This window comes from Peromyscus leucopus, chromosome 6 (assembly GCF_004664715.2).
Source record: "Peromyscus leucopus breed LL Stock chromosome 6, UCI_PerLeu_2.1, whole genome shotgun sequence".
Classification (NCBI taxonomy): domain Eukaryota; kingdom Metazoa; phylum Chordata; class Mammalia; order Rodentia; family Cricetidae; genus Peromyscus; species Peromyscus leucopus.
This window is the reverse complement of record NC_051068.1, coordinates 82,391,279-82,461,524: the sequence shown is the minus strand read 5'-3', so window position 1 is coordinate 82,461,524 and position 70,246 is coordinate 82,391,279. Positions and strand designations below refer to the sequence as shown.

The following is a 70,246-nucleotide window of genomic DNA, read 5'->3' as shown; positions in this document are numbered from 1 at the left end:
CCACCTCTCCCTCCCAAATACCGGGGTCAAAGGTGTGCACCACCACACCTAGCTCATTTTCCTTGTTTCATCACGCTTTGGAATGTTTGCCTGGCCTCTTTGTAGATTATTGTTTGTACGTGTTTCCACCTGAGGAATCAAAGTCTGTGAATCTTCCTGAATAAAGCTGTTTATTAATTTCCTACTTATTGCTTAGTCATTTCCTGGAGAAAGTGGAAAGATGGACCTGAGGCAGTCCACAGCTCTGGTTCCTTAGGGTTGTGTAACTGTGATTCTGTTCTAGGTTACCCACCATATAATGTGATAGTTAATTTTATGTAGATGTCACATACATTTCAAGATACCATTCCTCATTATGTCTGCTGTGGTGTTTCCAGAAAAACTTAGCATTTGATTTAGTAGAGAAGATAATGTGCTTACCACTGGGAGATGGCACCGGTTAATCACTCAGGGCCTGGACAATTCTAATACAGAAGGGTGAATTTCCTTCCTCATTTTGACTAGGATATTTTATCTTCTCCTGTCTTACAACAGCTAGGCTACAGGTTCTCTACCCTAAAACTTGGCAGAGACTAATAGGTTTTCTGTAGTCCAACAATAGGTTTCTCTGATGATGCAGTAAGCCAGATCAACTGAAAAAGTAAAAGAACAGGTTTATTTGAGCAAAGCAATGCTCCAGAGATTGAGGCAGGAGAAGTCAGATGCCTGAACTGAAACAGTGAGCTTACATAGCCTGTAGGTGCTGACGTGTACACCAGAAGCTGGCTTTGTGCCCAAGTATGGTCCAAAGCTGACCACTTTAGGCGGGGACTTGGGCTGCTGGCGACTTAGAGGAGGAGCTGCCTGGCTGTGAAGAATTCAGAACTGGGCTTTTTGGCTCCTTTTCTTTCTTGGAAATTCTCTGAGAGCGTGGGGCTGGGGAGAAAGAGAGAGAGAGAGAGAGAGAGAGAGAGAGAGAGAGAGAGAGAGAGAGAGAGGAATGGGGTTTTCTGGATCATGCAGGGGCGAGCTGGAGGTTCCAACCGAACGGAGACTTACAGCATTGCCCTCCATCCTGTCCCTCAACTTGACTGAGCTATGCCACAGACTCCCATTCTTCTTCGAATCGCAGAGAACGTAAAACGTCCCCACTCCATAATGTTTTTCATCCAATTCCAATCATAAGTTACTCATATGTAATGCATTGATATCTATTTGTTCTATTTCTGTGGAGAACCTTGATTATATATAGCAAACAAACACAAAAATTAATTACAATAATGACAGAATAAGTCTATAAAGAAATAAAACACTTCCCATTCTGTAGGCTATTGTTTTGTCTTGTTTACCATGTTCTTTGCCTTACAGAAGCGTCTCAGTTTTAGGTCCCATTTATTAACTGTTGCTCTCAGTGTCTGTGCTACTGGTGTTATATTTAGGAAGGGGTCTCCTGTGCTGATGCGTTCAAGACTACTTCCTACTTTCTCTTCTATTAAGTTCAGTGCAACTGGATATATGTTGAGGTCTTTGACCCACTTGGACTTAAGTTTTATACACGGTGACAGATGTGGATCTCTTTGCAATCTTCTACACGTTGACATCCAGTTATGCCGGCACAATTTGTTGAAGATGCTTTCTTTTTTTCATTGTACAGTTTTGGCTTCTTTGTCAAAAATCAGGCGTTCATAGGTGTGCAGATTAATATCAGAGCCTTCAGTTTGATTCCATTGGTCCACATATTGGTTTTTATGCCCATACCAAGCTGTTTTTATTACTGTAGCTCTATAGTAGAGCTTGAGGATGGTGATGCCTCCAGAAACTAGCAATAGTGGAGAGGGTGCCTGAGCTGGCTAACCCGGTCATCAGATCAGTGAATACCCTGTCACCATAGAGCCTTCATCTAATAACTAATGGAAGCAGATGCAGAGATCCACAATAAGCACCAGGTTGAGCTCCAGAAGTCCAGTCGAAGAGAGGGAAGAGGGATTCTGTGAGCAAGGGTCATCAAGATTATGATGAGGAAACCAAGCTAGTGGGAACTCATGAACTGTAGACCAACAGCTGTGGAGCCTCCATGGGACTGGACTAGGTCCTCTGCATAAACGAGACAGTTGTGTAGCTTGGTCTGCTAAAGGGGCCCCCTGGCAGTAGGATCAGGATCCATCCCTATAGATGTAATTCTAGACAGTCTTATTAAATAAGAAACACAGAACCAAATGCAGAGTTAAAAGCCCAAGAGGTCAGAGAGCAGTAGCCAAGAACTAAGACCACCTTCTTACCTCCCACTGCCACTGCTGTCCTTCCCCTGAGAAAGAGACCTACTTCCTGCGTGTCTGTATTTTTATTGCCTTTCTGTTCTGCCTTCTCATTGGATCTAAACCCAACCACATGACTTCTTTGTCACTGCCTGTCTATACAGACCTCCAGGTCTCAGGTTGGTACTTGGATTAAAGATGTGTGTCACCATGCTGGCTGTGTTCTTGAACACACAGAGATCTGCCTGTCATGTGATCAGATTAAGGGCGTGTGCTACCACTGCCAGACTTCTGCTAAATGGCTTGCTATTAGCTCTGACCTCCAGGCAACTTTATTTATTAACATACAAATAAAATCACATTTCAGCACAAATAAAATATCACCATATATCCCTGGTGCATGAGCTGGCTTTTTGGAGCCTATTACCTATGGGAGAACACTTTGCACAGCCTTGATGCAGAGGGAGAGGCTTGGACCTGCCTCAACTGAATGTACCAGGCTCTGCTGACTCTCTATGGGAGGCCTTACCTTTTTGGAGGAGGGAATGGAGGCAGGGGCATTGGGGGGGGGGAGACTGGGGATGAGGTGACAGGAAGGAAGAGAGGGAGATCTGTGATTGGTATGTAAAATGAATAAATTTTTTTTTAACTTTAGCAAAATATGTTTGTTTTTTTTAATAGTTCAAATTTTTCTTTTATTTTTTTATTTTTATTTTTTAAAATTAATTAATTAATTTATTTTTCTATTATCAGCTTGATACAGTATAAATTCTTATCTTAATAGTGAAATGTTTCATTGAGGCTTGCTCAGTAATTGAGTAAAACCAAAACTTACTATAAGCCACAGTCATCCTAGGGTCCCCTGTGCTATATATATAGCCTCTATGGTTCTGTGGGTTGCAGTCTGATTTTTCTTTGCTTTATATCTAGAATCCACTTATGAGTGAGTACATACCATGTTTGTCCTTCTGGGTTTGGGTTACCTCACTCAGGATAATTTTTTTTCTAGTTCCATCCATTTGCCTGCAAATTTCATGCTGTCATTGTTTTTCTCTGCTGAGTAGTACTCCATTGTGTATATGTACCACATTTTCTTAATCCATTCTTCAGTTGACAGGCATTTAGGTTGTTTCCAAAATAAAAAAAATTTAAAAAAAGAAATAAAACACAAAACATAGCATTTTCATTTCTTGGGGGCCTTTTTCTGTTTGGAACAGATTTCAAATGCAGGGGCACTTGTTTCCTTATATGAGAGAAAACATGCAATATTTGTCAATCTGAATCTGGCTTGTTTTCGCTTAACGCAATGCTCCCCAATTCCATTTACTTTTCTGCAATGACAGTTTCACCCTTTATGGGTAATACTCCACGGTGTTTTATTTAGCCATTCACCTGTTGCAGTGAACCTATGCTGATCCCATAACTTGGCTACTATACCTAGCTGCAGGAAACACGGGTGTGCCATGATGGAGCAGGATCATATGGCAGTCCTGGTTTTTGGTTTTCAGAGGATCTTCCATACAGCTTTCGTAGGTAGCGTTGTGCCAATCTGCACGCTTACTAACAGCACATAACCACTGCTCCCTCTGCATCCCTGGCAGCACTGATTTCCCTTTAGAACAGCATTCTGACAGAGTTGGAATCTCAGTGTAGCTTTCCTTTGCTTTTTCTTGAGGACTGAAAATGTCAAACATCTGAAAAACACATTTATGGCTTATTTGCAGCATTTCTTTCATAGCATTTGCTCATTATGTAGTTATTTTGTTGTTATGGGTTTTATCTTTTTTTTTTTCTCTTCTTTTAACAAGATTCCACTACATAGGTTAAGCTGGGGTCAAACTTGGGATCCTCATGCTTTTACCTCCTGGTATTGGGATTACAGGCATGTGTCGTCATGGTTGGCTGGGGTTTTACATTCTTTTCATATTCTGGGTGTTCATCCTGGGTCAGATGAACAGCTGGCAGAGATTTCTTCCCATCTGCAAGTCTCTCCTCCCTTTACAGAGAGTTTTCTTAGCTGTGGAGCAACTTACTTTTTGATGCGATATGACTTGCCAATTCTTGCATTTATTTTCAGAGCTGTTGAACTCTTACATTAAGGCTTTAGGTTCATTTGGAATTTATTTTTGTACAGGATAAAAGACAGGAATCTCATTCCTATCTTTTGCATGTGACTATCCAGTTTCCCTAGGACTATTGGTTGGAGAATTTTTTTTCCTGTTTTTTATGGCTAAAGAGTATTCCATAATACATATGTACTACATTTTCTTTATTTATCAGTTGATGGCTGTTAGACGGTGTTCATTTCTTGACTATGGTAAAGTGCATACGCCTATCACACTAATTGTATTTTCTGTGGCTGTAATGCCCGGTATTGGCATTGCTGGATCGCATGGTAATGAAGGGGGTGGACAAAAGCATCTTAATACATCTAATCTTTGTACCTACATGCAGCCATTTTGTTTGTTTGTTTTTCAGTTTTTCGAGACAAGATTTCTCTGTTTAACAGCCCTGGCTGTCCTGGAACTCACTTTGTAGACCAACTGGCCTCAAACTCACAAAGATCCACCTGCTTCTGCCTCCTGAGTGCTGGTATTAAAGGCGTGCGCCACTACCGACTGCTGGGCTAGTGGATGACTACTTAGATGACATCCATTTCTTGGCTATTGCAAAGTGCATACTCTTTAGCATACCAATATCATTTCCTGTGGATATAGACCCAGTATTGGCATTACCAGATCACATGCTATCTCATGCAGGGGTGGAAGTTGACAATAGAGCCATTTTGACTTCAGACTCCATTTTACCCATAGGATGAAACAAAGTTCAAGTTCCTATGTAAGTCCCATGGGGACCGTCCAGAAGCTAACCAATTTCCTCCCTAAGCAACAGTCCCCTAAACATAACGCTTGTTCCTAACAACAAAACCTAACCACAAAAAGGACAAACGAATCTAATTGGTTGAATGTTGTGGGAAGATGTGTCACTGCGATTGGTTTAATAAAGAGCTGAATGGCCAATAGCTAGGCAGGAAGAGGTTGGGTGGGACTTCCAGGGACAGAGAAGACTCTGGAAAAAAGGAAGATGGAGTCGCCAGCTAAATGGAGAGGAAACAGGAGGTGCAAGATGAAAGAGAGGTAACACCACATGGCATAGCATAGATTAATATAAGTGGCTTAATTTAAGTTATGAGAGCTAGTGGGACAGGCCTAAGCTGAGGCCGAGCTTTCATAACTAACAAGAAGTCTCTGCGCCGTTATTTGGGGGCTGGCAGTAGAAAAGAAAGTCTGACTGCAGTGGAACATTCTGTGTCAGTTGATAATGATGGGACACAGGGAAAGCCCCTAATCCCTGAATCCTGCCTTGTGAGAAATGTAACTGTAACTTGGCACAGGTGTGTTTATGGCTTTGTGCTTACAAACCCTGCTTCTGCCCGTTTGGGGCTTCCAGGAACAGCAGGGCTCCCGAGTCTTGGTCCTGTCCTGCATCCCTGATCGATCAGCGACTCTGCTTATGTGGTGATTTTTTAAAGTCGTTGGAAGCCGTAAGTGTTGTCTCTCTCCTTCCTCGTGGCCCACAGTGGACTGAGTGTAACAGTAGCTCTATTTCTGATTTTCAGAGAAACACCAGATTGTGATAACGTACACACTCTTATCATTAGGGTCTTAAGAGTTCTCTTCTGTCCAAGTTCTCACCTGCCCCTGATACCTTTGTTCTGTTTGATTACAGCAGTTTTTACTGGAGAAGGTGTGTCTCGTGGCTTTACATCTTCCCAGTGATCCTGAATATTTTTCAAGCTTCTACTGGTCATGTGTGTATGTGGCTCGGAGCTGCCCAGCTTAGCAGAGTCCTGCATGCCATCTGGGATTTATGAATGGCTATAGATGACAGGGGGCACTAATCTCTCTGCTTGAGCAACCTGTTTCTGCCATCCGGAGCCACCCAGAGCCAAGGCAGGGAGTTAACGGTGAAATATGAGCAATGCCAGGAAGATAATGACCGGCGTTGCACTTTGGCTATCAAGAGTGTCTGCAACTGTACTGCCTTCTCCCTATGGACACAGCTGACTAGGGAGGGCAGTGTGGGCAGCTGGCCAGTCCAGCCCTGCCTCTTGAGTGCCTTCATTTGTTCTAGGACAATCCACAATGAGGCTGGATTGAATTTTACTTCTCCCTGCTTGCGGGTCCCTGGATCTTGCTCCTGTATTTCCTTCCTGGAATGTTTGCAGTTGCAGAAGGGTAGGACAGTGGCCCAACTGGAGACTGCAGCCGGGTCCTGCGTCCTGTCTGCCCAGGCCTCGGTTGGAGGCTTGGGACAAGCAAAGGCCCCCGTCCACCTACTGGAGACTCACATCTGGCCCCTGGCCCTGGGTTACTGGTGTTGGTTTTATGCGGCGCTCTTACCCTGCGAGGGAAAGTCAGGTAACACAACAAAACCCACTATTAGAGTTTCTTAAGAGGAGGGAGGGGACAGGACAGAATGTGCGGTCAGGCCTGCCGAAAAGACATGTGCTGAGGAGGGGGAGGGTACATGAGACCTGCCCTTTAAGGATGACTCTGTGCATGTGCACATGAGCCCACGTGGCTGCTCCACGCATGTGCATAGATTACGTGATTACACTGCATGAAAATTACATGACCACACAGTTCATGGATTATGTAGGATGAACGACTCGGAAATCTCTAGGCAGAAATGACTAAGTGTCTTGCCAGGGCTTATGTGATCATGGGGGCGTGGCTAGAATTCCTATCAACTAGGACTTATGGGGACGAGTGAGGGGGCTACAGGGGCGTGGGGAATACCTACGAATAAATTCTAAAGTATAGACTTAGTTCAGAAGTTGCTGGAAAGCTTTGCCTGCCAGGAGTTCAAACACAAGAGCTAGTGCTGGTGTAACATGTGATGTGTGGGGAGAGGTGGTTGTTAGGAGTAAGGTGGAGGAGACTCATCAGGCAGGGAGGAAGTCATCCTGCCAGGGTTTCACCATCTCTGACTTGACATGGGTCAGCTCTCACAGTTGCCTCATGCCGTCCTCCTGTTTCTGGAACGGACAGACAACAAGCTGTGAGGAGAGATACACTATGGGGAATGGCGATTGCACCCTGTTTGTCAGACTTTTGCCCAATTTCTTCCCATCAATGCCCGGCAAACCATGCGTGGCCCCTTGTTGTTGGGCTGTGCAGGCCTCCTCCAGCTGGAACTAGAAGATACTCTTCCAGAAAACCTGCTTGAGGTTGGTCTTCCAGTGCAGGGCAATGGGAATCGAGGGCTGGGTTCCCTTGTGTTGTAACTGGGCCGCATTCCACATTAGAGGGTGCGTAGGCCTGCACAAGCCTTGGTGAGGTAGGGCCATAGTCTGCTGCAGAATATTTGTTTAACTATGCAAAGACGTGTTGCTGTTTTGCCTTGTCTGCCTAAGGCACCTGATTGGTCTAATAAAAAGCTGAATGGCCAATAGCGAGGGAGGAGGAGAGGAGGGACTTCCAGGCAGGGAGAGTTAAGTAGGAGGAGGAATTTAGGCATGAGAGAGAAAAGAGGAAAGAAAAAGACATGCAAGGGAGACGTCAGGGACCAGCCAGCCAGACACACAGGAAGCAGGAAAGTAGGACATACAGAATGAAAGGCAAAAAGCCCGAGGCAAACTGTAGGTAAATAGAAACTGGTTAAATTAAGTTAAAAGAGCTAGCGGGACAAGCCTAAGCTAAGGCCAAGCATTCATAATGAATAATAAGTCTCCGGGTCTTTATTTTTGGGAGCTGGTTGGCAGTTCAAAGAAAATTCCAACTACAACAGTCCTTGTAAGCACGAGCTCCTCCTCATACCTGCAGCCTTGGAATGTGAATTAGTGTGAGGCTTCTGGCTTATGTGCAGGGATTCTCGTCCTTGATTTCTTGGGAAGGTCCTGGAAAAGGGAGCGTGGACCCAGGGGATCTTTGATCTTTATTCTACAACTTTTTGTCTACCACAGCTCCTGACTATGAGCAAAGCCAGTTGCTGGGTTGAAAATTCAAGCTGGGCTTGCTTGGATTTTCCTCACATAGGTACAGGGAAGGGGGCGTGGTTAGGGGAAGGGTGGTGTCCTCTTGCCTTCCCATTCGCTGTGGTCCCGTTTGCTACCAGAACCTCTCAGTGATACTCACCATACAAACAGTGATTAAAAGAGCCGAGAGAGTAACCGCAACACTCAGTGTGCCAAATGAAAATTCCCAGCCATCACTCCTAAGCCTTAAGATCCAGTCCAGGCTGTCCACAGTGGAACTCCAGCCCCCGACAGTAGAGACAGAGTTCTGAATGCTCCAGGTCCTACTGCTGGTTCTGTGAGTTCTTTGGGTTCACCCACGGTTTGCAGGGGATGAGGTAAAGGCGAGGGAGGTGAGGCCGAGGAGTAGGCGTTTCCAAGTCTACCAGTTTTCAGTGGCCGCACCCTCAGCTTCTTGCAGCGGACCTATGAGGATTTCCTTTGTAATGTCTTTGGCCAGCACTGTGTATCTGAGTGCCTGGATGCATCCCCTAACCTGAAGGACTTCACCCCCATTTTGAAACGATCTCTCCCTGATCCTGCTTCCTTTTGGATAGTCTTCCCCTTTTCTCCTTTCCACGATGCCTTCCTTGGAATGGAAATGGAGAATAACTGGCATTTATTGAAGGCTGGGCCTGTGTTCTGTTGTACCCAGCGCCCCCCAAAGACCACCAAGAAACCAAAGCAAAGAGTCTTTGTATTGTTTCAAGTTAACTCAGGACTCTCTGTCAGTCTGATGCGGCAACAGAGCAGGAGAGATCCTGAGTAGCAATGTGGCAGTGTTTTTTTTTTTTTTCCTTCCGAGATAGGGTTACTCTGTGTAGCTTTGGTGCCTGTTCTGGATCTCGCTCTATAGACCAGGCTGGCCTCGAACTCACAGAGATCCACCTGGCTCTGCCTCCCGAGTGCTGGGATTAAAGGTGTGCACCACCACCACCCGGCTATGTTAGTAACTTATTGTTAATTAAGTAATTTAATTGTCTAGGGTTAGTTGGGGGTTACAGTTATCCATTGCTGGGCAGGCCTGGACAAGTACCAGGCTCTGTCCTTGAGCTGCCATGGAGGCTGGCTGGCCTAGCACGTACTGACTGTGGGGGCTGACTCAGTGGCCCAGGCTTTCACATTGACCCCTGCATGTAACTCTAAGTTGGTGAGGGGTCCCAGACAGTAAATAACTGGCTGAACCTTGAGCAGTCAGAGTACGTGCAGAAAGGGAGCTACTGCAAGGACTATGTCTTTTGTTCATGGCCCTCACAGAAACTGCTTGCTCAAGTCTCAGGAAACTGAAATTGAGGCCTGATCTCTGAGAGAAGACTGAGTAGCCTGTTATGACGTCTGCTTGGTCCTTTCAGTTCAAGTCTTACATCTAATGAATGAAGTTTGTCATACAATAACCTGTATAGGGGATAGAATCACCAGTGGCTCTGGACAGATAAGGAGGGTGCTGGTTCCTGCAGGAAATGACAGTCACTACATTCTCTTTCTTCCTTGTCCCTGACTTATGCTAAAGGGAAAAGCCATGGGTCAGGAGTTTATAAGCAGCAGGCATCTGGAGAGTGAGGTACTTTCTGAGCTAGTTCTCATCACACTGATCCGGGCTGCAAACCCTGGAGATGACGTGAGCATACTGTACCATACTGTACAAACTGACTGTACAGTGCAGATGGAGAGTGTGGGAGGCTGCAGTTCAAGGCCAGCCAGGCCTGCCCTCTTGGGCACAGGCAGCCCAGGAACTATGACTTCTTCACAGCTTATCTGGGCACTCAGCTGGAAAGACGGCACACGGCACGGTGTCTTTCTGCAGGGTTGTCACTAATAGGGGTGGGAAAAGAAAGATGGACACACTGAGTATGCATTCCTCTACCAGGCTTCAGAGTTTAGATTTTCTGCTTCAGGAGAATGACCAAAGCTACTCCACTCTCTCCTTGCTGGTTCACCTATCCTTATTCTCATTTAGTTTTTACTAAGGTACTAGGTGAGGTCTTTGCTCTCTTCCAAAGTTTGCTGGCATGTTACTGGTCTCTTTGCTCTGCTTGGCCCCTATCCATGTGGAAATATAGGCAACCAGGGTCCTGCTGGTGAAAAACCAAGAATGACAAGAAATTTCTTGCTCCAAGAGTGAGCTAAGAGAGCCAGAATGGAAGATGCAGAGACGCTGCCTGGAGTGACGGGTATGGCCTGTTGTCTTTCTAGCCGAGCAGTAGGAGGGGAGCACTTGGGCTCTGTGTGATGCTCACACAGGAGGAGCAGCTGATTCCTTCTTCCCTCCCCCCTCTCGCTGCCCCCTCCCCTCCCCTCCCCTCCTTCCTTCCTATCTTTTTGATGGATCTGAGTTTATACACAGGGCATCCTGCAGGCCACACAGTGGCTTCCCTGAAGCCACCTCTAACCCCACTGGGTGGGGACACAATGTGAAGATGGTTTATTTTCCTAGGGTATCAACCACCATCAACTCAGATTGCCTGTTCTCTGATGAAAGCACAACCTGAAGATTCACCTCCTGTTTCTGCTCCATGGTGACGGCAGCACAGGCTCCTTGTTCTGCTTTTCCTTCCCAGCCCTTTACCCGTTCTTACCATCACAGGGATGAGGGCGTTCTTTGTCCACGTCTGGGACATGGTGACATTCACTTCGTCATTTCCTGCAGAATGAGAAAACACTATGTGTCTTCTCTATTTCCCGAGTGTTCTGGACAGTCAGCACTGCAGAGACTTTCAGAAAGTTTTCACGAGGCAGAGAACACTGAGTTATTTGTGGGTCCTCATTTCTCCTGCAGTCTTTCAAAATATGAAGCCAATGGTCGGTTGTGATGCACACCTTTAATCCCAGCACTCGGGAGGCAGAGGCAGGAGATCTCTGTGAGTTCCAGGCCAGCCTGGTCTACAGAGTGAGTTCCTTGACAAGCAGGACTGTTATATAGAGAAACCTTCTCTTAGAAAAAAAAAAAAAAAAAAAAAAAGAAAGAAAAAATAAACAAAAAAGGAAAAAAAACCCACTGAAGCCATTATATGTAGAATTCTGTGAATTTGCATTGACAACATTAAAATGTCACCCATTAGGCTGGAAGGAATTGTGGATTCCATTTCAGATGTCACTCTCCAGGTTATAGGACAAATTCCCTCCAATATATTTAGTTTTTTCATGCACAGTGTCCTTTTAAGCCACCTGGACTGGCTGTGCTGTGAACTTGTGACTGAGCACAGTGACAGCCAGAGATCAGTGATCAACACTGGGGTTCAGTTCTCCAGCACAGTACTGGCTTCAGACATCTTCCCATGTCCCTGGTCCCCACTGCTCCCTGTTGCCTTTAGAGACCTCTGTCATTCAAAGGATGATGCTCTTAGACTCCGGGACCCTGCACTGAGGACTTGCTGTCCCAGCCCTTACCTCTTCTGCAGAGCTGTTCTTTCTTCTGCAGGGCTGCAGGGCTGCAGGGCTCTGGCTCCTTCCCAGGTCCCTGAGTTCTTGTTCTGTCCAGCAAGGATTCCTTCTCTATCATCCACTCCCCTTCTCCAGCCACTGTAGTGTGTGGAAATACACTGATGTGCCTCGTACTTGCTAAATACCTCCCTACAATTCCTATTGAACTTGTGGTCTTTAGTAGTCAATTTAGAGCTCACGTGAAGGGCCTTCTTATCTGTGGGGCCTCTATGCTAGAGACTCAATTTTAATAATGGAGAAATAATGTTTAATAAAGGAGGAAACAAACTGGATGAGCACAATGGTACCATTTCTGTTCCATGTAAACTTGTTTTAATGTTCTTTTAATGTCTTTTAAAGTTATTATTCTAGTTAATCTTAGCACTTAACACTCATTTTTTTTTCAAATAAGACCAGAAAGTTAAATTTTCTAAGCTCAATGTGTGTAATAACTCTTAGAATAGTAAATGATTAAAGTTCTAAGACCCAGGAACTCATGGAACCAGGTAGTTATGTGTGTATACGAATAGTATTGTCTTTCTGATAAGTTTCTGTAAACAAGGTGATGTCATCCTCTGGTCAATTAGGCACAAGCCTCTTGCTTTTGGAAGAGTCTCTTGCCTTCAAGGAAGAAAGTAGACACGTGGGACCCTGTTGTTGGTAGGACATTGTCCTTATGAAGGTTCCCCCAGGACCCATACATACCCCAGGGTAACTTGAAAGAACATTTGACCCACCCTGCCACATCTAGACACAAGTGTGTCAGGAGCCTGGGTCAGGACCAGAATCCAGGCATCTGGAGAGCTGAGGGTCTAGCTTTGGGCTCCTTGTGTCCTGTGCAGAGTGTTACAGGCTCCTGTGTGGACACATCCTGCTGTCCCTTGAAAGCAAGCCTCTGGGAACACATGCTCTCCCACTCTGTTGCACACCCCATCGGTGAGCTCTCTGCTCCCCTGCTGGTTCCGTCAGCTGACTGCTGTCCACGCCTGTGGCTTCCCTCAGATTCATGCCTCTCTGTGTTTGGGTCTTGAATTTAGATTCATACACACGGCCAAAACACTGATTGATTTTTTATGATTGAAGACTGGGTTCCCAAATCTAAATAAAATACAGAGACCATTTACTCTTCTGCTTGTCCCTGCCCTGGCTTGTTTCCATGTCTCCCACTGTTCCTGTAACTGGAGTCTGTGCGCCCAATAGTCTGGTAGCTGTCAGATCAGCAGAGTCCTTTCTTCAAGGATAGGTGCTAGATTAGGGCTTCAGGTTGGGGGCGAGTCTTTTTGTCCTTAAGCTGAGAGTTGAGCCTCCCCAATGACAGATTCCCACAGTCTGAGTTTGAAAACCGAGCTCTGCAAAGAAAAGGAAGAAGGGAGCCTGTCTGCTTCTTTAGCTCTCTGGCCAGTCTCCAGTTTCCAGTGCCAGTTTCCGGAGCATCCAGCAGGTGGCGATGGCGGCAGTTGCTAAGAGGGTTTGGAGCAGGAGAAAAGATTTTGCCTTCAGGGTGCACAGAACAGAGTCTTGGGGCAGAGGCAACCAAGGGTCTAATCCCTCCTCTCTCAGAGAGGGTGTGGCCCTGTGCCTTCTGGGTCAGGATCTGCAGCTCTGGTTACACAAGGGAGGAAGGGGCGTGCCTGACTGGGATTGGTGCAGAGTGGGGAGGGACAGGCCACTTGGCCCCTCCTAGGCCTCTCTGGGAGTCTGCATAAAATCACAACTTGTCCAAAGACTCAGCTCAACCCTGCTGCAGCCAGTCTGAGAAGACCAGCACCAGCCACAGCACCAGCACCATGCCTATGATACTGGGATACTGGAATGTCCGCGGTGTAAGAGAGGGGACCGGGATGTGAAACAGAAAGTTCATAACAGCAAGGCCCTTTCTAGCAGAGGGATACTCCTCAGGCCTCCCTAGAATCTTCTACCTGTAGCTCTCAGAGCTCAGGAGGACGCTGTGTGTGTATAGAGGGGTGGTGGGGAAAGGGGAGAGGGAGGTGCGAACTCGTGCCTGGATATGCACACTGCATGGGGGCTGTATTTGCTCAGTGTGGGGGTCTCAAATGGAGAAGATGAAGTCATACAGAACGGTCACCCCAATTTCCCAGCTCTGTCTCTGATCTTCTTTCTCAGCTGACACAACCCATCCGCATGCTCCTGGAGTACACAGACTCAAGCTATGAGGAGAAGAAATACACCATGGGGGACGGTAAGGGCACCTTCCCTGTCAGTCACCTGCTTCTCACTTGCCCAGTGATGCCCATCAACCCGTGCTTAGCCTCTTATTCCTCAGGCCTGCAGCCAGCCTACAGTTGGAGTTAGAGCCTGTTGCTTCCAGGAACCTCTTGAGGGTGCAGTTTGGTTTTTCAGTGTAGAACGCCGAGAATGGAGTTCCTGGTCCATGTGTTGTTAGTAACTAACTAGATTGGGTGCACTGTTGGGGTCCAGGCTCCTCTTATTGCCAGTCGTTGCTTACATCTCTCCCCTCCATCTTGGAAAGTGACTCTGAGTTACACACACACACACACACACACACACACACACACACACTGCCTCAGGGGTTCTTTCTTGCTCCTGGTCTAATACTAGGAGTAGGGTAGGACACTGAACTGATTTCTTTTCACATCGTCTTGTCTACAGCTCCTGATTATGAACAAAGCCAGTGGCTGAGTGAGAAATTCAAGCTGGGCCTGGACTTTCCCAACGTAGGTGCAGGGAAGGGGAGGTTTGGGGAAGGCATGATGTTCTGACCTCATCTTCTTGTCTGGCTGAGGGGTTGGGATCAGTGCTTCTGCTCACCTGCTCCCACTCCTGGTGGCTGCACAGTGTTTCTGTTTTGGGCTGGGACCCAGCTTTTCCATTCAGTGTGCAGTGTGAGCTCCATAGAGGGCTCACCATACCAGGCACACTGAATGCCAAACCACCTTCCTGTTCTCACCCAGAAAAGAGATGCAGGGACCCCATATCTCATCTGACCATTCTTGCTTGTCTTTTCAGCTGCCCTACTTAATTGATGGGTCACACAAGATCACCCAGAGCAACGCCATCATGCGCTACATTGCCCGCAAGCACAATCTGTGTGAGTGGGCTGGCAGCGGGGTAGGACATGGGAGACAACCTCTTTGTCTTGGCTAGGATGGGATGCTGAGGGTGAGTGTGCTGTGTGTCCTGCAGATGGAGAGACAGAGGAGGAGAGGATTCGTGCCGACATTGTGGAGAACCAGGTTATGGACAACCGCATGCAGCTCATCAGGCTCTGTTACAACCCTGACTTTGTGAGTCGCCAGGGATGGAGCAGACAGGGTTTGCAGCAGGACTTAAAGTCGTGTGTTCAGAGCTGCAGCATCCTCCTTCAGTGAATGAAGAGTGTTACTGATACTCTGAGTTCTCCTTCTTTACACTGAAGGTCCCTCATAACCCCAGTGAGACAGCACATGAACACTGTGAACCTACCATTACTAATGTAACCATGGAAGAGATGGTTGAGATTATCTGGTGGACAGCTGATCTAAGTCCTTCAGCATAGTTGTAAATCTCAACCATATCTGTCCTTTGACATCTTCCATGTGTTATCTTTCCCAGTGGTCATACCAAAAGCCTCCAGGATGAAATTAGAGGGTGTGGGAATGGCCTGGTGGTTGAAAGTGTTTGCTGTGTGACATGAGGGCTTTAGAACAGATCCTGAGCACCACATAACAACCCGAGAGTAGCAGCATGCTCTTATAATCATAGTGCTCTGGGGGAGAAATGGGCCAATGAGTCCAGCCAGTCTGTGGGCTCTAGATTCAATGAGAGACCCTGTCTCCAAAAATTAAGGCGAACCGTGATTGAGAAAGACACTTGACATCAACATCGGGCTCCCTTCTACCAACAGGCAACAGTGTACTCCCCAAATGATGAACATAGGTCATATTGCACACTGGTCTCACACATCTATCCAGTGCGTTCCCATGGTTCTGTCTTAGGTATCAACAGAAATCAGGACATCTTTTTTTTTTTTTTTTTTTTTTTTTTTTGGGTTTTTCGAGACAGGGTTTCTCTGTGTAGCTTTGCGCCTTTCTTGGAACTCACTTGGTAGCCCAGGCTGGCCTCGAACTCACAGAGATCCTCCTGGCTCTGCCTCCCGAGTGCTGGGATTAAAGGCATGTGCCACCACCGCCCGGCTATGTTTTGTTTTTTGTTTTTTTTTTTTTTTTTGGAGGACATCTTTTTTATAGGCATGCTCTTCACATATGTTCTTGGGCTCTTCCCAACCCAGTATAACTGTCTTCTGGGATCTTTATGTCCTTTGTATCTTTGGTTCCACTGGGTCTCTAAGGCTAGAACATGCAAGATACTCAGGAGTTCCTTGGGGGGTATCTCCCAGTACTGGTTTGGACTTCAGTCATGGCAGATTCCAGGGATGATGTCAAATTCTAATCTGAGTCTCCATCACCTCGCACATTAATTCTGCCACCAATAAAATAGTGATGTGTTGAATGGAGGCCTAGACACAGACCTGGCTTATTGTTGGGAAGGTGGCTGTTTCCTTGCACAGCTCTGGGAGGCCAACCTGTCTGCTGGGAAGCCTGAGTCTTAGGGTGGTGACTGCTGTTTTCTGCCTCAGGAGAAGCTAAAGCCAGAGTTCTTGAAGACCATCCCCGAGAAGATAAAGCTCTATTCTGAGTTCCTGGGCAAGCGGCCCTGGTGTGCAGGGAACAAGGTAAAGAGAGGGGGTGAGGAGGAAAAATTGCCATTCTTCCCAGGCCTCAGATTCCAGCACACTCATCCTTGGCTTCCTGCAGATCACCTATGTGGATTTCCTCGTTTATGACATCCTTGACCAGCACCGTATATTTCAGCCCCACTGCCTGGATGCCTTCCCAAACCTGAACGACTTCATGGTTCGCTTTGAGGTGATGCCCTGTTTCTCCTCATTTGATGTCCTTTTTCCCTTCTCCCTTTCCAGGATGACTTTTGTCTTATTTAGCGTTTCTATTGCAGTGAAGAGACACCATGACCATGGCAAGTCTTATAAGGAAAACATTTAACCGAGGTGGAGGCTTATAGTTTTAGAGGTTTAGTCCAGTATCATCATGGTAGGGACCATGGCAGCTGGAATTATGGGTGCATTCAGGCTGACATAGAACTGGAAAAGCAGTTAAGAATTCTACATGTTGATCTGAAGGCAACAGGAAGTGGTATAAAACACTGGGCAGTAACTTGAGCAAAGGAGACCTCAAAGCCTACCCCCATAGTTACACACAACAACACCACACCTACTCCAACAAGGCCACACCTCCTAATAGTGCCACTCCGGTAGCTGAAGTTTTCCTGGTGTCCTGCCCTGTCAGCAGCCACTCAGACCCAAGTAAACACACAGAGGCTTATATTAATTAAAACTACTCAGCCATTAGCTCAGGCCTACCACTGACTAGCTCTTACACTTAAACTCAGCCCATTTCTGTTAATGTATATGTCGTCACATTTTCTGTGGCTTTACCTGTGTGCCATTACATGCTGCTCCCTGGATGGTGGGCTGGCGTCCCCAGACTCAGCCTTCCTCTTCCCAGAATTCTCTTTGTCTGCTTGTTCTGCCTATACTTCCTGCCTGGCTACTGGCCAATCAATGTTTTATTTATCAACCAATCAGAGCAACACATATTCATAGCATACAGAACATCCCACAGCATCTCCCCTTTTCTGTCTAATCAAATAGGAAGGTTTTAACTTTAACCTGGTAAAATTACATATAATAGAACAGGTATCAAGCAAGAATTACAGTTATAATATCTAGTCTATGTGTATTTGGCAAAATCAGAGAAAATATTCTATGTAGCCTATATTTGTGAGTCTAAACTTTCATATCTAATTTATCTTTTATCATAACCAAGGAAAATTATAATTATAACTATCTAGTCTTCAACTACATCAAAGACCTCAGAAGGATATAATATTACCTAAGAAAAACAGGAAGAACATTTTAAGCAACCTCCAAAACTCTGGAAATGACAGAGACAGCTGCCTGCCTGGGCAGTCATCCAGAGTTCCTCTGCAGTGTTGTGGCATCCATCTTCAGCCCATAGGCCTAGTCTCTCAGTCACTTTTCTCTGGGTCCTGTAGAATGTCTGGCAGTCTCCTCTGAGAAGCAGGAACCTGAAGGACCATCCCGCCTTGCAAAGTTCAGTGGTCACCTTCCTATGGGTCTTGCATGTCCAATTAGTACAACATTTTGTCAAACAGTCCAGGCAAGAACAGTTTCTTACCCAAATGACTATTTTTGCCAAGAAGAAGATAAATCCCATATGGAGTGTCTTTAATACCCATCTTTCTTTTTGAACTAAATCGGTGCTGCCAGGAGCAGATGTGTCTCACTGTCCAGAAAGACTACATTTTTAAAACATTTTAAATACCATAATCTATAGGTCTTTGAAGTGTTTGAAGATTACCTACCTATTTGAAATATATCTATGTATACCTAGAAAACTTAACTAACATGACTATAAGTTTGATTATAATAGATGACTAGTTATTAATCTGTATTTCTCAACTATACACTACAATTTCAAATGAGTTGCACGAACAAAATAAACAAGAGTAGAAATATATATATTTATATATATATATATACAGTATAACATATATATATATACAGTATAACAAAATTAACTTTAAATTTGTCTTAATAAACTAAAACCCATAGCATTGTAAAACATTTTTAAACAAGTTGTTGCTGTTTAAAAGTAGGTTCAATAATCTACCCTTTCATCCTATCATATCTGTATCCTACATTTCTATATCATATCTTCCTATCTTGTTATAGAAAGAGATTGACTATGACCAATAACAATTTGTAACTAACAATCTAAACAAAGACAAACATCCATAATCCATTTTTTGAGGAATGTGGATGTAGTTTTCTAGTCTACTTCCTGCTGATAGAGGGCTCTGTATTCTTATGGGGACATAAAGAAAATTTTAGGATTATGGTCAAGTCCTTACTGGAGTAGTCTATGAGGTTGTACTCTCTGAGTCAGTTGCCTTGAAGTTGATTTTGGATGTTGGATGATCTGGGCCATGGTGTCATTGGAGACCTTTCAGGGTGCCTTGGCTGGTCAAATCATATTTGCCTGAAAGCAATCCACAGGTTCTCATCTTCTGTGAAAACAAAAGCAGAACCTCTTTTCCAAAGCAGTGTATCCTTAGACATAATTTTTTTAAATCAAGATACCTTTAAAATATACATATTGATTTAACTCAGCAGCTTTTATAATCAAATGTCTTTCTGCAGTAAAAAATCCCAAGACAATATAATCCAGACTCTCTGTGTGATTTTCATCTTTTCATGGCTTATTTTATTTATTTATTTATTTATTTATTTATTTATTTATTTATTTATAGCTACGGACCGAACCCAGGGCCTTGTGCTTGCTAGGCAAGCGCTCTACCACTAAGCTGAATCCCCAACCCCTCATGGCTTATTTTTTAATTACTTTTACTGTCTCTTTAAAGACTTTATTTTTTAAAACTTTCCATTTCTTTATATAACTGTCTATGTTCTTTTTTCTTTCTCTTTCAAGTCTACATATATATATATATATATATATATATATATATATATGTATATACATATATATATATTTTTTGTTTTGTTTTGTTTTTCGAGACAGGGTTTCTCTGTGCAGTTTTGCGCCTTTCCTGAAGTCTACATATATTTTTACACATACTATAAACCATTTAGAGGTTTACTTAATCTGAATCTGACTTATTGTGAATCTATTGCTTTAAACTGCAGAGTGGTTAGGACTGAAATGGTAGCTTTGGCTGCTGGCTCTGCCCACCTCTGAGAGACTCTAGGCCTGTAGGCTGTGCTGTGGCTGGCCCGAGAGACAACTAGGAAGCTAGTTTTAGTTAGATTTTAGAATCTTTTTCTTTTTTTTAAATTTTTTTTAAGCTTTCTTGGGTTTTAGGTGGAAAGTTTTGCCCCACACATGGGCATCATTTGTAGTTGAAGTTTTCCTGGTGTCCCACCCTGTTAGCAGCTGCTCAGACCCAAGTAAACACACAGAGGCTTATATTCATTAAACTGCTCGGCTATTAGCTCAGGCCTAGCACAGACTAGCTCTTACACTTAAACTCAGCCCATTTCTGTTAATCTGTATGTCACCACGTTTTCCGTGGCTTTACCTGTGTGCCGTTACATGCTGCTCATGGACAGTGGGCTGGCATCTCCTGACTCAGTCTTCCTCTTCCCAGAATTCTCTTTGTCTGCTTGTCCCACCTATACTTCCTGCCTGGCTACTGGCCAATCATTGTTTTATTTATCAACCAATCAGAGCAACACATATTCACAGCATACAAAACATCCTACAACACACTCCCTTTTGGGCCATTTTCTCTTAAACCACCACATTCTACTCCCTGGCTACAAAGGCTAGTCACTATATCACAATGCAAAAATGCATTCAGTCCAACTTCAAAAGACTCCATAGCCTATCACAGTCTCAAACTTATTTAAAAGTTTGAAGTTCAAAGTCTCTTCTGAGATTCACATAATCCCTAAATCTACTATAAAATCAAAATCAGAAAGCAAATCATATACTTCCAAAGTATAATGGCACAGGATATACATTATCATTCCAAAACACAGTGGGAAAATGCCAGACCAAAGCAAGACTAAAAACCAGCTGGGCAAATCCAAACTCTGCATCTCCCTGTCTGATGTCAAAGCACTCTTCAGATCTCCAACAAGGCCACACCTCCTAATAGTTCCACTCACTCCCTTTGAGGGACACTTGCTTTCAAACCACCATAACTTTCTACTCCTTGGAATGGAAATGGAGAATAATTAATTTGTTGGGCAGTGACCTGTGTTCAGTCCTTAGATCTTCTGCATGAAATTTCTCATCACAACCTACATGTTCTGTAGCAATGTCTGTTCTGTTGGACTGTTAAGGAGGCTGACTATAGAGACTGTCAGTTTCTCAGGGAACCAGTACCATTGGAGGAGGTTGTATTTGTTTCCCTGTGTGCTTGTAGCTTCAAGAACAGAGGACAGTAGAGCTTCCTGATGCCAAAGGAAAGAAGCCGTAGGTTGCCAGGGAGCCTGGATACTCCAGCCCTGAGGCCTATGGAAATTCAGGACATGTCGGGAGTGTACAGCAAGTGCTGTTGAGAGGGGGAAATATGGCAGGACTGATGTGCAGTGCCAGGGTGCAGTGTGCATATCCGGCCTGTCCAGTTCTCTGCACAGTCAGATTCCTGACTGGGGAAGCACTGGGACCCAGGGCTACAGCTGGTGCCAGGCTGAGTGGACAGGTCGCTGCTGCTGGAGGATGTTCTCCTGAGTTGTTCAGTGTTTAAGTATCCTGTTTCTCCCCTTTCATCTTCCTTCTCAACAACAGCTTGGTGTTTGACTGTGAAACCGTTGAAATGGGATTTTTCGGTCATTTTCATTCACCTTCTCTGGTGTCTCTATGTGTGTGTGGCACAGTTCCAGCTCAGTAGGACTTGGAAAGGTGCATCTCCATCCAGGGATGCAGCGTGGCAGGCATGCCTGACTATGAGGTCCATGTGACAGCCACAAAACCTACTTCACTAGAGAATTGGGGGTCAAGGCTGTAGTCCAATGGGATTCTTAGCACGGAATCTTCTTTTCTGTCCTCGAAACTGCCCAACCAGCGATGTGTTTTGTCAGTTTCCATCAGCTTGGATTCTGGTCCAGGCTGCTCAGCTCTGGAGATTGTGTAAGAACTGGCTGTAAGCACAGTGGGAGTGTGGGAGGCTGCAGTTCAAGGCCAGCTAAGCCTGTTCACTTGGGTCCAGGCAGCCCTGGAACTCTGCATTCTTCACAGCTTATCTAGGCATTCTACTGGAAAGACGGCGCACAGCACAGAGTCTTTCTGTAGTCTTTGTCCAGCAGGGCTGGGGACAATAAGGATGGACGCACTGAGTGTGCGTTCAGCCGCCAGGTTTAACGGTTAGGTTTTTCTGCTTCAAGAGAATGGCAAAGGCCACTCCATTGTCTCCTTGCTGGTTCACTTATCCCCATCCTCATTAACTTAGGATTTGCTGAGGTTCTGGGACACACCGCTGAGAGCAGTGTTCAGTTTCTCCTTCTTTACTGGGAATCGAAGCCTTCCCTTACCAGTGTTGGGCACCTGAGCAGCGCATGCTGTGTTGGGGTGTTCTTAGAGTGAAATGTGTGTACCCAGTGGTGCCACAGACCCTGAATTCCTGCCTTCTCTTCCCCCTGCAGGGCCTGAAGAAGATCTCTGACTACATGAAAAGCAGCCGCTTTATATACAAACCATTTTATGTAAAGCTGGCCTTTTGGAACCCAAAATAGGACTACAAAGCTCAGACCCACAAGAATATTCATGACCACCCTGCTGGCTCAGGCCCTTGGGCATGGCTCTGTGTCCCCACCAAATGTTTTCTTCTTTCTATTCCCTATTCCTCCACTTCTTCTCACAAGCCCCTTCCTTCAGTCAAGCCTCGGATCCTTGGACTCCCCATTTCTTCCTCAGTCTCCTGCTCCTATTCCTTTTTCCTGCCCTGCATCCAGCCATCCCTCACTGCTGATTGGAGGAATGGGCCTGCCATGGTCCATGGCATATGACAGCAGATGATAACTGATATTCATGAGGTCAATGAGATGAAGAACTCTCTGATGGAGGAAACTCTTCAACAAAGGCTTCCAGGGCCACTGCCTATGAATGACTCTTTTGCTTCTGTCTGTACTCTTTCTCATATGCCACTACATTTCTCCCCTAAAAACAGCTATCAGTATTTCCCCCACTGCCTGTGTGTTTATCTTGTGAATATATTCCATCTACTGGATATATATATATATCTGTGGATGGTCAAGAAGATGATTTCTTCTTAAGCTGTATAATTTTGGTGAATAGAAATAATGCTAGGATACTTTCATAGCTCAGGTTGACATAGGAAAGTAACAGTATTCTCGGGTACAAAGATACCTTATTACACAATTAGCTGATTTAAGACCTCAAAGCAAATTCAAAGTAAACGAGTTGCCCCTGGAAATGAATGCACAAGGACAAATTCTCAAGTGTCTGTTGAACCAAGGTCAGGCACAAAGCGACTTTAGTAGACATAACATTCTCTTTAGCCTTTGATTATTTTGTACAAACTCCAAATCTAAGTTTTATGATACAAGACTCAAGGTTCAGCCAACTGTTTATGTTTAGATCCTGGGATGCTTTTAAGGTTACTGTCTCTCCAGGAGGTGCTGAAGCATTCAGTGTTAGGTGGCTCCCACCTGGTCACCAAGGAGCTGGCTGACAGTTAAGCATTGTCATGGTAACTCACTTCCAGCCGGTCAGTGTGATGTCCCAAGTCTGAGAGAAACTGTGTGATTTCTCATGTGTTATCAGAATGGCTTTTCTTCTTATTGTTTACTCAAGAAATGTGTTGTGACCCTCAAAATGCAACTCATATTTTGTCTAGAGTTTTTTGTTGGAGAGAGATGTAGCTATGTAGAGACAAAGAGATTGTCAGAAGAAAAAGATTTTTCAAGATGAAATAAAAGAGAAAGTTACCATCAGAATGCATGTGTTTCTTTCCTAATACACCTCAGATAGAAAAGTTTAGTTCTCTCTGACATGCTGGATTTTTTTTTTTTTTTCATACTCTGGGTGCAGTCTTGGAGCTGGATCTCTAAAGACCACACTTTGTACCAGACCCCAGAATCCTCAGTAAGCTCTGAGAGGTCAGATCTGCCTCTGTGCTCGCCCTGGTCCCCAGAGTGAGCAGCCCTGTCTGATCCCCAGTAAAGTCTGAATGACATTTGTCCTGTGTCTTGTTTGGTTTCTGTGAATCTCGGGACCAACTGTGTTGACTTTGGGGGGGGGGTGTCTCTGTTTTGTTTCCTGCAGGAGGGGCTGGAGAAGGAAATGTAGGGACTCTGGGTTGTTTAAAGTCCTTGATGTCCCTGTCCATGTCCCCGTGCTCCTCAAGCTGGTATTCCCATGGGAGCGCTCTCCTTCCTTTCTCAATTACTCTTCAGAGTGCGGTGCCTCAGTTGTCCATGGGAAGCTCGTGTCATGCTTCGGAGAGATTCTGGGCTGAAGGGAAGGCTGAGCAGGCAGGCCCTAGATGACCATCTTCTGCCGTCCTCCTCAGCTGTCCTCAGTTTCCCTCGTTTGTGTTCTCAACATTTCTCTCCAGCAACATTCCCCACTGTCCACAGTTGATATAGGAGTCTTCTCCTCAACTAGAGCCAAAGTGAGTCAGAGGATGGCTCCCTTTCTCCCTCTCCCTCATCCTTCTTTCATTGTTTTTTCAAGATGTATCTATTTTTATTTCATGTGCATGCGTGTTTTGTCAGCATGTGTGTATGAGCACCACATGGGTACTCGGTGCCTGCTGATGCCAGAAGAGGGCATCAGACCCCTGGAGCTGGAATTACAGATGGCATGTGGGTGCTGGGAACAGAAGCGCTCTAGAGCAGTGTACTCTTAACCTGTGACCCATGTCTCCAGCCTCTGGTTGTTGGTGGTTTTGATCCAGGATCTCATGTTACCCACTCTGGCTGGGTCCTCACTCACTATATGCCTGAGATACCTCTTGATCTCATAATTCTCCTTTTCTGCGTCCTACATACTGGGATTATAGGTGTATAACTGCAATGCCATCTTTGGATTGTTCATCTTTGAACAATCAGGCTTGGCACATGGTTGATGAACGGGAAATTTGGAATCGGAATGAGGTATCTCCAGAGATGTTTGGCCAGACCATACAACCAGCCACAGGGCTTAGAGCTCTGGAAGGAACCATCTTATCCAGAGTCATTACCGCACCATGTCCCTGCGATGGTGCTGGAGTCTGAGCCAGAGACCCTCTCAGCTGAGCAGGCTCCTCAAGAGGCTGCAGCTGCGTAGGGGAGAACATGGCGGGGCATGGGCTGGCCTAGTGTGCTGGGCCCCGGTGACTGGCATAGGCATATGGTCAAAAGCTGTGGGCATTTTGCATCAAGTCACCCATGAAGGACTTGGGCACGTTGCAGAAGCACCTGCTGAACAGGGGCCCATGCCAGCGGCTGGATCATAGACTCTGGCCTTTGTCAGGCAGTGCCCGTGACCTCCCTGTACCAGGTAGCACCTCTGGATGAGAGCCCCGATGGGGGTTGTCTTCCTACCGACTGCCTGTTTGTGAGACTGGTAAGCTCACGTTATTTCAGTCAATATCTGTTAAATTTTAACTAAAAGACAAAGAAGATAATCTGGAAAGGATGTAATAAGGTCAGGGGTGGCCCTGATAATGTTGAGTAGGGAGGATAAGATGTGGACCAGCACCTAGAACAGAGGTTGGAAACGTCCCCCATGTGGGGCTGGTACTTAGACCTTGCAGGCCATATTCTCTCCAGTGTACCTCTTAGAACAGAGAAGCAACAGAAAAACACTGGCCAGGCTGGTGCAGGTCTTTAATTGTGGTGCTCAGAAGCAGAGACAGGAGGGCCTCGGTGAGTTTGAGGCCAGCCTGGTCGCTTAGTGAGTCCCAGGGCAGCCATTGCTATGTAGAGAGACCCTGTCTGAAACAAAACTAAACAACCAAACAACAAAACCCCAACAACAACAGAAACAATAAAGCAAATCTTATGAAGGCTTTTTCTGAATTCAGAGTCCCTTTCTCCAATGACTCTAGCTTGTATCAAATTGAGAAAATACTAGCCCAAACACTTCACCGTGTGTGTGTGTGTGTGTGTGTGTGTGTGTGTGTGTGTGTGTGTGTGTGTGTGTAAGGGCTGTGGTGGTCAATGTTGGGGTCTTCCTCAATGCCTGTTCATCTTCTTTTGAGACATTTCTGAGTCATCCAGTGCTCTGAACTGGGGTTAACAAGGTTGAATCAGGGCCAGGACTCTTCTTGGGTTCTTACGAACCCAGACCTGTTTCTTCTTTGAACTCATATAGGTACTTACAATCCGGGTCATTCCCCATGTTGGTGCCACTGTCCTTCCAAACCCCAACTGTATCAAGTGAATGCTTGTGGCTAGCCACACAGAAATGATATAGGAGTCCAGCTGTATATAATAAGTTATACTTCGACCGATCAAGGGTCTTTCAAACGGGAAGCCATTTATCACGGAATATTTGGTGTTATACAGCTTTAATATTCAGCTGCACCTTGCTATAAATTTCTTGTGCTCATAATTCCCATAGAATGAGCATGTGTTAGGCATCTGCCCTTTGCAAATACCCCCTTTTAGCCACATCCAAAGATCGGGCCAGCTCCAAAACAAAGCAGTGAAAGAGGAGCAGGAACACAACAGCTATCAAACCACCTGCAAGGTGCCTGAAGCCCCTGAACTAGGTTAAGTGTCTTTTTACAGACTACCAGGCTCCCAGGCCCAGTGCCTGGCCCTCGAGGTACATGGCTTTGCTTCTTTTGCAAATCAAGTTCAGATCTTCCCCCTTTTCCCACTGCTCCAGAGCAACTTCTTAGGTCAAAGGGGTTTTCTCTCACCAGGTCCTGTAAGCTGTGATGCAGATTGACTAGCTGTCAGTGTTCCTCCCCCACCCTGTCAGAAAACTGGTAGCAGAGAAAAATAGTGGCAGTTTTATTTTTAGTGACTTATAGATTTCTTTACCCTATCACCTGTAAGTTTATAGTTTGAGCACATTTATGATAGACTCATAATGTTTTCACTTCACCACACTAAGGATATATTCCTAGCACATAAATTCCCTCTCTGATTTATTCCAGTTCCTATGTAGCTCCACTCTTATTCTCTCCCCTTTTTTGGGTTGCAAATGAAGTTGCCAGGAAACTTCTGGTGGGAACCTTGCGATTCTTATGTTGTATCATAAACGTGAAGGTGTTGCTGTCTTGGGGAAGATATAGACTGGTCCAGAGAGGACCAGGCAGAATTATGATGGCAGACACAGAACCGCGTGGCCAGAGAAGAGAGAGGAAGACAGAGATTCTGTAGAGGGTAAGGCAGATCTCTGGTAGAGTTTCTGCGAGGCAGGACTAAGACAGGAAGGTGAGATGGAGGACAAAGGGACAGAGGATGAAGATGAGGTCAAAAGCATAGGAGCTAACTAAAACTATGAGGACAGGAAAAGTGGGCACAGGGAAGAGGTGAATGTGAGGATGGAGATGAAGCTGAATAAATAGAATTTTGTCATAGAGGGATAAAGTAAACAGACAAAAAAAAGCATGGTGTATGTAGATTCCTTTCCCTCACATAACCCCACACTGGATGTAGTGTCTTTCTTAGGACTCTGGGAGGAATTTTCACAGGGCTGGCCTTGGGAAAATTGCATTAAATGTTCTTATCAGGGCCCACCAACCTCAAGGCAGTGTCTGTTCTTCCAGAGTGGACCTTGAGTTCCCAGAGAGTAGGGTTTGCTCTGTACTCTCTCTACCTCTGGCCTTGCCTGCGCCAAGGGCTGTGGTCCAGCTGACTCATGCTATCTGTGCATTTCTGGCTCAGTCAGTGAAAACGAGAATCCCAGGATGGACTGTCATGGAACCCTGGCTTATGAACTCTGTGCAAGCCTCTCCCAGTGCAGTCCCGCTTACGTCCACATGAATCAGCAGATTTTCCTAACGGGTAACTCAGAAAACCACAGCTCGCCTTTCAGTTTGCTGCATGTATGTAATGCTGTTCTCAGCGCCAAAAATCCCACGTTCCTCTCCTTCCCTCCTTATAGCCTGTTATTCCTCTACTTTGGAAATCTTCCCAAATGCTTACTTTGTTCTTCTGAAATCTCACTGGGTAAAGCTCTTGACCTTTGAGGAACAATTCAGTTCCTTGCTTTTTCAGTCTGTCCATGGCTGGATGGGGTCAGAGGTCCACAGCCTCCTGAATTCGACCCATGCCGGAGTCCAGGTCTGGATGGGGCCAGGGTCTGAAGATGGATGGATGCAAGGGTGGCGATGGAGGAATCAGACATGGGATAGATAATTTTTGTTGACCCTTTAAAGTTTACTTTGTTTTGAATATCTTATTCCTGTGTAAGTACAGGGACAGATGTTTCAAGAATGTCTCATAGCCTCATGAAGAGACCTCTGGTTTCTTTATGTGTCACAACCTCCAAGGCGTAAGGGAAACCTTCAAGTAGATAAGGATATCCCCCTAAAAGCTGGGGAATAGTATGTTCAGGACTGTCCTGGGAAAGCTTAGAAGCAACATTCCTGGGAGAAGGCATAAATGATTGATAAGGAATTTTCCATCAATCCAATATCCTCAAACCGTACAAATATTAAAAGGGCCCCAAGTACGCAACAGGTGGAGATGTAAACCAAAGGTGGCATGGCAGCCATCATGTGGCTCAGCTCTGCTGGATCTTTGTCAAGCAGCTGTGCTGGCTTTATGACGTCTGCCATTCCATTCAGACATGGCTGTGCCAAACCCACAGAAGAGAGTTTACATCAGTGGCAACAGATTCAGGGACAGTTTTTGTCTTCTTTTTAATTTTGTTATGCTGTTTTCATTTTTCAGATTAAAATATTGTTTCTAAAGGCTTATTTTATTTGTAGTGTGTGCGTGTGTGCGCGTGTGCGCGTGCGTACATGCGTGTGTGTGTGTGTGTGTGTGTGTGCGCGCGCGCGCGTGCGCGCGCGCCCACATACTCATGGGTAACCTAAGAGGCAAGAAGAGGTGGTCGGATCCTCTGGAGCTGGTGTTACGGGCTGTTGTGAGCCATGCCAGGTGGGTGCTGAGAACCAAACTCTGGCCATCTTCCCGAGCATCAAGTGTCTTAATGGCTGAGCCATCTCTTCGGTCATGTTGTTGAAACACACTATCTCCGATGCTGGTCTGGAGACCACTATGTGACCCAGGCTGACTCCAAACTCACTGCAATGTTGCCAGCTCACCCACCTGAGCGCTGGCGTTACAGGTGTGCACAGGATGGCAGGATGACAATACTGTGTTCTAGTCTGACTTCCCATCACCTTTATAGACATCGGCTTCATGAGGGCCAATCACTGCTGTATATTAACTTGACCTTAACCCACGCCCCGGGCTCAGGAAAATGGCTGCTCCTCTTGCCCAGCGGGGGCCCGCGCAGCCATGCCAGGCCATCCTCTCTGCCAGCAAGCCTGTGCACGAGAATGATGACAGCTGTCTTTGGGATCAGGAGAAACAGAAGCCAGAGCGCCTGGAGGCCCTCCCTGAGCAAATGAAGATGTTATAGTACCTGGGGCGTGGCCACTGTTTTCCAGGCACAAGGTAAAAGGAAGAGAGCTGTACTTGCTGCCATGATGGCCCCCAAAATCTCTCTGAATCCGAGAGCCAAACAAATCTCTTGGGATCAGCGCGAGGGCTCAGTGGATTAAGGGGCTTGCTGCCAGAGCTGACACCCTAAGTTTGGTTCCAGGACCCAGACAGTGGAAAGAAGACTGATTCCAGTAAGTTGTTTTCATGGTTCTTGGGTGTCCCCCTCCCAATAAACAAGCATACATAGACAAATTAGTTAATAAAGGCATGAGACTCAGCAAAGAAAACCCTGCCCTCTCGTGTGTTGTCTGTGTCAGATCCTTCTGTCACAATCGTGAGGGCAGAGGGGAGGGAGAGCTGAGGTCAGCGCTTGAGGCTGGCTGCAGCTGGTGTGGTGCTACAGTAAGCCCTGGTTGTCTCTGACCCCTTTAGAAACTGTTTACCACTCACTGCCTGGAGAGAAGGCCTGGAATATAGAACATCCTTGACTGCTGTTCGGACGGGTCTGCTGGGAAAGAGGTTAGTTTTGGCACAGTGAGATTGACCTCAGGCACCAAGTGGAGAAACGTGACCTTTCTGTTCTCAGGGCCTTGATTGCTGATGAGGCTTTCTTTCTGGGTCTGCTGGCAATGTCCCTTTCATCCAGTTTCTGCTTAGTCATAGGTAAGATCTCATCTGTGCTGCCGGGATTTGTTGGATTCCTTTGTCCTGTTGGGAGTTCGGGTTTTGGGCAAACAGAGGCTAGAAGGAGCTTAGCTGTGAACCAGGAACAGGTCTATGCACATGGAGAGAGATGGATGGGGTCCCCTGCAGGAGGTCAGGAGGCATGAGCCCGGGGACCTCACAGAGTGGCACCCACAGAGCGAAAAGAGGAAAGTTGATTAAGCATTCCTGGACCTCAGGTTCCCTCCTGACAAGTAGACATAGTCAGACAGATTTTTCAGGATTCCTGAGTGGGGACCCAATTCTGTATTTTGATGTTTAGTGTGTACAGAGGGCCTTGCAGATGGTCTAGCTCCCCCGTCGGGCCTGAGCAGTTCTGTATGTCTACAAGCCCTTACCCCTCCTCCGACTCCACCCTTCTGACTGCTGACTCGACCATGCTCTGTCTGGACAACTTTTACCACGATACAGTACACTTTCTGTGTGATGCCTAGGTGGGGATTCAGGATTCGGTACAGACTAGACAGTGATTGACAGCCACCCTCTGGTGCTGCCTTCCACATGACCATTCATGCCACACCTCAGAGTAGTTCACGACAACTGATGTAACATGTAAGTTTCCGGCAGGTTTTGTAATTTTATACGGGCAGTTTCTGAAAAACAGGCCACGAAAGGAAAATCACTAGTTGGTGTGCATTATCACCTCTCAGGTCCTCATTTTCGAAATCCCCATTTTGCTGTATTTGTTAGATGCAATTGATTGTAGCATTAACATGCATCTGTGGAAAACATGTATCCCCAATTTTGAAATCATTTGTTTCAATTTATACATCTTCGTTTCTGTCTCCTGATATTTATTAACTTGAAATCTTCCCGCCCCCATGGACAGGCAAGGTCTTATGTTCCAGGCCTGACTCAGAGTTGCTGTAGAGCTGAGATGACCTTAACTGACTTCCTGTCCCGGCCTCCTCTGCCTGTTAAGTGCTGAGAATACAGGTGAGCACAGCGATGCTTGCTCTGTGATTTGCTGGGATCGAACCCAGGGTGTTGTGCATGCTAGGCAAACTTTCTACCACGTGGACCACTTCTTCAGCACCTGAAATTTCCTCCTGTGGTTTTTTTTTTTTTTTTTTTTTTTTTAAATTCTGGTTGGAGTTATGCTCTATCAATTTTGCTAATGTTTTATGTTATGATGATTACTAGGTTCATGTGCACATTAAAAGAAATTTCTGTATTTTTCTTTTTCCTACAATTTTTCTTCTGCAGTTTTATTTTACAGTAAACATGGCTGCTTTCTGACACTTTGAAACCTTAATGCATTTAAACTCAAGTTTTGTTCCTTTCTCTTTTCTCTCCATCTGTCTTCACTGCCCCCCTGCTGTAGGATGTCTTTCTGTAGGTTTTGTGGTGGTGTTTTATTTGTGCACCCCAATAAAGCTTATCTGGAGATCAGAGGACAAAGCCAGCCACTATATTAAACATAAAAGTCAGGCAATGGTAGCACATGCCCTTAATCCTAGCATTCAGGAGGCAGGGATTCACCCGGATCTCTGTGATTTCAAGGCCACACTGGGAACAGAGCCAGGCATGGTGGCAATTGCATTTAATCCCAGCACTAGTTAACCACAGAGTTCTGGAGGTCTGTACAGACAGACAGGAAATGATAGAGCTGGGCAGAAACAGGAAGTGATATAGCTGGGCAGAGAGGAAGTAAGATAGCAGGGCACTACTGTAGGATGGTCTGTATGTCAAATTACTCTGATTGGTCAATAAATAAAACACTGATTGGCCAGTGGCTAGGCAGGAAGTATAGGCGGGACTAACAGAGAGGAGAAAAGAACAGGAAGGTGGAAAGAGACATTGTCAGCCACTGCCATGACAAGCAGCATGTGAAGATGCCGGTAAGGATGAGCCACATGGCAAGGTATAGATTTATGGAAATGGATTAATTTAAGCTATAAGAACAGTTACCAAGAAGCCTGCCACAGCTATACAGTTTGTAAGCAATATAAGTCTCTGTTTACTTGGTTGGGTCTGAGCGGCTGTGGGACTGGCAGGTGACAAAGATTTGTCCTGACTGTGGGCCAGGCAGGAAAACTCTAGCTACAGGGCACAGAAAGGTAGATAGGCGTGAGTATACAGGAAGTCACTCTCTCTTTGGCTGAGGATTTCATAGCAGTAAGAACGTGGCTGACTTCTTTCTGCTTCTTCAGTCTCTCAGTTTTCACCCCAATATTTGGCTCTGGGTTTTTTTTTTTATTATTATTAATAAGACCATTAAAATTCACCTTAAAATGCTGTGAATATGTGCTGCTCCCATTGGCTATAAATAAAGCTGTTTTGGCCTATGACAAGGCAGCTTAGAGGCAGGCAGGAAATCCAAGGAGAGAGACAGGAAAGAGAAAGGCGGAGTCTGGAGAGAAGCTAGCCTGCCGCCCAAGGAGCAACATTCCACCAGACTGGTAAAGCCATGGAACACATGGAAAACCTTAGATTAATAGAAATGGGTTAATTTAAGATGATAGAACTTGCTAGCAAGAAGACTGTCATAGGCCAAGCAACTGGTAAATAGTATTAAGCCTCTGAGTGATTATTTTATAAGCAGCTGTGGGACCACAGGTCCGGGTGGGACCGGAGAAACCTCTCTCTTTTCCTGAATCCCAGTGACTCTTCCTTATTCCTTCCCTCCCTTGGTAACTCCCTCCCCCTCTCTCTGCCCCCTCCCCTTCTCTCCTTCCTTCCTATCTTTTTGATGGATCTGAGTTTATACACAGGGCATCCTGCAGGCCACACAGTGACTTCCCTGAAGCCACCTCTAACTCTGTAAACACCCACTGGGTGGAGACACAATGTGAAGATGTTTTGTTTTCCTAGGGTATCATCCACCATCGACTCAGATTGCCTGTTCTCTGATGAAAGCACAACCTGAAAATTCACTGTTGCTGGAGGGCTTTTCTCCAGGTTCCACCAAGCCCCGTAGTCCCACAATCCACATATAAAATAATCACTCAGACGCTTATATTAGTTATAAACTGTATGGCCGTGGCAGGCTTCTTGCTAACTGTTCTTATATCTTAAATTAACCCATTTCTATAAATTTATACCTTGCCACGTGGCTGGTGGCTTACCGGCATCTTTACATGTTGCTTGTCCTGGAGGTGGCTGCAGTGTCTCTCCCCCTTCTTCCTGTTACCCCAATTCTCCTCTCTCCTTGTCCCACCTATACTTCCTGTCTGGTCACTGGCCATCAGTGTTTTATTTATATAGAGCAATATCCACAGCAATTCACCTCCTGTCTCTGCTCCATGGTGACGGCAGCACAGGCTCCTTGTTCTGCTTTTCCTTCCCAGCCCTTTACCCGTTCTTACCATCACAGGGATGAGGGCGTTCTTTGTCCACGTCTGGGACACGGTGACATTCACTTCGTCATTTCCTGCAGAATGAGAAAATACTGTGTGTCTTCTCTATTTCCCGAGTGTTCTGGACAGTCAGCACTGCAGAGACTTTCAGAAAGTTTCCCTGAGGCAGAGAACACTGAGTTATTTGTGGGTCCTCATTTCTCCTTTAGTCTTTCGAAATATGAAGCCAGTGGTGGGTTGTGATGCACACCTTTAATCCCAGCACTCGGGAGGCAGAGGCAGGAGATCTCTGTGAGTTCAAGTCAAGCCTGGTCTACAGAGTGAGTTCCTTGACAAGCAGGACTGTTATATAGTGAAACCTTCTCTTAGAAAACAAAAAAAGAAAAAATAAACAAAAAATGAAAAAAAAACCCACTGAAGCCATTATATGTAGAATTCTGTGAATTTGCATTGACAACATTAAAATGTCACCCATTAGTCTGGAAGGAATTATGGATTCCATTTCAGATGTCACTCTCCAGGTTATAGGACCAATTCCCTCCAATATATTTAGATCTTTCATGCACAGTGTCCTTTTAAGCTACCTGGACTGGCTGCACTGTGAACTTGTAACTCAGCACAGTGACAGCCAGAGATCAGTGATCAACACTGGGGTTCAGTTCTCCAGCACAGTACAGGCTTCAGACATCTTCCCATGTCCCTGGTCCCCACTGCTCCCTGTTGCCTTTAGAGACCTCTCTCATTCAAAGGATGATGTTCTTAGACTCCGGGACCCTGCACTGAGGACTTGCTGTCCCAGCCCTTACCCTCTTCTACAGAGCTGTTCTTTCCTCTGAAGGGCTTCAGGGCTCTGGCTCCTTCCCAGGTCCCTGAGTTCTTGTTCTGTCCAGCAAGGATTCCTTCTCTATCATCCACTCCCCTTCTCCAGCCACTGTAGTGTGTGGAAATATACTAATGTGCATCGTACTTGCTAAATACCTCCGTAACACGAATCTTAAAAGGTCTTATAAAAAAAAAAAAAAAAAAAAAAAAAAAAAAAAAAAAAAACAACCCAGAGCCAGATATTGGAGTGAAAGCTGAAAGATCAGAGAAACAGAAGAAGGCAGCCACTAGCTTACTTCTATGAAATACTAGGCCTCAAGAGCAAGACTTCCTGTTTACTTATGTCTTATACACCTTTCTCTGCCCAACATCACTTCCTAGGATTAAAGGTGTGTGTGTGTGTGTGTGTGTGTGTGTGTGTGTGTTCGTGTGTGTGTGTGTGTGTGTGTGTGTGTGTGTGTGTGTGTGTGTGTGTTTCCCAATACTGGGATTAAAGGTATGTGCCACCACTGCCTTACTTGGTTCCCAGTGTGGCCTTGAACTCACAGAGATCCAGACGGATCACTGCCTTCTGAGTTATAGGATTAAGGATGTGTGGCACTCCTGTCTGGCCTCTTTGTCTAATCTAGTGGTTGGCTCTGACCCCTGATCCCCAGATAGGTTTATTAGGGTACACAATATACCTCCCTGCAATTCCCATTGGACTTGTGGTCTTTAGTAGCTGATTTAGAGTTCACATGAAGGGCCTTCTTATCTGTGCGGACTCTATGCTAGAGACCTAATTTTAATGATGGAGAAATAATGTTTAATAAAGTCAGAAAGAGACTGGATGAACACAGTGGTACCATTTCTGTTCCATGTAAAATTGTTTTAATGTTTTTAATGCCTTTTAAAGTTATTATTCTAGTCAATCTTAGCACTTAACACTCATTTTTTTTTTTTCAGATAAACCAAGGAAGTTCATTTTTCTAAGCTCAATGTGTGTAATAACTCTTAGAATAGCAAATGATTAAAGATCTAAGACCCAGGAGCTCATGGAACCAGATAGTTATGTGTGTGTATGAATAGTATTGTCTTTCTCTGGGCAATTTTAACACTGGCCATCGTCCTTAAGGCCTCAGGTTATTTTCTGAGCTTGGACATTCCAGGATCCTCAAGTGGGCAGTGAACATGTCCAAATGTTAAAGCAGCATTTGCCACAGACACTGTCAGCTCCGGTGACATGGTCTCTGAGCTTGTGTCCTCATGGAGACCTGCAAAGCGTGTGGCTTCTCTAATTTCACAGAATGAAGACAGCCTCAGCCTGTCCCCTGCACCCCTCCCCCTCCTGAGGGCAAACCCTCAGTGACATGCTGGCTTCACATCCTGTAGACCTAGTGAGGATGACTTAATCCCAAAAGTACTTTCTCCAGAGCAGCAGCCTTGCCCTGTGACACACAAACCCATTTTAGTCTCCACTTCCCTCATTTGTTTTCATGATTTCTGATAAGTTTCTGTAAACAAGGTGATGTCATCCTCTGGTAAATTAGGCACAAGCCTCTTGCTTTTGGAAGAGTCTCTTGCCTTCAAGGAAGAAGGTAGACACGTGGAACACTGTTGTTGGTAGGACGTTGTCCTTACGAAGGTTCCCCCAGGACCCATACATACCCCAGGATGACTTGAAGGGCCATTTGACCCACCCTGTCACATCTAGACACAAGTGTGTCAGGAGCCTGGGCCAGGACCAGAATCCAGGCATCTGGAGAGCTGAGGGTCTAGCTTTGGAATCCTTGTGTCCTGTGCAGAGTGTTACAGGCTCCTGTGTGGACACATCCTGCTGTCCCTTGAAAGCAAGCCTCTGGGAACACATGCTCTCCCACTCTATTGCACACCCCATCGGTGAGCTCTCTGCTCCCCTGCTGGTTCCGTCAGCTGACTGCTGTCCACGCCTGTGGCTTCCCTCAGATTCATGCCTCTCTGTGTTTGGGTCTTGAATTTAGATTCATACACACGGCCAAAACACTGATTGATTTTTTATGATCGAAGACTGGGTTCCCAAATATAAATAAAATACAGAGACCATTTACTCTTCTGCTTGTCCCTGCCCTGGCTTGTTTCCATGTCTCCGACTGTTCCTGTAACTGGAGTCTGTGCGCCCAATAGTCTGGTAGCTGTCAGATCAGCAGAGTCCTTTCTTCAAGGATAGGTGCTAGATTAAGGCTTCAGGTTGGGGGCGCGTCTTTTTGTCCTTAAGCTGAGAGTTGAACCTCCCCAATGACAGATTCCCACAGTCTGAGTTTGAAAACCGAGCTCTGCAAAGAAAAGGAAGAAGGGAGACTGTCTTGGTTCTTTAGCTCTCTGCCAGTCTCCAGTTTCCAGTGCCAGTTTCCGGAGCATCCAGTAGGTGGCGATGGCGGCAGTGGCTAAGAGGGTTTGGAGCAGGAGAAAAGATTTTGCCTTCAGGGTGCACAGAATAGAATCTTGGGGCAGAGGCAGTAAAGGATCTAATCCCTCCTCTCTCGGAGAGGGTGTGGCCCTGTGCCTTCTGGGTCAGGATCTGCAGCTCTGGTTACACAAGGGAGGAAGGGGCGTGCCTGACTGGGATTGGCGCGGAGTGGGGAGGGGCAGGCAGCTTGGTCCCTCCTAGGTCTCTCTGGGAGTCTGCATAAAGTCGCAACTTGTCCAAAGACCCAGCTCAACCCTGCTGCAGCCAGTCTGAGAGGACCAGCACCAGCCACAGCACCAGCACCATGCCTATGATACTGGGATACTGGAATGTCCGCGGTGTAAGAGAGGGGACTGGGATGTGAAACAGAAAGTTCATAACAGCAAGGCCCTTTCTAGCAGAGGGATACTCCTCAGGCCTCCCTAGAATCTTCTACCTGTAGCTCTCAGAGCTCAGGAGGACGCTGTGTGTGTATAGGGGGGTGGTGGGGAAAGGGGAGAGGGAGGTGCGAACTCGCGCCTGGATATGCACACTGCATGGTGGCTGTATTTGCTCAGTGTGGGGGTCTCAAATGGAGAAGATGAAGTCATACAGAAGGGTCACCCCAATTTCTCACTTTTGCCTGTGCTCTTCTCTCCCAGCTGATTCACCCCATCCGCATGCTCCTGGAGTACACAGACTCAAGCTATGAGGAGAAGAGATACACCATGGGCGATGGTAAGGGCACCTTCCCTGTCAGTCACCTGCTTCCCACCTGCCCAGTGATGCCCATCAACCCGTGCTTAGCCTCTTATTCCTCAGGCCTGCAGCCAGCCTACAGTTGGAGTTAGAGCCTGCTGCTTCCAGGAACCTCTTGAGGGTGCAGTTTGTTTTTTCATTCCCCCACACCAAGAATGGAGTTCCTGGTCCATGTGTTGTTAGTAACTAACTAGTCTGGGTGCACTGTTGGGGGCCCATGGGTCCAGGCTCCTCTTATTACCAGTAGTTGTTTATATCTCTCTCCTCCATCTTGGAATGTGACTCTGTGAGGGGTTGTACTCCCCCCCCCCATTTCCTTACCACCTCCTCCACCCCTTCACCTCCCACCTCCTCACCTCAGGGGTTCCTGCTCCTGGTCCAATACCAGGAGTAGGGTGGGACACTGGGCTGATTTCTCTTTATAAATCTTCTTGTCCACAGCTCCTGACTTTGACAGAAGCCAGTGGCTGAATGAGAAGTTCAAGCTGGGCCTGGACTTTCCCAATGTAGGTGCAGGGAAGGGGAGGTATGGGGAAGGCATGGTGTTCTCATCTTATCTCCTTTGCTGGCTGAGACAGTTTGAGATCAGAGGCTCAGCTCTCCCACGTTCATTCTTGGTAGCTGCACAGTGTTTCTGTTTTGGGCTGGGACCCAGCTTTTCCACTCAGTGTGAAGTGAGTTCATGGAGGGCTCACCTTGCCAGGCACACTGAGTGCCAAACCACCTGTCTGTCCTCACCCAGAAAAGAGATGCAGGGACCCCATATCTCATCTGACCATTTTTTTTTAATGGTTTTTCAAGACAGGGTTTCTCTGTGTAGCTTTGCACCTTTCCTGGAACTCACTCTGTAGTCCAGGCTGGCCTCTGCCTCCCGAGTGCTGGGATTAAAGGCGTGCCACCACCGCCCGGCTCATCTGGCCATTCTTGCTTGTCTTTTCAGCTGCCCTACTTAATTGATGGGTCACACAAGATCACCCAGAGCAACGCTATCCTGCGCTACCTTGCCCGCAAGAACAACCTGTGTGAGTGGGCTGGCTACAGGCTGGGTCATGTGGGACAACCTCTTTGTCTTGGCTAGAATGAGATGCTGAGGGTGAGTGTGCTGTGTGTGCTGCAGGTGGAGAGACAGAGGAGGAGAGGATTCGTGCCGACATTGTGGAGAACCAGGTTATGGACAACCGCATGCAGCTCATCATGCTCTGTTACAACCCTGACTTTGTGAGTCGCCAGGGGTGGAGCAGACAGGGTTTGCAGCAGAACTTAAAGTCATGTGTTCAGAGCTGCAGCATCCTCCTTCAGTGAATGAAGAGTGTTACTGATACTCTGAGTTCTCCTTCTTTACACTGAAGGTCCCTCATAACCCCAGTGAGACAGCACATGAACACTGTGAATCTACCATTACTAATGTAACCATGGAAGAGATGGTTGAGATTATCTGGTGGACAGCTGATCTAAGTCCTTCAGCATAGTTGTAAATCTCGACCATATCTGTCCTTTGACCTCTTCCATGTGTTGTCTTTCCCAGTGGTCATACCAAAAGCCTCCAGGATGAAATTAGAGGGTGTGGGAATGGCCTGGTGGTTAAAAGCGTTTGCTGTGTGACATGAGGGCTTTAGAACAGATCCTGAGCACCACATAACAACCCGAGAGTAGCAGCATGCTCTTATAATCATAGTGCTCTGGGGGAGAAATTGGCCAATGAGTCCAGCCAGTCTGTGAGCTCTAGATTCAATGAGAGACCCTGTCTCCAAAAATTAAGGCAAACAGTGATTGAGAAAGACACTTGACATCAACATCGGGCTCCCTTCTACCAACAGGTAACAGTGTATTCCCCAAATGATGAACATAGGTCATATCGCACACTGGTCTCACACATCTGTCCAGTGCGTTCCCATGGTTCTGTCTTAGGTATCAACAGAAATCAGGATGTCTTCCTAATAGGCCGCTCAGGGTCATTAGCCAGTTGACCTTTCAACCTTCTAACTTTGAATATTAGTCACTGCTCTAAATTGATGCAGACCCTTCACGTATGTGATCTGTTTTTATTGCCTCCCCAACCCAGTATAACTGTCTTCTCTTCCACTGGGTCTCTGCAGCCAGAACATGCAAGATGCTCAGGAGGTCCTGGGGGTAACTTTTGGACTTCCGTGGTGGCAGATTCCAGGGACAGTGTCAAATTCCAATCTGAGTCTCCATCACCTCGCACATTAATTCTGCCACCAGTAAAATAGTGATGTGTTGAATGGAGGCCTAAACACAGACCTGGCTTATTGTTGGGAAGGTGGCTGTTTCCTTGCACAGCTCTGGGAGGCCAACCTGTCTGCTGGGGAGCCTGAGTCTTAGGGTGGTGACCGCTGTTTTCTGCCTCAGGAGAAGCAGAAACCAGAGTTCTTGAAGACCATCCCCGAGAAGATGAAGCTCTACTCTGAGTTCCTGGGCAAGCGGCCCTGGTTTGCAGGGGACAAGGTAAAGAGAGGCAGGTGTGGGGGAGAAGTTGCCATTCTTCCCAGGCCTCAAATTCCAGCACACTGACCCTTGGCTTCCTGCAGATCACCTATGTGGACTTCCTCGCTTACGATATCCTTGACCAGCACCGTATATTTGAGCCCAAGTGCCTGGATGCCTTCCCAAACCTGAAGGACTTCTTGGCCCGCTTTGAGGTGATGCCCTGATCCTGCTTCCTTTGGGTGGCCTTCTTCCTCTCTTCCACAATGCTTTTCTAGTCCTGAGAGTAAAGGAAAATAACTAGAATTGCTTGAGGTTTCTGTAAAGAACTGTATGGGGCAACATTTATCACTTCAAAATCCCCAAAGGTTGATGTGATTCTGAGTCCCATCGGACAGATCTGATTCTGTGAAGGGTCCTCACTTGTTCATGGTCTCAGCACCAGTAGCGGCTGCGCTGGGCTCCATATCTGTTTCTGGATCAGCATTCAATGACTGTCTCAGTTTTGTGTCAAAAGAAAAAGCTCCAGTCCCCCTCTCCACCCCCAGCCTCATTTTCCTTTTGGGATCCTTGGCAAGGCAGAGCATACCAATAGTATATGGGTCTTGGCATTAGGAGAGTGAGACAGGCAGGACTGATATGACATACCCAGATGTGAGAAAATCCAGCCCTGCTCTGCAGAACAGTGAGAGCTCAGGGCTGTAGCTGGGGCCTCCCTGAGTAGACACGTGAGTGCCCACCCTGCTGGGGACATCTGTTTTGAGTGTGTGCTGGTGAGGTCTTGTTTCCTCCCGGTCACGCTCCTCTTTCACCCCACAGGTCCTGTCTGTGAAACGGGGACTTCACTATGATTCTCTGGCAGTCTCTTCTCTAGGAAGTTCATGTTGGGTCCAGGGGGTATGCAAAATGCCTCCATCTTGGGACTGAGTAGGCAGAGAGCTTTAGAGATCCAGACTGTGAGAGACACAGGGCTGCTGAGCCCAGGCTGGACCGCATCTACACCATCCTTGGGTCATTCAGACATCTGGGAATTGGAGACACTGATCCAAGGATTTTTTCAATCTGCAATCTGTTGACCTAGCCCATTCTCTATCAAGAGATGCACGTCCTCAGCTAATTCTCTGTCTGTTTCCCCAGAGCTGAGGATTGAACCCAGGGCCTTGTACTTGCTAGGCAAGCGCTCTACCACCTAACTAAATGTCCAACCTTTCTCAGCTAGTTCTCATTCGCTCTGGTTCTGGCCCAGGCTCGGTACCCTCGGAGCTGTGTAATAGCTGGCGTGGCCTAGGGCAGGCGTGTGGAGAAACTCGGGGTCACTTAGCCCAGCTCCTGTATAGTTGGCCGTGGACCTCTTTGTGCCCTCTGGAACTATCTGTGTCTTCTCCAGCTTGGTGTATGGCTCATAGCACAACACACAGTCAGATGGGGGTGGTGCCTGTATTCGTAGGGGAGATGAGGACAGCCAGCGTGCGGTGAGATTGCACTGAGCACCAGGTTTAGAACAGTTAACTCTGCTTTCAGGAAACCGGTTAGAATTCTGTTCGGCTTTTCTTCGTGGGCTGTCATCTTGATGTTCCCCTTCTTGCATGATTTGCTGAGTCACTGGGTGTTGGCTGTCTTCCTAAACACACACAGTCCTGTTTTCCTGGTCCTTTGTCCTGGTGGATCTCTTCTGTGTGTAAATACAGGCTAGAAAGAGCCTCCGCACAAATAGGATCGTTTCTATGCAGAGAGATTGGAAGAGTGCCTCCTTGGGAGGCCAGAAGAGGAGTAGAGAGGGAAGAGGGAGGGAGGAGGAGGAGGAGGAGGAGGAGGAGGAGAGAGAGAGAGAGAGAGAGAGAGAGAGAGAGAGAGAGAGAGAGAGAGAGAATGCACCCATAGATGTCTGCTCCAAAGCAGCTGTTTTACGAGCTGTGTTAGCCAGAGGACATTGAGACCTCAGATTCTCCCCTGATAACTGATTTTGCAGGATCAATGATATAGATCAATATAGGTTTTCTGAACCTATATTGTAATTTTTAGCGGGTATAAAACAACTCACACAGGACCCAGTCTTCTCTTTATCAGGGGAAACTGAAGAGCTCTTTTGCCTGGGCTGGGAGCTAAGCAGGCTGCCCTGTGCTCCAGCCTGAGCCCAGGACAAAGGCTGTTCCTGGCATGGGGCTGCTCCTCTCAGTGGACTGCAGACCTGAGCCCCCCTGCTCCCTCCTTCCCATTTTGCAGGGCCTGAAGAAGATCTCTGCCTACATGAAGAGCAGCCGCTTCATCTCAACACCTATATTTTCAAAGATGGCCCACTGGAGTAACAAGTAGGCCCCCGCTACACTGTCTTTCATAAGGAGGACCAGTCCACACAGGGGATCCTCCGGGCCCTGGGGACAGCCAGCCTTCTGCCCTCAGCCTCCCTGATCTCACTTCCTTCTTCCCACCGCCTTCTCCAGCTTTTCAGTCTCCTCAGCCCATGAGGAGACTGGTCAAGCCCATGCAGTCTCCATCTCCCACTTCCTTTCACCAAGACCCCTTCCTCATTTGTGCCCCAACCCAACCACACAGTCCTCTTCCATGACCTGATGCCTGCCCTGAACTCTGCTCCCTAGAATTACCCTAAAGGTCAATACTGTCTCAAGTTCCCCAGTGGGGGGGGGGGGCCTGCCCCAGGCCTTCTCATCGCCAATAAAGCCCGAAACACACTTGCTCTGTGCTGTGTCTCATTCCGTCTGCTTTTTGGACTCTCCGAGTGTCACAGCTGCTTCCGGAAGTCTGAGCTCCGAGCCTGTCGTGCTGGCTCTGAGGAGTCTAATGGAACAGAAGGAGTTTGAAATATCTTGATTCTAATCTGAGACCCTCACAGCAGTGACAGAACTCTCTAGAGAAACTCTTCTCAATCTGTGTGTCGTGACCCTGTAGGGGGGTCAAATAACCCTTCCATAGGGGTCATATATCAAATATCCTGTATGTCAGATATTTACATTATAACTCATAATAGCAGCAACATTACAGTTATGAAGTAGCAATGGAATATTTTTATGGTTGGGGGTCACCACCACATGAAGAACTGTATTAAAAGGTATTGGCGTTAGGAAGGTTGGGAAATACCGCTCAAGGGGGTCAAGTATGTTTGCCTAGAATCTCCTTCGCTGTGGCATCCGGGGACTTTGGACTGTGAACACCGCTGTGGGTCTCAGTGAGTGATGATGGGCTGTTGGGCGTTCCCAGCAGGGACCCAGGATGCTCCCTCTACCTCCCACAGGTGGTGTCAATATTAGGTGCCTATTATGTTGTCTTTACTGGGTTTCTGATGGCCTCTTGGAGCTGACTTGAAGCTCTCCTGGCATGGGGATGTCCATTCTTTGCTAATCCTTTTCTGTCTAAGGAAACTGAATTGAATATACGGTAACTGTCAGTTCATCGTTATTATCTATGCCTCCTCTAATGTCAATGACTCTCCCTGTCAGTGAAGATGTTTAATGTTGTGTAATTCACTCAGTTCATGGAGAACTGATTGCAGATGGGTCCGCTTTAATCAAACTCTAGTTGGGGCACTGCAGAGCTGGCTCAGAGGTTCAGAGCTCCATTTGCTCTTTCGGAGGACCCAGGTTTGGTTCCCAGTATCCACATGCTAGCCGACCATGGTCTGGGTCTCAAGTTTGGGGATCTGCTGCCCTCCTCTGTCCTCTGTGTGTACTGCATGTATGTGGTGCATAGACACGTGCAGACAAAATATCTGTACACATAAATTAAAAAATTTAAAACTCATTGATAGGCAAAAAATAAATTAACAAATAAGTCAGATGATGAGCGAACTCTTTCTGTCATGTCCAGATGCCCATCATCTCCTGGCCTGGTTGTCTGATTTCCTTTTGCTCTGTCATGACCTGGGACTCCCCTCCTCCCACCTCCTGTACAGTCAGGTCTGACTGAATACATTATGGGCTGTGTGGCTTTTTCCTTTACAATGGGCATGTCATGGGGTGACCAATCACAGGAACCTCTTCCCATGACAAATAGCACATGCATACCCACATAACCCCCAAATAATTTGTCTCTCTATAGTATGTTGATTCTGTCCCTTGAGAACACTACACATAGCAGAAACAGATCATGTCCAGCAATGAGTAAGCTTGGGAGGTGTGCAGGAAAGAAAGTAAGCTATCTTCCTTTGTCCTTATGGATCTCTCAGTGTGTTATGGGTCTCAAAGGAGAAAACGACCTGTCTGCTTGTCCATTTTATCCAGCCGATGGCCAGGAGGAGCTTGGGAGGTTTGAAAGGGTGTATGAGCATTTGCAAGGAAGAGCTGCTGTGGCTGCCTCGGTACTGCTGCCTTGGCCCCATGAAGATCACCAGGCACCTATGCCGGCCCCTTTGGCCTTCCCCAGGCAGGGTTCTACTGAATCCACTGACAGTGACTTGTAGGGAGAGGCTGCACTTGTTCAGAAAGCTCAGTGGATCCTTCATGGCCCTACCCTGCATCCCTGGAGGAATTACTGTGTGTGTGTGTGTGTGTGTGTGTGTGTGTGTGTGTGTGTGTGTGTGTGTGTGTCTCGGTGGGTCTAGCTGCTTAGTCCTGGGTGCTGTGTCACCCAGAGAATGATATATGAAGCCATATGTTAGGTTTTGAGTGATTGAGTTTTCTTAAGTATATAGCAAGGCAAAGTAAAAGAATTAAGACAGAGAGAGACAGAGACAGAGAGAGCACAACAGACAGCACAGCCTCATTAGATTAGGTGCTCAGCACATCCTGGAGGAACTGACTGGGGGGAAGTGGAGGTAGGGTTGGACTGAGCTTTCACTCCACAGCTGAGCTTCCCACCAATGAACTTCTGGTTTCTCTCCTCACGGTGGGCACGTTTGTAACGTGGATTTGACAACACTAACATCCATTGGGAGCAGTTCACTTTTCAATTGTTCTCAAGGCTGATGACTTTTACTCTCAGGAAGTTTTCTTGTTCTCTTTCCTTCCACGGGGGGGGGGGTGTCATCCCATCCCCAGACGAAGGGCCTTGGAGGACTTTGAGACAAACCTGCTTGGGTTTGAAATGGGTGTGGGGGCAGTATACAGCCCTCATCTACATCCAGCTGCTCAGTAGCTCAAACATCATGTGACACTTTATCAACACAATGTACTTAGCTTCAGCTTGTGAAAGTGTTCATGTGTTGTTATAGGACTTTTTATGTATTGAACTACTACAGTTTGGGCCAAACCAAAAGGTTAACTGTAAAGATTTTGTTGTGTGTGTGTGTGTGTGTGTGTGTGTGTGTGTGTGTTTTTAAGAATTTATTTTTTAAAATCAGGTTAATCTGGCTATCTTAGACTCCGCTGTAAGATGATTTATTTCCCTTTAACATTTCAATGTATTTAATTTACATATTTGTTTTTATCATAACATTTTTCTCATTAGGATTTTGGGACTCAGTTTTGGGGTATTGGGTGAGAGCTGTTCTTGGCTGCTTTGGATCCAAATATGGACTTCGGAAAAGGGTTTGGATCGATCCTTTTGGGTTTCTTACTAAGGAAAGCTGCTGCTTGGCCTTACTTCAGGTGATCCAGTGGCCCTCGGTGAAAGGATGTGGTTATGGTAGTTGAGAGGTCTAAATTTTTCTCATTTTACAACCAGATCTAGGTTTCAGTTTTTTAAGAACAAATTTTGTTTTGTTTTGTTTTTCCAACAAAGGGGCATTAGGTCACACCACCCCTGACAGCAGAGATAAGGAGGAAGCCAGGATGAGGCCTGAGCCAGCCCCAACAGTATCACTAGACAGTGAACAAAAAGGACAGTTCCTGTAACCCCCTGAAACAGGCCGGGACTTGCCCCAGTATGCCCAAAGATGGAAAAACTAAACCTCAGCCAATAAAAACATACTAATGTAAAGCTGCTGCCCATTGACCAATCATGTTGAGATGACTTAACTGTTCCTGGAATTCCCCTAGCTGTGCTTAAAAACAGCCTGCACAATCCTCTCAGGGCCATCGCCATTTTGTACCGGTGTTCGACCTTGCACGCTGGAAATAAATGGTCTTTGTTCTTGCATACTATTTGAGTCTGGGGTCTTTCTTCAGCACTTTCTTGGACTCTTACAAAGTATTATTTGAAGTTTTGGAGAAGCTGTTGATAATAGTAGGAGTTGTGGATCATGGTCCATGGATTTACTTAACTGTAGTTGACCTTTGGGGTCCCTTTTGAAGAGCAAGGGTAAATCCTCAATCACTTTACTATTTCAAGAAGGATCCCCCCACGCCGGGCAGTGGTGGCGCACGCCTTTAATGCCAGCACTCGGGAGGCAGAGCCAGGCGGATCTCTGTGAGTTCGAGGCCAGCCTGGGCTACCAAGTGAGTTCCAGGAAAGGAGCAAAGCTACACAGAGAAACCCTGTCTCGAAAAAACCAAAAAAAAAAAAAAAAAAAAAAAAAAAAAAAAAAAAAGAAGAAGAAAAAAAAAACGGATCTCCTGCTTTTTTCTTTGGATGCTTTTTGGATACAGAGTTTAACCTTGGACAAGTGAACCCAGTTAGTAATCTTTCCTTAATGTGTGTGTCACTTTCCCCCTTTTATTGAAAACAGATACTTTTCTCATACAGTACATCCTGATTACAGTTTCTTCTCCTTCTACTCCTCCCAGTTCCTCCCCGTCTGCCCTCTCCTCTGGACCTACTTCTTTTCTGTCCCTGAAAAGAACAGGCTTCTGAGACATAACAGCCAAACATGACAAAATAAAATATAACAAGATGAAGCAAAACCCATCACATTGAAGTTGACACAGCAGCCCAATAGGAGGAGGAGCCCCCAAAGCAGGCACAAGAATCAGAGACCCACTTGCTCCCATGCTCAGGAGTCCCATAAAAATACTAACCTAAAAAGCTATACTATGTACGCAGAGGACCCAGTGAAGCCCCGCGGAGGCCCTGAACTTGCTGCCTCGGTCCCTGTGAGTTCACATGAGCCTCACCTAGTTGATTCAGAGGGCCTGGTTCTCTTGGTGTCCTCCATCCTTTCTGGCTTTTACATTCTTTCTGTCTCCTCTTCTGTGTGGTTTCCTGAGCTCTGAGGGGAGGGATTTGATGGAGACATCCTATATAGAGCTGTGTGTCTGAAGAATTCTCTCTCTGTGTAATGTCTGGCTGTGTGGGTCTCTGCATCTGTTCTTGTCTGCTGCAGGAGGAAGCCTCTCTGATGATGACTAAATAAGGCACCGATTTATTGGTGCAGCAGAATGTCATTAGGAGTCGTTTTATTGATACTTTCCTTTTTAGACCAATAGTGTTTGCTTTTGCACTAGGTCTCTGGGTTATCTAGTCTCTGGTTCTTGGTTACCCTAGCAGTGCCAGGAAGAGCTTCTGTCTTGTGGAGCAGGCCTTAGGTCAAGCCAGACATTGGCTGGCTACTCCCACAGGTTCTGGGCCACAGTTGCTCTAGCATTTCCACAGGAGGACAAAGGTTTTGAGGCTGGGTTCCTGTTTATGTTTCTCCTTTGGTAGCCTGCAGAGTACCTTCCCACACCAAAGACATTAGAACGTAGGGGTGAAGGCTCCATGTAGGCACCCAGCTTGACTTCTTCATGTTCAGTGAGTTCTGTGGGTGCTGTCCTTGGCGGTGGGGCCCTGTTGTTGGTTTGCAGAGAGCAACCCATTGTCTTAACAAAAGCCTGGGTGGTTTGGAGATTCCCATGGGACTCCCTTGGCCAACAACTCAATTGAATGCAACCCAGTCCTGGTACTGGAAGACTCATTTGGTGACAAGAGATGGCCAGTTGGAACTCGGTATCCTACATTTTTAGGAGACCTCATTAGGATTGCCTTCATATGTTTTAGGAAGTTTCTACTGCACTAGGTTTCCATATCATCCTTCAACTGCCCCCCAATTCCAACCATCTCTTCCCATATTCCCTCCCTCAATCCCATCTTCCCTCTTCCTCCCCACCTGATCTTCCTGTTCCTGTTCCCACTTGCCCCCACTCCACCTATAAAAATCTATTCTATATATCCCAAGATATATAGTCTATATATATGCTCTATATATTCTCTATATCCCAAGAGGGGATATATGCGCCCCCCCAGTCCCTTCCCCTATATCTAATCTCTCTGTGTCTATGGATTGTAGGATGGTTATCATTTATTTAATGGCTAATATCCACACATAAGTGCGTACATATCATATTTATCTTTCTGGGTCTGAGTTACCTCACTTGTGTGATTTTTTTTTCTAGTTCCATCCATTTGCCTCCAAATTTCATGACGTCATTTTTTTAAACTGCTGAGTGATACTCCATCATGTAAATGTACCATATTTTCTTTATCCATTCTTTGGTTGAGGGATATCTAGGTTGCTTCTAGTTTTTGGATATTATGAATAAGGCCACAGTGAACATAGCTGAGTAAATGTCTTTGTAGTAGGATGCCAAGAGTGGTATAGCTGGATCTTGAGGTAAATTGATTACTAATTTTCTGAGGAACCACCATACTGATTTCCATAGTGATTGTAGAAGTTTGCACTCCCACCAGCAGTACAGAAGTGTTCCCCTTACTCCACATCCTTGCCAGCATGAGCTGTTTTTTGTGTTATTGATTTTGGCATTCTGACAGGTATACGATAAAATCTCAAAGTAGTTTTGGTTTGCATTTCCCTGATGGCTAAGGATGTTGAACAGTTCTTTAAGTGTTTCTCAGTCATTTGGGTTTCCTCTATTGAGAATGCTCTGTTTAGATCTGTGCCCCAGTTTTTAGTTGGATTTTTTTTTATATGTTTAGCTCCTTGAGTTCTTTATACATTTTGGATATTAGTTCCCTGTCAGATGTGGAGCTGGTAAAAATCTTTTCCCATTCTATAGGCTATTGCAGAGCAGAGGATGAGACTGAGGGATTGTGGTGTGGACTGATCCTTCTGTACACTGTGCATATGTATTACTTTCATTGGTTAATAATAAATATGTTTGGCTATGACAAGGCAGAATAAGGCTAGGCAGAATAATCAAACTGAGGACTCAGATGAGGAGGGGCAGAGTTATGAGAGACGTGAGGGAGCTGCCCAAGAAGCAAGATGCTAGAGGGCCAAAAGAGCCACCACCACGTGGCAATACATAGATTAATAGAAATGGATTAATTAAAATGGGTGGCCCAGATGATCCAGCATTTCAAAATGCCTCTGTTATAGTTTCCTCTGAGTTCTGCATCCAGAACAGCTTCAAGGCTGTTGGTTGAGATGATCCAGCCTCACAAAATACTCCAGCAAAGACTTACCAATTATCCTGATTTTCTCAGGGTCCCTCAAAGATGACCAGCATCCACCAATCAATAGAAAGCAGTCTAGAAAACTATACCCACATCCCCAAAATATTGGTTATAAATGTTTGTTTTCATTTAAGGGAGGTGGTTACAAATTGTTATTGGTCATAGTCAATCTCTTTCTAAAAGTAGAAAGGGGGATATAATATAGAAATGATGGGGGAAAGGGTAGATTATTGAATATACTTTAATCCAAAAAACAACTATTAATCTCAAAATATTTTACATTGGTATGGATTTTAGTTTATTGATATGAATTTAAAGTTAATTTTGTTATACTGTATGTATATTTCTATTCTTGTTTAAGGTATTGTGTTTATACAGCTCAACTAAAAATATAATGTATAATTAAGAAATACAGATTAATAGGCATCTATAATAGTCAAACTTCCAGTCATGTTAGTTAGGTTTTCTAGGTATATAAAGATATATTTCAAATAGATAGGTAATCTTCAAACATTTCAAAGACCTACAGAATATGGCATTTAAAATGTTTTAATAACTTAGACTTTTCATGACAGTGAGACACGTCTGATTCTGGCAGCACCAATCTACTCCAAAAAAGATGATGGGCATTGAAGAAACTCTGTATAGAATTTTTGTTTTCTTTATAGTAAAAGCTACCCATGTAGGCAGAGAAACTGCCCTTGCCTCAATTGCTGACAGTTACTGTCCAAAGTGGACAAGCAGGACACAAGAAAGACAATTGCCGAACTTTACCAAGACAAGGAAGGACAGTCTTTCAAAATTCCCTGCTTCACAGGAAAGTATGTCAGATATGCTAGGCCTGTAAGCCAGAAATGGATACCCCAACATTATAGAGGAACCTTGGGTGACTGTCCAGGCAGCCAGCTGTTTCTATCATTTTTCACATTTTTTTGGAAGTTGCTTGCTGCATGTCCTGCTTACTCAGGTAATATTATTTCCTTCTCAAGTCTTTGATGGAGTTTAAGACTAGACAGTCATAGTTGTAGTTTTTCTTAGTTATGATCAAAGGGTAAATTAGATATAAAACTTTGGACTCACCAAGATAGAATGGGTAATTGTTTTCGCTGATATTGTCAAATACAAATAGACTGGATATTATAACTGTAATTCTTACTTGATAACTGTTCTGTTGTATGTAATTTTACTATGTTAAAGTTAAAACCTTCCATTTGATTAGACAAAAAGGGGGAGATGCTGTGGGCTGATCCTTCTGTACACTGTGAATATGTATTATTCTCATTGGTTAATAATAAAGCTGTTTGGCCTGTGGCAAGGCAGGATAAGGTTAGGTGGAACAATCAAATTGAGGACTCAAATGAGGAGGGGTGGAGTTGTGAGAGATGTGAGCGAGTTGCCCAAGAAGTAAAACCATGGCTACATGGCAATATATAGATGAATAGAAATGGGTTAATTTTAAATGTAAGAGCTAGTTAGTAATAAGCCTGAGTTACCAGCCAAGCATTTTGTAATTAATAAAAGCTTTTGTGTGCTCTTTGGGGCTGGGCGGATGGGACAGAAAGCTCCACCTCTGCTAACAGGATTGGATCTGGGGGAACCAAAGGACAAGAGAACATCTGCAGGCAGCCTACCTCCCCAGTTAGCAATTTTAAGGAATTAACAGATTTCCCCTTTAAAACGAGCTAATCCAGTTATCTGAAAGTTCATTGCTTTGGTTATAGTTTCTTTCTGTGTGTTTAAGGCCAAGCTGGGATTCACAGACTAACCTTAAAATTTTTTTTTAGGTTAGCTAAGATTGTTTCAGGGGCTCCTAATCCTAGGTTACTGCTAGGTAGGATCTTAAGAGGACCCCCTGGCCCCTTCAGTTTTTCTTTTACCACCATGCCATCAGCAAGGATTGGTCAGGGTCTGTTGGCCATGTGGCTTCCTCTAAAAGCAAAGGACACATGTCCACTCCACTGACTCTCCTTCCTGCAGGATGTGCATTAGTGCAAATCCTGTCTCCAGAGACTCTATGGCCTCTCTGATAGAGGACCAGTGACTTATCAGAGGGGTCTGGTCATGGCCTGGGTGCTGGCTGACCTCACTGGGTGCCTCCCAGCAGTTGTGTTGAACATCCAGAAGGACAGTGTTATCAGTCTTGTAATTTCACCTTTCCTGTAACATCTTGATCAGGCTCAGACAAAACTCTGGTTTTAAATAAGTCTTGATTTTTGTTAAGACCCAGTTTCCTGAGTAGTGATTTTGATGGAATAATGTTTAAGCCAGTTCTTGTACATGTTACTATATGCAGATCTGTAACCTACGAGAATTCTCTTGATTTAAAAGGAATTTTTGTAATCACTGTATTGAACTTGGACCTTAGGGACAATTTTAAAGATTTTAATGATGTGTAGGTGTGTATATCTGCACATGAGCACAGTTTCCCTCAGAAGACAGAGGTGTTGGATGCTCTGGACCTGGAGTTACTCACAGTTGAAGACTGCCTGACATGGATGCTGGGCACCAAACTCAGGTTCACTGAAGAACAGGAAGTGCTTGTAACTGCTGAGCCATCTCTCCAGCCTTGACCTTAGAAATTTTAGTAACCCTTAACTATTAAACACACATTATCCTTAAGTCTCATCATCCACAAACCTTCACAAATTACTCAGGCTTTCTGCAACCTGGCTTTAAGTTTTAGAAAAAGAATTGGTATACAACTTTTTCAGAACAAAATCCTATTTTTTTAAAATAAAGAATCCATCCTAATTTCAGGTACTCTATTTTCTTACTCATCCTACCAAAATATAACCTCATGCTTCTATCTTCCCCAACCCCTCCCCCAATAAGGGTTGAAGCAAGATGACATATGACACAATGTAGCCAACTCTTATTGGCACACACATTGTTAAACACTAGAGCTCTGTTCCCCTGGGAGTTTGGGCAAACTTCCTTATCCCTTGGGGTTTCTCATCTTCCCCTTTGTGGTCTGAGCTGGACAAAGTTTAACATTCCATCAATCGTCTACAGAGATATCAATGATGGCTACCACCCCACATTCTCTGTATACAAGGAAAAGCACAATCAAAAGTACACAGAGACCCTCAGATCATTACACATTAACCCTTCGATTCCCGTGTTAAATACAAAAGTTGTTTATTCCTTTTGTTCCAGCAGTGTATGCGTGCATAACGGGGTACCTATGGGTGCATCTTCACTCTCGTCCTCCCTAGTTTTATCACCCATACATCGCCTTTCACTTTTTATGAGTTAATCCTTTCGAAATAGAAATAGCATCTTCTAGATCCTGCCAAGCAAGGCAATTATATTCTGTATGTTTCAGAAAATGACCTAAGATAGCAGTGCTTTGGGTTTTGAATGAGTTGATTATTAAGTATATAGCAAGCCAAATAATAAGTAGCAAGAGATAGCTAGATGACAGAGCATCATCAAACACGTGCTCAAAACATCCTGCACAAACCAACCTAGGCAGTCAGGGAGAAGTTCCCAACAGAGACCGTCCTGGGCAGGGCAGAGTGTCCTCGCAGCTTCCAAGTAAAAGAACAAATAGCAGCAAGTAGGGATGATGTCATTAAATCAGGTCATCACAGCATCTAGCAGAACCTGACTGGGGAAGTTGAGGCAGCCAGCTGACGATCTGGATGAGCTTCCCCTCCTTGGATGAGCTTGCTATGGCTGAACTTCTGGCATCTCTTTCTCACCATAAGTACTTTTATGTCATGGGATAAACAATGGTATCCTCTGTTGTACATGGTTTACCTTCTAGCTGTTCCCAAGGACACGATGGATGTCTTTACTCTTGGGCTGTTTTGATGTTTTCTTCCCTACTGTAGTAGAGTTAGGGGTATCATCCCTAGAAAAGAGACACCTTGGGGGAAATTGAGACAAACATGCTTGAGTCTGAAATGAGTAGAGACATAGACCACTTTCAGAGTCAGCTTCTCAGTGAGCTGGAACAGTATATGACAATTTACCAATACAACATACATCACACCCTGGGACAGCCTGCTGAAGACCATGGGGGTGGAGGCTGGCTTTCTGAGCGCCAGAGTCACACCTGTCCTACCCTGTACCCTGGAGGACCACCAGACAGACAGCCTCTCCACCTGGTAGACCCAGCTCTCTGACCAAGTCTCTTGCTCTCTTTCCTGATGTGCAGCCACAGGGTTTCCCCAGGGCAAGCCTGCTCTAGGTCCCCTCTCCCAGATGGCTCCCAGAGCAGCAGCTGCCCTGCTTTACCTCTCACTGGCCAGCATTTCTAAGGTGGTGCTCTTCCAACTCTGGCTTTTGAGCTATTTATTCATGGTTCACAGACTAGGTAGGTCCTCTCACCAGGCTGTAACTCCATCTGGGCTGGATGTGCGCTGTGCACTGTGGAACATTCATCAGTTTCCCCAGCCCCCCCACCCCCACTAGATGCTGCAGCACTTCCCAGTGGTGACCATTCAGAAAGTCTCTGACCATTGTTAAGTATGTCATAAGCTGCAGATTACCTGTAAACAAACAGTGTTTACTGGACAGAGACTCCCTTTTTTAAAAAGTAGAATTAGAGAAAGAGAGAGAGAGAGAGAAAGAGAAAGAGAGAGAGAGGGAGGGAGGGAATTTTGTTTGAAGAAACTTCATTTCATTTAGCAATAAGAGTGTGGGTTCCTTCTTCCAAACCCTCCCGTGGACCCCACCTTGTTGTCTTTCAAATTCATGGCTTCTTTTTCTTTTCTTTCTTTCTTTCTTTCTTTCTTTCTTTCTTTCTTTCTTTCTTTCTTTCTTTCTTTCTTTCTTTCTTTCTTCCTTCCTTCCTTCCTTCCTTCCTTCCTTCCTTCCTTCCTTCCTTCCTTCCTTCCTTTTTCCCTTGTTTTTTGAGACTGAGTTTCTCTGTGTACCCTGGCTGTCCTGGAACTCATTTTGTAGACCAGGTTGGCCTCAAACTCACAGAGATCCACCTGCTTCTGCCTCCTGAATGCTGGGATTAAAGGCGTGTGCCAGTACCACCCAATCGATTCTTTTTCTTTAATTTTTGATGATGATGATGATGATGATGTGTGTGTGTATTTCTAAATATATAAACATAATTCACTTAGTCCATATAATTTTACATAAATATATGTGTACATATATATGTTTTTAGTGCTGACCATTTGGTATTGGATACCCAACTGGTGTGCATCTTCCCTGTGGAAGACAATTTCCCCCACTCTTAGCTGCCTGTAGTTCTTTGTGTAGGGTTGAGGCCTCATGAGCTTTCCCACTGTCCGCTTCAGCACGTCTGCTGGTGGTGTCCTTGTTCAGCTTATGCTTAAGCAGCCATGTTGGTGAGACTTCATGGGTGTAGCCCTGACATTCTTAGAAGATATAATCCCACAGCAAACTCCTTGTTCCTCTGGCTTTTAAAATCTTTCCACCCTCTCTTCTGCAATGATCTCTGAGTCTTAGGTGTAGGAGTTGTGTTATAGATATATCTGTTGGTACTGGGCACCACAAGTCTGCTTTTTGATTGGTTGTGGTTTCTGTAATGGTCTCCAGCTGTTACTCCTTTTAAGAAATTCTTGATGAAGGGGAAGGACTACACTTACCCATAGGTCCAAGGACAAGTATTTACAATGTAGTTAGGGATTATGTTGGTTTAGTAAAGCTGCATTTGCAGGTTTCCCTCCAAGATCCATGACTACACTAGCCTGGGTAACTGGCTAGGGTTGTAGTAGCCGGCATGATTTCCCTCTTGTTTGGCAGGCCTTAAGTCCTATTAGAGAACTGTTGGTTACCAGCAAGGTGTTTGCGCCCCTGCTGCCCCCTTAGGATTACCGTGCCATGCTGGTCCTTGTTGTGGTTCGTAGGTGTCACAGCAGTTTAGGACTGCTGGTTGCCTCCCTCCTTTGGAAGCTTTCTTGGTAACTTCTGGTACCATGAAATCCAGTCCTCAGGGAGGAGGCTTTTGGGTCCGTTCCTGCTTAGATGCCTCCTGGGTACTGTCTCTGAAGTGCATGGTGTCTTGAGCAATAGGACCTAACCTTCCACCTCCAGGGGGCAACCAAGAGCTATTTTTTTTCCCCAAAACAGGGTTTCTCAGTGTAGTTTTGGTGCCTGCCTGGATCTCGCTCTGTAGACCAGGCTAGCCTCCAACTCACAGAGATCGCCTGCCTCTGCCTCCCGAATGCTGGGATTAAAGGCGTGTGCCACCACAGCCGGGCACCTTTACCACTTTGAGAGACCTTTGGAGAACCCTGACCAACAACTCAAATGAGGGTTGCTCATGATTGGTGTTAGAGTTTTTGTTAGTCTCTGACTCTTGGGAGAAGCATCACAAGCCCAGATGGAAATTTTTCATTCAAACTATATATTCATGTTTATACACTAATTTATGTGTACTATCGGTATTTTTTAGGTAAATAGTTAATAGTATGACTTTTCCAGACATCTTTACTCTTATTTTATCCTCCTTCTTCTGTATTTATCTCCCTCTACCTTCCTAAGGAAGAGCCCTCCATTTTTCCCATTTCTCATTTCTTTGAATTTTGAGTTCTTTGTATATTCTGAGTATTAATCCTCTATCAGATGTTTAGCTTACAAGGATTCTCTCCCACTCTGTAGACTTTCTCTTTACTCCATTGAATGTTTCCTTTGATGTATAGAAGCCTTCTAGATTTATGAAGTCCCACCTTTTTTTGCTTGTTGGCCTTTATTTTCGAGTGAACGGAGTCTTTCCTCCGCCTGTATTTGGTAAGGTAACTGCCTATGTTCTCTTCCAGCAGCTTTAGTGATCTGGTCTTCACTCACTGAGGTCTTTGATACACTTGGAGTTGAATTTGAGCAGGGTGCTTGATACGGGTCTACTTCATTCTTCTACATGTGGAGATCCAGTTTCCCTAGGAAAGATGTCTTTCTTCCAGGATTCATTTTCTGTGTCTTTGCCAAATATCAGACACACTCATGATTGAGTCTTCTATATTTAGGTCCCACTGGTCTACGTGTTGGCTTTTGCGCCAGTAGCATCCCGTTTTTACTACCATAGCTCCATAATAGAGCTTAAAGTTTGGAGCTGTAATCTCTCCAGCATTGTTCTTTTTGCTGAGGAGTCCTTTGGCTACCTGCTGGCTTTTGTGCTTCTGCATGCATTTAAGGATTTTTTTTTTCTGTTTCTGTGAAGAATGTCCTCTGGAAAAACAGTCCTTTTCACAATATTAATGTTAGCAACCCGTAAACACAGAAATTCTTTACTAGTGTCTTTATTAGTGTCTTCCCCCATTTTTTTTTTTAAAGTCATGACTGCTCCTAGGTATGGTTGGGGAGGAGGGTTTCATTGTAGATAAAAGGGCGAGTACATTTAGGGGTATCTGGAAAGGTCCAGACTTAATTGGGGCATGGGGTGGGATGGATATGAAGTAGAGAGAGAAGAGAGGACAATCAGACCAAGATGAAGTTACAGATCAAGATGTCAAGAAGAGCCAGGAGCTGAGAGAGGATAGACCAAGAAAATGCTCAGCCAAAATGGCTGAGTTATGTAGAAACAGAAGCTGGGGGAAGGGAAGTCCAGTCCTGGGGCTGGAGAGGTTTAGGGGAGAGTTGGGGTGAGAGATGCTGACAGAGCCACAGGTACTGAGTGATGCTGGGAGAGCTGGGAGGAGCCACAGGTACTGGGTGAGACTTCTTTCTTTGAGCCCTAACCCTATCTGTTACTGCTGTGGATATCACTCTATGTAAATAAAACACTGATGGCCAATGACCAGGCAGGAGGTAGGTGGGACAAGGAGGGAGGAGAATTCTGGGAAGCGGAAGGCTGGGGGAGAGAGATTGCAGCCACCGCGAGGAGAAGAGCATGTGAAGACGCCGGGAAGCCACCAGCCACGTGGCAAGGTATAGATTTATAGAAATGGGTTAATTTAAGATATAAGAACAGTTAGCAAGAAGCCTGCCACGGCCATACAGTTTATAAGTGATATAAGCGTCTGAGTGATTATTTTATAAGTGGATTGTGGGGCTGCGGGGCTTGGGGAACCTGGAGAGAAGCCCTCCAGCTACAGTTACAGGTATGTTTAAGTCGTTGATCTTCTTTGTTTAACTTTGGTGTTTTGGGTGAATCTGGAAATTTGTGCATTTCTTTTAAGTTTTCTAACTTAATGGAATACACTGTTCTGAAATTCTTTGGTGTCTGTTGTAATGTCTCCCGGTATATCTCCGACTGTTAATTTGAAGTTCCTCTTCCTTTATTTGGGTTCACTGGGCTAAGAGTTATCAGTTTGGTCTATGTTTTCAAAGAACTAGCTCTTAGATTGGTCGATTCTTTGTATTGTTTTCTTTGATTAATTTCTGTTCTGATTTTTATAATTTATTTTCTGAAGAATGGTTTGTTTTGTTTTTCCCAATCCTTGAGTTGTATCATCAAGTAATTTATACATTTCCCTCTTGAAACTGCTTTTAACATTGTATTCCTTTAATTTTTGTAGGAATTCTTTTTTTTTCTTGTTTATAGGATCTTGTGAACTTTTAAATAATTAAGTTAATGTTTTACAAGATTCACTTTTATTTTTTAATTGTATGTATGTGTCTGTGTAGGGTATGCATGTAAGTAAGGGTGTATGCAGAAGCCAGAAGGGATATCAGATACTTTGGAGCTGGAATTAGAGGTTGTGAGCTGCCTGGCTTGTGTGCTGGGATATGAACTTTGGTCCTCTGTAAGGGTAGGAAGTCCTCTTAAGACTGAATCATCTTTCCAGCCACCCCTTAAAAATGATTTATAAATTTACTTTTAACATTATACACAACAACATAAAAATCATACATGGGTGTGTGTGTTTTGTGCGTTATTTTTATATATGCATCACTTCTTCATGGTGGAAAGACTTCAAGTCCTTTCTTGCAGGTACTTGGGAAGATGTACTACACTGTCACTGTGTGTAACCACCCGCTGTACAGCAACACATCAGAACCTCCTCCTAAGGGCAACTCAGGACCTGCTGACCTCCCTCTCTCCACAGTCCCTTTTTTCTGGCCCTTCGCAGCTTTGAATACTCACCATTTCTGCTGATCTAATACCCCCTTCTCCCCTCTCCTCCTTCTCTTCCTCTATCTTTGAGACGGGCTCTTACTATGTAGCCTAGGCTGCCCTCAAAGTCCTAATGATATTCCTGGCCCAGGCTCCCAGTGCTGGGGTTATAGGCATGAGTCTTTACATTTGGCTATGAGTTTGTGTTCTTTACGTATTTGTATAGTGATCCTCTGTCGGAGGAAGAGCTGGCCGAGGTTTCCTCCATCCCACAGGAGAGCCCCCTGTGCTGTGTAGAAGGCTTTTCGTTTGATGCACTCTTGCTTGTCAAATCTGGCATTTATTTACTGAACTGTTGAACCCTAGTCCAGAAAAAAAACAAACAAACAAACAAAAAAAAAAAAACAAAAAAAAACACAATTGTCTGTGCCTACATCTTAGAACTCATTTTATGTGTTTCCTAATTTCTAAATTTCAAGTCTTAATTAAGGCCTTTGGTTTTGAGTTTGTTTGTTTCCTTTTCCTGGATGAGAGACAAGATCCTCATTTCTCATCATTTTTCTAGTTTCTACGTGTGCGTATTTAGTTTTATTCTTTTTCCATTTTTTAATATAGTTAATAGTATTTTATGGTATACATGTACTACATTCTCTTTATTTATCAGTGGATGGCTTCCTTTCTTCTTGGTTTTTTTTTTTTGTTGTTGTTGTTGTTTTTTCAAGACAGGGCTTCTCTGTGTAGCTTTGGAGCCTGCCCTGGAACTCAATTTGTAGACCAGGCTGGCCTCGAACTCACAGAGATCCGCCTGCCTCTGCCTCCCGAGTGCTGGGATTAAAAGCGTGTTCTACCACCACCCGGCTAGTGGATGGCTTCTTAGATGACATCCATTTCTTGACTACTGTAAAGTGCATACTTTTTAGCATACCAATATCATTTCCTTTGGCTAAATACCCAGTATTGGTATTGCCGGATCACACGGTGGTTCTATTTTTGGTGTATTGCCAGAACACCAGATTGTTGTCCATAATGGCTGTGATAATTTACACTCTTATCAGCAGTATCCAAGGGTTCTTTTCTATCCGAGTTCTCACCTGCCCCTGATACCTTTGTTCTGTTTGATCACAGCCGTTCTTACTGGAAAGGTGTGTCTTGAGGTGGTTTTGCTCTACATCTTCCCAGTGCTCGGTGATCCTGAATATGTTTCAGACATCTAGAGGTCGTATGTGTATGTGGCTCGGAGTTGCCCAGCTTAACAGAGTCCTGCATGCCATCCAGGAGCACAGGCAGCACACTTGTGTCTCAGGCTTGAGGCATCCTGTTTTGTTGTGACTCAGCCACCAGGATCCACTCAGAGCCAAAGCAGGAGGGGCTGAGGGTGAAGTGTGAGCAGTGTCTGGAAGAGAAAGGAGTGTTGCCCTTGACCACCAAGAGTGTCTCCCCCTGCACATCTGTGTCCTCATGGACACAGCACAGCAGGGTGAGATCAGGGAAGATGCTGACGCAGATACTAGCCTGGGCTTGTCTTTTGCTTCGAGGGCTCAGACTTGTTTGCTGAGTCAGTCTGAGATGAGGCTAGATTTTTTTTTTGGTCCTGCCCCTGGCTCCCTGGCTACTTCCTCTAGCACTCCCTGCACTGGAATGTCTGAAATTTGAGACTCCGTAGGCCAATAGCCCAATAGGAAAGCAGAACCAAGTCCTGCCTCCTCCCGCTTAACCTAGGACATTATCAGAAAGCTCAAGCTAGCAAGGTCCCGGTTAGCCTGCTCTGGACACCTCACCAGCACCATGCCCATGACACTGGGTTACTGGGACATCCGTGGGGTGAGTGAAGGAGCTACTGCTGGGTGGGACAGAGACATGGGGTGGCGAGTAGCTAGGGCTGATTTCTAGGAGAGGGATGGCGTTCAGAACTTGTTAGAAAGCTTTGCCTGTGAGGGGAAGTTCAAACACTGGAGAGCTCCTGCTTATGCGCCGCCGGCAGCATGTGAGCTTGTGGGGAGGCTGCAGGTGTAAGATGGAGCTCACCAAGAGGTGGCGAAGGAAGACTGTCAGTTTCCCCATCTGTGACCTGTCCTATGTCATCTCTCACAGCTGGCTCACGCCATCCGCCTGCTCCTCGAGTACACAGACACAAGCTATGAGGAGAAGAGATACACCCTGGGGGACGGTGGGTGCCTACCCCCTGTTGGTCAGACCTGGGCTCCCCCTGTTCATTGGTGCCCAGGGACACTTGTCTGACCCCCTCGTTGCTCAGCTCTACAGGGCTTCTCCAGTTGGATTTAGGACCTGTCCCTTCTAGGAACCTCCTTGAACTTGGTCTTCCAGTGGAGGCTGGCTGGCCGGGTTGCCTTCTACAGCAGTTGGATGTTTTCCTCTAGGGCTTGTTTAAATGTTTCGTAAATCTCAGTGATGTAGGGTCCACAGTCCTTACAAGCATTCTATACTCCTGAGAAGTGTGAAAGTGGGGTCAGGTTGCAGATCTCCTTCTTAGGGGGTTCTCATACCCGACTCCTTGGGACACTGGGCTGACTTCTCTTCACTTCATCTTGTCTACAGCTCCTGACTTTGACCGAAGCCAGTGGCTGAGTGAGAAATTCAAGCTGGGCCTGGACTTTCCCAATGTAGGTGCAGGGAAGGGGAGGTTTGGGGAAGGCATGGTGTCCTCACCTCATCTCCTTGCCTGGCTGAGGGGTTTGGGATCAGAGCTTAGGCTCTCTTCTCGCCATTCCTGATGTTTGCACAGGCTCTGTCCCATTCTTTCATTCCACGGACAGCGTGTTCATTGGTGGTTTCCCATGCCGGACACCGAGAGTGCCAGGCCCCATGTATATCCTTTCTGACTTGTATGTCCCCCATATCCCATCTGACCATCCTTGCTTGTCTATCCAGCTGCCCTACTTAATTGATGGATCACACAAGATCACCCAGAGCAACGCCATCCTGCGCTACCTTGCCCGCAAGCACAACCTGTGTGAGTGGGGCCGGCTGCAGGATGGGGGGCAGAAGCCATCCTCTTGGCTTGGCTGGGGTGGGATGCTGAGGGTGACTCTATGCTGTGTGTGCTGCAGGTGGGGAGACGGAAGAGGAGAGGGTTCGTATGGACATTTTGGAGAACCAGGCTATGGACACCCGCATGCAGTTGGCCATGGTTTGCTACAGCCCTGAGTTTGTGAGTCTCGCCCTGTACTCTTGCTCTAGAATCTATTCTGGTCCAGTTTGCCACCAGAGGCTCCCAGTGCTACTCACTGTACAGTATTTGAAACTGCTGACAGAGTAACGCCAGTATTCAGAGTGCCAAATGAAAATTCCCAGTCATCACTCCTAAGTCTTAAGACCCAGTCCAGGCTCTCCAGAGAGGAACTCCCGCCCCTGATGGTATAGACAGAGTTCAGAATGCTCTAGTTCCTACTCCCGGTTCTGTCATGATCCTTGTCCTGCAGTTGGCTTAAAGTGCTGCTACTTCTGCAACACACACTCTATGCAACCCTCACACTATGAGAAGAAGAAACTGGAGCTGGGAAGGACACTCTCTTCCCAAATGGCTTCCCGGAGCCGCGTCCTTGACACCCACAGAGATACTCGGATGTTCCCAATAAGCAATTCCGTCAGCCAAAGGCCTTTGGTCCTCCTCCTGTTCCTTTTGTTCTCTCAAATCCATCTCATCTCTTGGGAAACTGTACCAAAGTCTCAGTTGTTCACATGTCTGCTTCTGCCTCACATGAGTTCAGAGTTCAGAGCCAGGTGCCCATAGCTGTCTTGGGTCTTTCTTTGGGTCTGATGTACAGTGGCTCAGAAAACAGTGGTAGAGACTGAGGGTAGAATGGGGGTGGGAAGATGGGGGCGGGGCGGACAGAGTTGTACAGTTGTATCCTGTTGGGCTGCTACACAACAGCAATCTAATCAAGAGGATGCTGTAAGTAAAGGCCTGGACACCAACCCAGACTAAATCTCATGAAAGTCACCCTCCTCTGCCTGCTGGGGACTGCACAACCCTGCGGAGCCAGCCTCTGCCAGGAAGCCTGTGTCTGAGGGTGGTGACCGTTGTTTTTTGCTTCAGGAAAAAAAGAAGCCAGAGTACTTAGAGGGTATCCCGGAGAAGATGAAGCTCTACTCTGAGTTCCTGGGCAAGCGGCCTTGGTTTGCAGGGGACAAGGTAAAGAGAGGGGGTGGGGAGGAGAAGTTGCCATTCTTCCCAGGCCTCAGATTCCAGCACACTCACCCTTGGCTTCCTGCAGATCACCTATGTGGATTTCCTCGTTTATGACATCCTTGACCAGCACCGTGTATTTCAGCCCCACTGCCTGGATGCCTTCCCAAACCTGAAGGACTTCTTGGCCCGCTTTGAGGTGATGCCCTGATTCTCCTTCTCATTCGATGTCCTTTTTCCCTTCTCCCTTTCCAGGATGACTTTTGTCTTATTTAGCGTTTCTATTGCTGTGAAGAGACACCATGACCATGGCAAGTCTTATAAGGAAAACATTTAACCGAGGTGGCGGCTTATAGTTTTAGAGGTTTATTTCAGCATCATCATGGTAGGGACCATGGCAGCTGAAATTATGGGTGCATTCAGGCTGACATAGAACTGGAGAAGCAGTTGAGAATTCTACATGTTGATCTGAAGGCAACAGGAAGTGGTATAAAACACTGGGCAGTAACTTGAGCAAAGGAGACCCCAAAGCTTGACCCACTGACCCACAGTGACACACAACAACAGCACACCTGCTCCGACAAGGCCACACCTCCTAATAGCGTCACTCCCTTTGGGGGCCATTTTCTCTTAAACCAGCACAATTCTACTCCCTGGCTCCAAAAGCTAGTCACTATATCATAATGCAAAAAAATGCATTTAGTCCAACTTCAAAAGTCTCCATAGCCTATCACAGTCTCAAACTTATTTAAAAGTCTGAAGTTCAAAGTCTCTTCTGAGATTCATATATTCTCCTTACTGTAATGCCCTAAGAAATCAAAATCAGAAAGCCAATTATATACTTCCAATGTATAATGGCACGGGATATACATTACCATTCCAAAACACAGTGAAGGGAGCACAGTGGGGAAATGCCGGACCAAAGCAAGGCTAAAAACCAGCTGGGCAAATCCAAACTCTGCATCTCCATGTCTGATGTCAAAGCACTCTTCAGATCTCCAACAAGACCACACCTCCTAATAGTTCCACTCACTCCCTTTGGGGGACACTTTCTTTCAAACCACCATAACTTTCTACTCCTTGGAATGGAAATGGAGAATAATTAACATTTGCTGAGCACTGCCTGACCTGTGTTCAGTCCTTAGATCTTCTGCATGAAATTTCTCATCACAACCTACATGTTCTGTAGCAATGTCTGTTCTGTTGGACTGTTAAGGAGGCTGACTATAGAGACTGTCAGTTTCTCAGGGAACCAGTACCATTGGAGGAGGTTGTGTTTGTTTCCCTGTGTGCTTGTAGCTTCAAGAACAGAGGACAGTAGAGCTTCCTGATGCCAAAGGAAAAAAGCCGTAGGTTACCAGGGAGCCTGGATTTTCCAGCCCTGAGGCCTATGGAAATTCAGGACATGTCGGAAGTGTACAGCAAGTGCTGTTGAGAGGGGGAGATATGGCAGGACTGATGTGCAGTGCCAGGGTGCAGTGTGCATATCCGGCCTGTCCAATTCTCTGCGCAGTCAGATTCCTGACTGGGGAAGCACTGGGACCCAGGGCTACAGCCGGTGCCAGGCTGAGTGGACAGCTCACTGCTGTTGGAGGATGTTCTCCTGAGTTGTTCAGTGTTTAGCTATCCTGTAGCACAAATTCTAACTGGTCTTAATAATAAAAACCCTCAGTCAGATATCAGGGTGAAAGCTGAAAGATCAGAGAAGCAGAGACTTCTTACCTCTATGGAATCTTCAGACTGAAAGAGGCCAAACTCCTGTCTCCACCCACCTTATCACTTCATCCCTCTGCCCAGCCTTATCACTTCCTGTTTCCTCCTCCCAAGTGCTGGGATTAAAGGCCCGAGACTCCCAGGTACCGGGATCAAAGGCATGGAATCCCAAGTACTGGCTTTAAAGGTAGGTGTGTGCCACCACTGCCTGGCCTTTAGTGGCTGGCCCCGAACTCTGATCTCCAGGCAAACTTTATTTGTTAGAGCACAAACAACATATCACGACTGTATCCCGTTTCCTCCCTTTCATCTCCCTTCTCAGCAACAGCTTGGTGTTTGACTGTGAAACTGTTGAAATGGGATTTTTTGGTCATTTTCATTCATCTTCTCTGGTGTCTCTCTATGTGTGTGGTACAGTTTCAGCTCAGTAGGACTTGGAAAGGTGCATCTCCATCCAGGGATGCAGCGTGGCAGGCATGCCTGACCATGAGGTCCATGTGACAGCCACGAAACCTACTTCACTAGAGATTTGGGGGTCAAGGCTGTAGTCCAATGGGAGTCTTAGCACGGAATCTTCTTTTCTGTCCTTGAAACTGCCCAACCAGCGATGTGTTTTGTCAGTTTCCATCAGCTTGGATTCTGGTCCAGGCTGTTCAGCTCTGGAGACTGTGTAAGAACTGGCTGTAAGCACAGTGGGAGTGTGGGAGGCTGCAGTTCAAGGCCAGCTAAGCCTGCCCACTTGGGTCCAGGCAGCCCTGGAACTCTGCATTCTTCACAGCTTATCTAGGCATTCTACTGGAAAGACGGCACACGGCACAGAGTCTTTCTGTAGTCTTTGTCCAGCAGGGCTGGGGACAATAAGGATGGACGCACTGAGTGTGCGTTCAGCCGCCAGGTTTAACGGTTAGGTTTTTCTGCTTCAAGAGAATGGCAAAGGCCACTCCATTGTCTCCTTGCTGGTTCACTTATCCCCATCCTCATTAACTTAGGATTTGCTGAGGTACTGGGACACACCGCTGAGAGCAGTGTTCAGTTTCTCCTTCTTTACTGGGAATCAAAGCCTTCCCTTACCAGTGTTGGGCACCTGAGCAGCGCATGCTGTGTTGGGGTTCTTAGAGTGAACCGTGTGTCCGCAGTGGTGCCACAGACCCTGAATTCCTGCCTTCTCCTCCCCCTGCAGGGCCTGAAGAAGATATCTGACTACATGAAAAGCAGCCGCTTCCTCCCCAAACCAATCTTTGCAAAGATGGCCTTTTGGAACCCAAAATAGGACTACAAAGCCCAGACCCACAGAAATATTTATGACTACCCTGCTGGCTCTGGCTATTGGGCACGGCTCTGTGTCCCCACCAAATGTTGTTTTCTTTCTCCCATTCCTCCACTTCTTCTCACAAGCCCTTCCTTCAGTCAAGCCTCTGGATCCTTGGACTCCCCATTTCTTCCTCAGTCTCCTATTCCTTTTTCCTGCCCTGCATCCAGCCATCCCTCACTGCTGATTGGAGGAATGGACCAGACCCCAGAATCCCCAGTAAACTCTGAGAGGTCAGATCTGCCTCTGTGCTCACCCTGGTCCTCAGTGAGCAGCCCTGTCTGATCCCCAGTAAAGTCTGAATGACATTTGTCCTGTGTCTTGTTTGGTTTCTGTGAATCTCGGGACCAATTGTGTAGGCTTTGGGGGGCGGGGGTGTCTCTGTTTTGTTGCCTGCAGGAGGGGCTGGAGAAGGAAATGTGGGGACTCTGGGTTCTTCAAAGTCCTTGATGTCCCTGTCCATGTCCCGGTGTTCCTCAAGCTGGTGTTCCCATGGGAGAGCTCTCCTTCATCTCTCAATTACTCTTCAGAGTGCAGTGCCTCAGTTGTCCATGGGAAGCTCGTGTCATGATTCTGAGAGATTCTGGGCTGAAGGGAAGGCTGAGCAGGCAGGCCCTAGATGACCATCTTCTGCCATCCTCCTCAGCTGTCCTCAGTTTCCCTCGTTTGCGTTCTCAACATTTCTCTCCAGCAACATTCCCCACTGTCCGCAGTTGATGTAGGAGTCTTCTCCTCAACTCGATCCAAAGTGAGTCGGAGGATGGCTCCCTTTCTCCCTCTCCCTCATCCTTCTTTCATTGTTTTTTCAAGATGTATCTATTTTTATTTCATTTGCATGCGTGTTTTGCCAGCTTGTGTGTATGAGCACCACATGGGTACCCAGTGCCTGCTGATGCCAGAAGAGGGCATCAGACCCCTGGAGCTGGAATTACAGATGGCATGTGGGTGCTGGGAACAGAAGCGCTCTAGAGCAGTGTGCTCTTAACCTGTGACCCATGTCTCCAGCCTCTGGTTGTTGGTGGTTTTGATCCAGGATCTCATGTCACCCACTTTGGCTGGGTCCTCACTCTCTATATGCCTGAGATACCTTTTGATCTCATAATTCTCCTTTTCTGCCTCCTACATACTGGGATTATAGGTGTATACCACAATGCCATCTTTGGATTGTTCATCTTTGAACAATCAGGCTTGGCACATGGTTGATGAATGGGAAATTTGGAATCTGAATGAGGTATCTCCAGAGATGTTTGGCCAGTCCATACAACCAGCCACAGGGCTTAGAGCTCTGGAAAGAAGCATCTTATCCAGAGTCATTACCGCACCATGTCCCTGCGATGGTGCTGGAGTCTGAGCCAGAGACCCTCTCAGCTGAGCAGGCTCCTCAAGAGGCTGCAGCTGCCTATGGGAGAGCATGGCGGGGGATGGGCTGGCCTAGTGTGCTGGGCCCCGGTGATTGGCATATGGTCAAAAGCTGTGGGCATTTTGCATCAAGTCACCCATGAAGGACTTGGGCACGTTGCAGAAGCACCTGCTGAACAGGGTTCCACGCCAGCGGCTGGATCATAGACTCTGGCCTTTGTCAGGCAGTGCCTGTGACCTCCCTGTACCAGGTAGCACCTCTGGATGAGAGTCCTGATAGGTATTGCCTTCATACCCGCTGCCTGCTGCCGCCTACTGCAGTTAAGAAATCAGCAGGCACAGGCTTGCAGGAAGAAATGAGGAATTACAAGATAAAGGACATAAGATAAAAATTCATAGAAGTGAAATGTTCGTGATACTGGTAAGCTCACATTATTTCAGTCAACATCTGTTAAATTTTAACTAAAAGACAAAGAAGATAATCTGGAAAGGATGTAATAAGGTCAGGAGTGGCCCTGATAATGTTGAGTAGGGAGGATAAGATGTGGACCAGCACCTAGAACAGAGGTTGGAAACGTCCCCCATGTGGGGCTGGTACTTAGACCTTCAGGACATATTCTCTCCAGGTAACACATGGAACTCTGGGTTATGGAATCTATGCACACCAAAAGAAGTCCAAATCACTCGTTTCGTAAAGAGGAAGACATGGCAGATGAAGAGAATTGTAAATTACAGCAATTTTCTGAATATTAACATCAAAATTAGGAAATTAAAGCCCAGGTAAAAGGGCTATAAGGTTTGGCCTTGAAACTCACCAATACAAGTCAATGACTTGATGAGCAGTCGTGGTGCAGGCCTTTAATCTTAGTACTTGAGAAGCAGAGGCAGGTGGATCTCTGTGAGTTTGAGGCCAGCCTGGTCTAAACAGCAAGTTCCAGGACAGTCAGCGCTGTTACACAGAGAAACCCTGCCTTGAAAAAAACAAAACAAACAAACAAACAAAAAAGCCGATGACTTGACCTGGCCAGAAAGCACTAGAAGTCCTGGGCTTTGGAAAGTTTGTAGCATTAGAAGTGAGCACTGTATCTGTTCAGTGTCTGTAGCTCATCCAGGAAAGACTGACACTCCTTGGAGGCCCCCATTCTTACACAGCCATACTAGGGCTTCTCACTGCTGTGTGTTAGTGGAGAAGGAATCAGCTGAAACAGATGCCAGTCTGTGAAACAGTTCATTTTCCCTGTGTAAGTTCCTTGGGAAACATCCAGGAGGCTGAGTGGTCCAGCTCCATGGCATCATTCAGTTGTTAAGCTCTTTCTGACTGTGGCCCTGCTGGTTCATAGGATGTTGTGTCATGAGTATCAAGAATTGAAAAGGAAGAAAGGGACAGAGGAGGCCCAAGCCCAGCCAGCAAGTCCCCATTATGGAATTGAAGCAGGAGGTCACCCGCCATGTGCAGACACTTACCACTGCCCAAACTGAGTATGTGGTTAGAGTTAGGTGCAAGATCACCTAGATTAGTGCCGTTTTTGCTACATCCCCCACAGACATCATGTCTCTGTGTGAAACTAGCCTAGGGTGTAAGTTGAGGACAGTGGCCACCCTCATGAACTTGATTGGGGTGAAGTACTGAGTGTGTTTCACTGTGTAGCTTAGACATGGGCAAAAAAAGAAGATTCATTTGGACAATGGGAAGCCAACGATAGCCACTCAGACTCAGGTGGCTAGAATCTGCTACCCAGACTTTCTGAATCATCCAGTGCCCTGAACTGGGGTGAACCAGCTTGGATCTGGACCAGGCCTCTTGGGTTCCTATGAATCCACACCTGTTTCCCTTTTGAACTCGTATGGGTACCTACAATCTAGGTCGTTCCCCATGCTGGTGCCACTGTCTTTCTAAACCCTAACTGTATCAAGTGAACACTATTATCAGGGCCCACCAACCTCAAGACAGTGTCTGTTCTTTCAGAGTGGACCTTCAGTTCCCAGAGAGTAAGGTGTGCCCTGAACTCTCTCTACCTCTGATATGGCCTGTGCCAAGGGCTCTGGTCAAGTGAGTTTACACTATCTGCATTTCTGGATTTGACAGGCTCAATCAATGCAAACAAGAATTCCAGGATGATCTGTCATGGAACCCTGGATTATGAACACGATGTAAACGTTTCTGAACCCTGTGTGAGTGTTTCCTAGTTCAACTGAACCAGCAAATTGTCCTGAGAGGCAGTTCTGAAAATTATTTGCCCTGTAGTCTAGTATCCCGGTATGTCATGCCTGTCTCAGGGTGGAGAGGACCACTGTTCCTCTCCTTCCATCTTTTAAGTCTTAGTTACTCCTCAGTTTTCTAGAATCTCCCCAAACGCTCATTTCGTTCTTCTGAAATCTCACTGGGCAAAGCCCATGGCATTTGAGGAACAATTCACTTCCTTGCTTTTTCAGTCTGTCTGTGGCTGGGTGAGGTCAGGGGTCCACGGCCTCCTGAGTTCAACCCACAGAAGAGAGTTTGCATCCGTGGGAATGCACTCAGGGAATATGGGTTGTTGATATTGTTCTTGTTCTTTTCCTGTCTTCAGATTTTAAAGTTGAACTAAATTAATTTTAAAAGGCCCTTTAATGTGTGTTTCCATGTTTCTCTGTGTGAGTGCATTCACACATGCACATGGGATGCCCTCAATGGCCAGATCCCCTGGAGCTGCAGTTACAGGTGATCCTGAGCCACCCCATGCGGATAATGGGAAGCAAACTCTGGTCCTTCGCAAGAGCAGTGGGTGTCTTAACTGCTGAGCATCTTTCCAGCCATGTTCTTGTTGTTGAAACTCAGTAGCATAGTGTATTCCACATGATCTTATTGAAAGGGGCCAGAAAAAAGCACCAAGTCACTTCAGGATAGCAGCAGACTCTTCGGGTGAATCTTTAAAAGACAGAGGGTCTGGAAAGATACATTACAAGTTCTGAAACATAACAAATGAGACATTACAGAGGTGCACCACCATGGCAGGCTGGCAGAGCTGTATTCCTATCTAATTTCCCATCACTTCCGCAGACATCAGCTTCACTGGGAGTCTAATCAATCCTAATGGGTTAACTTGAAGCCTTTACTGTAACCAAAGTCCAGTTTCAGGAAGATGGCCGTTTACCCTGCCCACCCGGGGACACCCCAGCTCTGCAAAGACATCCTCTCTGACAGGGAGCTTGGGAATGAGAATGGGGACAGCTGTGTTTTGGCCTCAGGAGAAACAGAAGCCAGAGTACCCAGAAAACTGAAGATGTTACAGATCCTAGGGAGCGGCCATTGTCTCCCAGGCACAAAGAACAAGGAAGAGAGATGCTCTGCCGTGCCTTCCCTGAGAAGAGGACCCGAGATCCCTCTGAATCCATGAACTAAAATAATCCTCATGTCTTCAGTGATACGATTCAGTGGACAAAGACACTTGCTGCTGGCCTGATGACCTGAGATCAATCCCCAGGGCTCCTACAAGTTATTCTCTGACTGCTGTGTGTGTCCTGGCACATGCGTGTTCTCCTCCGCCTCCAAACAAACAAAAAGCAGATAAAGTCATGCAACGTATTTTCAAACCCTCTCCTCTCATGCACCGTCTGCATCAGGTGTTTCTGTTACAATGATTAGGAAACTGACTAACACATGTTCTTGGACGCAGATGGTCTTCAGAGACCCCTATCCCATCAGAGCCCCACCGGGAACCACTGACTTCCCAGGCTGTCCTTGGTGCTGAGTCTGAGCATTACCCAGGTGTCCTTTCTCACGGACTCCATCTTGAACATTCTGTGGAGTGGTAGTTTCGTTTATCTCTCTCATCCTGTTAGAGTGTGGATCTGAATTGTCCTTCAAAGGCTTATGCATTGAACAAAGGCATGGTCCCCAGGGTAATAGTGTTCAGATGTGGGGCCTTTGGGAGTTGATTGGAATGTGAATCTGTGACCCATCAATGAAGTAGTGTAGTTGTGGAATTAATAAATGGCTATTGAGAGGCAGTGGAAACCCGAGGGGTCCCTAGTAGGAGGAAGTAGGTATTAGGGGTGGGTAAGCCTGAGGAGTATATTACAGCCTTCCCCTTCCTCTCTCCTTGCTTCCTGGCATCATCTGGTGAGCAGCTTTCCCCGGCACCCACTCATTGCCATAATGTTCTTCCCCATCATGAAGACAAGAGATCACGGACTGAAACCTCTGAGACCGTGAGGCAGAATAAATATCTCCTCATTTAGGCTGGTTTTCTC

At 46.0% G+C, this 70,246-nt stretch overlaps 3 protein-coding genes across 3 annotated transcripts; all 3 read left to right on the top strand.

The window, feature by feature from the left end:
• Nucleotides 1-13,351: 13,351 nt before the first annotated feature.
• LOC114699994 (glutathione S-transferase Mu 1-like) lies at nucleotides 13,352-23,215 on the top strand. Its single transcript, XM_028879409.2, has 8 exons — nucleotides 13,352-13,496; nucleotides 13,798-13,873; nucleotides 14,305-14,369; nucleotides 14,662-14,743; nucleotides 14,839-14,939; nucleotides 16,271-16,366; nucleotides 16,449-16,559; nucleotides 21,902-23,215. Exons 1-8 carry the CDS (start codon nucleotides 13,461-13,463, stop codon nucleotides 21,989-21,991), a joined length of 657 nt encoding a protein of 218 aa, XP_028735242.1. The 5' UTR covers nucleotides 13,352-13,460; the 3' UTR covers nucleotides 21,992-23,215.
• Nucleotides 23,216-36,275: 13,060 nt separating this feature from the next.
• Nucleotides 36,276-41,976, top strand: LOC114699991 (glutathione S-transferase Mu 1). Its single transcript, XM_028879405.2, has 8 exons — nucleotides 36,276-36,443; nucleotides 36,745-36,820; nucleotides 37,283-37,347; nucleotides 37,782-37,863; nucleotides 37,959-38,059; nucleotides 39,212-39,307; nucleotides 39,391-39,501; nucleotides 41,510-41,976. The coding sequence occupies exons 1-8, from the start codon at nucleotides 36,408-36,410 to the stop codon at nucleotides 41,597-41,599; spliced, it is 657 nt and encodes a 218-aa protein (XP_028735238.1). The 5' UTR covers nucleotides 36,276-36,407; the 3' UTR covers nucleotides 41,600-41,976.
• Nucleotides 41,977-59,195: 17,219 nt separating this feature from the next.
• LOC114699992 (glutathione S-transferase Mu 2) lies at nucleotides 59,196-64,970 on the top strand. Its single transcript, XM_028879406.2, has 8 exons — nucleotides 59,196-59,309; nucleotides 59,580-59,655; nucleotides 60,045-60,109; nucleotides 60,378-60,459; nucleotides 60,557-60,657; nucleotides 61,546-61,641; nucleotides 61,724-61,834; nucleotides 64,529-64,970. Exons 1-8 carry the CDS (start codon nucleotides 59,274-59,276, stop codon nucleotides 64,616-64,618), a joined length of 657 nt encoding a protein of 218 aa, XP_028735239.1. The 5' UTR covers nucleotides 59,196-59,273; the 3' UTR covers nucleotides 64,619-64,970.
• The last annotated feature ends 5,276 nt before the right edge of the window (nucleotides 64,971-70,246 follow it).

Excerpts from the sequence above, each read along its gene's own strand:
- LOC114699994 (XM_028879409.2), top strand. The coding sequence starts at position 13,461 with ATGCCTATGATACTGGGATACTGGAATGTCCGCGGT. Across the intron at positions 14,370-14,661 it reads TGGGCCTGGACTTTCCCAAC|CTGCCCTACTTAATTGATGG; the intron begins GTAGGTGCAGGG and ends TTGTCTTTTCAG. Across the intron at positions 14,744-14,838 it reads TGCCCGCAAGCACAATCTGT|ATGGAGAGACAGAGGAGGAG; the intron begins GTGAGTGGGCTG and ends TGTGTCCTGCAG.
- LOC114699991 (XM_028879405.2), top strand. The coding sequence starts at position 36,408 with ATGCCTATGATACTGGGATACTGGAATGTCCGCGGT. Across the intron at positions 37,348-37,781 it reads TGGGCCTGGACTTTCCCAAT|CTGCCCTACTTAATTGATGG; the intron begins GTAGGTGCAGGG and ends TTGTCTTTTCAG. Across the intron at positions 39,308-39,390 it reads CCTGGTTTGCAGGGGACAAG|ATCACCTATGTGGACTTCCT; the intron begins GTAAAGAGAGGC and ends GGCTTCCTGCAG.
- LOC114699992 (XM_028879406.2), top strand. The coding sequence starts at position 59,274 with ATGCCCATGACACTGGGTTACTGGGACATCCGTGGG. Across the intron at positions 59,310-59,579 it reads GTTACTGGGACATCCGTGGG|CTGGCTCACGCCATCCGCCT; the intron begins GTGAGTGAAGGA and ends CATCTCTCACAG. Across the intron at positions 61,642-61,723 it reads CTTGGTTTGCAGGGGACAAG|ATCACCTATGTGGATTTCCT; the intron begins GTAAAGAGAGGG and ends GGCTTCCTGCAG.